Source organism: Somniosus microcephalus, chromosome 11 (assembly GCF_052327205.1).
Source record: "Somniosus microcephalus isolate GS21.2 chromosome 11, FLI_Smic_1.0, whole genome shotgun sequence".
Classification (NCBI taxonomy): domain Eukaryota; kingdom Metazoa; phylum Chordata; class Chondrichthyes; order Squaliformes; family Somniosidae; genus Somniosus; species Somniosus microcephalus.
This window is the reverse complement of record NC_140997.1, coordinates 137,636,635-137,708,723: the sequence shown is the minus strand read 5'-3', so window position 1 is coordinate 137,708,723 and position 72,089 is coordinate 137,636,635.

Sequence of the window (72,089 nt, the reverse complement as noted above, 5' to 3'; positions counted from 1 at the left end):
ACATCATTTCGCTACTCACCGGCAAAGCACTTACCTGGGCTACGGCCGTCTGGGAACAGCAAACTCCGGCATGTTCAAACTACCAACTTTTCTCTGAGGAAATGAGAAGGGTCTTTGATCATCCTGTCAGTGGGAGAGAGGCATCTAACAAACTGCTTCGGCTTCGCCAGGGGGCTAGTAGCGTTGCAGACTACGCTATTGAGTTTCGCACTCTCGCTGCAGAGAGCCAATGGAATTCGGAGGTGCTCATCGCCACTTTTCGCCACGGCCTCACAGATGAAATCAAGGACGAACTGGCTTCCAGAGATCCAGTGAGTGATTTGGAGTCTCTCTTTGATATCTCCATTCGAGTGGATAATCGTCTCCGTGAGAGGCGAAGAGAACGCCGCTCCTTTTTCATCCCACTTCCGGAGACAAGAGCCTTCCCTGCTTCGAAGCCATCCGAGAGCCTCCGAGCCATCCCGAGTCCATCTTTGACTGCTCCAGAGGAGCCCATGCAGTTGGGAGTAACTCGTCTCTCGCAGCCTGAACGTGATCGCCGAATGAGAGGGGGATCTTGCCTCTATTGTGGGGAACCGGGCCACTTTCGTTCTTCTTGCCCAAAGTTGGTGGGAAAAGCCAGGGCTCGTCCAGGGTGGAGGGACCTGAGATGAGCATAGCCATCCCTCCCGGCCCCACTGTTTCTAGGGTCCTGCTGGCATCCTCCCTTTTCTGGGGCAATCAACAACATGATCTTAAGGCCCTGGTGGATTCTGGGTCCGATGGTAACTTCATGGATCTGGGTTCAGCTAAACAGCTCAAGATTCCACTGACCCATCCAGTTCACCCTCTCACTGTTATCGCCCTGGATGGAAGACCCCTGGGCTCCGGAACTATTCACCATCTTACTGCCCCCCTGTGTTTGGGCGTGGAAGGACAACATTTCGAGACCATCCAATTCTCCCTTATCCACTCTCCCGAGTTTCCATTAGTTCTGGGTTACCCTTGGTTGGCCTGCCATAATCCACGCATGGATTGGGCCGCCGGCCGGCTTACGGAATGGGGCTCCGCCTGCCATACCACCTGTCTTCGCTCCAAGTCTCCTTCCCAGCCCCAGGAGCCCCCAGCATACTCTGAATTGTCCCAAGTGCCTCCCGAGTATGAGGATTTAAAAGAGGTCTTCAGTAAGGTTCGAGCCACATCACTTCTCACTCATAGGCCATATGACTGTGCCATTGACCTCCTGCCTGGGACATGCCGACCTAGGGGTAGGATCTTCTCCCTTTCTGCTCCAGAGACCGCCGCCATGGAGGATTACATCCATGACGCTCACGCCGCTGGCTTCATCCGTCCGTCCACCTCTCCTGCTGGTGCCGGTTTTTTCTTCGTGAGTAAGAAAGATGGAGGTCTCCGCCCCTGCATCGACTACCGTGGCCTTAACAAGATTACTATAAAAAACCGTTATCCTCTTCCGCTCATGTCGACGGCCTTCAAGCTACTATAGGGAGCCGCAGTCTTCACAAAATTGGATCTCCGCAACGCCTACAACCTCATCCGCGTCCGCGAAGGGGACGAGTGGAAGATGGCATTCAACACACCTACCGGGCTCTATGAGAACCTGGTCATGCCTTTTGGATTGGCCAACACCCCTGCTGTGTTCCAGGCGCTCATCAACGATGTCCTCTGAGACATGCTGAATCACTTTGTCTTTGTCTACCTGGACGACATTCTCATTTTCTCCCAAACTCTTCACGATCATGTCCAGCATGTAAGGCAAGTCCTGCAACGTCTGCTTAATAACCTCTTGTTTGTCAAGGCTGAGAAGTGTGAGTTTCACGTTTCCACAGTTTCATTCCTGGGCTTCATCATCTCCAGCGGCAACATCCAAATGGACCCTGGCAAGACCCAAGCTGTCCGAGATTGGCCACCACCCACCTCTCTCAAACAGTTGCAACGTTTCTTGGGGTTTGCTAATTTCTATCGGAGATTCATCAGGAACTTCGGCACCATTGCTGCCCCTCTCAACGCCCTCACCAAAACCGCTTCCACCCGGTTCAGTTGGTCCGCTGAGGCTGCGCAGGCTTTTGAGGATCTCAAGCGGCGCTTCATGCCTGCTCCTGTCCTCGTGATTCTGGATCCCTCACTCCCCTTCATTGTCAAGGTGGATGCCTCTGATATAGGAATGGGTGCTGTTTTGTCCCAGCGGTATAACGACAACAAACTGCACCCTTGCGCCTTCTTTTCTCGCCGACTCACTCCTGCAGAACGAAACTATGCAAGCTGGTGCCCCATTTCATCGGTCCCTTCACGGTGTTGAGGAAGGTCAACCCGGTGTCCTACCATCTCCAGCTGCCCCGCTCCATGTGGATTCATCCTACCTTCCACGTCTCCCAGCTCCGGCCAGTGGCCATCAGTTCCTGGCGCCCACCACGAGGCCTCCTCCTGCTCCCCACATCATCGAAGGCCAGCCTGCCTATACAGTCCATCGCCTAATGGGCTCTCGCCGGGTTCGCGGGGGCCTCCAGTTCCTGGTGGACTGGAAGGAATATGGTCTGGAGGAACGCTCCTGGGTCCCGGACCGGAACATCCTGGATCGCGATTTAGTGCAGAACTTTCTTCGTCGTCGCCATGGACCTTCTGGGGGAACATCAGGGGCCGTTCCTAGGGGGGGGGTCCTGTCAGGAATGACCCAGGTTCTGCCTAGCCTCACCACCAGAGGGCACCATGAACTCTTAATTGTTTCCTTCTTTATTCCTAATTGTACTCACCTGTGCATGGTTATATGCCTGCTATTTAAGTGGTGCTTAGTTTATGTTCATTGCTCAGTCTTGAGTTTCACTGCCTTGTGATCCTTTTGCCGGCCTGCTAGCCTGTATCTGTGCTGTTGTTATTTTGTTTATTTCAAGTAAAGTCTATCTTTGTTTTTGCAACCTAACCTCTGCCTCAGTTTGCCTTCCTGCAGTTGGGTTCACCAAGTTCCATTCCTCACACTATATACAAAGGGGTTCTTCCTTTATGAGCGAAGAATTGCGACAGTTTTTGCTATCGAAAGGGATTGCAATGAGTAGAACTACCAGCTATAACCCTCGTGGTAATGGGCAGGTCGAGAAAGGAAATGCGACAGTGTGGAAGACTATCGTACTGTCTCTGAAGTCGCGAGGCCTGCTGACCTCTTGCTGGCAGGATGTCCTGCCAGATGTGCTGCATTCCATAAGGTCTCTCTTGTGTACAGCGACGAATGCCACCCCTCATGAAAGGATGTTTAGTTTTCCAAGAAAAGCTACTAATGGAGTAATGTTACCCACATGGTTGACGACCACGGGCCCTGTGTTGTTGCACAGACATGTGAGAGGCCACAAGACTGATCCACTGGTGGAGGAAGTACAACTCCTCCATGCTAATCCCCAGTATGCGTATATTCAATATCCGGATGGGCGAGAGGATACGGTCTCTATTAAAGATCTTGCACCTGCTGGAGCTCAAAGAGTTCGACTCAGAGTAGAGTTTTCAATCGTGGTATTGGACCTTCAGAGACACAAGCCCTCAGTGTGGAAAATACTGATGATTCTGGGACTTCGAATGAATCGGAGTTAGTACTCCGGGAGGAGCCTCAGCAAGAGTTATGTCATTCCCAGAGGATTATCAGACCTCCTGACAGACTGAATCTATAGCGGGGGTGAATGTGATAAAATAACTCTGTGTTCTGGCATTTGTATTGTTGTTGTTGTACTTGTAAATGTCTGGAATGTTCCACCGGTGTAAACACTAATGCTTCTCCCTAGCCCCGCCCCTCTTCGGGAATGTTCTACCAAGGGCTGGGTCGGTGATGACTGTGTTAACTTAAGAACATAAGAACATAAGAACATAAGAAATAGGAGCAGGAGTAGGCCAATCGGCCCCTCGAGCCTGCTCCGCCATTCAATAAGATCATGGCTGATCTGATCCTAACTGCCAATCCACTATCACAGAACCATCTCCTGCATCTAACAGAATTAGACACACAAAATAGGAGCAGGATCAGGCTACATGGCCCCTGGGCCCGCTCTGCTACCCACAGGGCCATGACCGATCCGAACCTAGACTCATGTCCAAATTCCTGCCCGCTCCCCGTAACCCTTAATTCCCTTTACTTCTAGGAAACTGTCTATTTCTGTTTTAAATTTATGTAATGATGTAGCTTCTACAGTTTTTTGGGGCAGCATAAGCCATGGACCTACCACCCTCTGAGTGAAGTAGTTCCTCCTCATCTCAGTTTGGAAAGAGCAGCCCCTTATTCTAAGACTATGCCCCCTAGTTCTAGTTTCACCCATCATCGGGAACATCTTCCCTGCATCCACCCGATTCAATCCCTTCACAATCTTATATGTTTCAATAAGATCGCCTCTCATTCTTCTGAACTCCAATGAGTAGAGTCCCAATCTACTCAACCTCTCCTCATATGTCCATCCCCTCATCCCCGGGATTAACCGAGTGAACCTTCTTTGTACTGACTCGAGAGCAAGTATGTCCTTTCTTAAGTATGGACACCAAAACTGTACGCAGTATTCCAGGTGCGGTCTCACCAATACCTTGTACAACTAAAGCAATACCTCCCTATTTTTATATTCTATCCCCCTAGCAATGAAAGCCAACATTCCATTGGCCTTCTTAATCACTTGCTGCACCTGCATACTAACATTTTGAGTATCGTGCACCAGGACCCCTAGATCCCTTTGTACTTCAGTACTTTCCAGTTTCTTGCCATTAAGATAATAACTTGCTCTACGATTTTTCCTGCCAAAGTGCATAACCTCACACTTTCCAGTATTGTATTCCATCTGCCAAATCTCTGCCCACTTACTTAGCCTGTCTATGTCCCCTTGAAGGTTTTTAATGTCCTCCTCACTCACTACTTTCCCCCCATCTTAGTATCATCTGCAAACTTTGATATGTTACACTCGGTCCCCTCTTCCAAATCGTTAATATAGATTGTAAAGAGTTGGGGACCCAGCACTGACCCCTGCGGAACACCACTAGTTACTGATTGCCAGTCTGAGAATGAACCATTTATCCCAACTCTCTGCCTTCTGTTAGATAGCCAACCCTCTATCCATGCCAGAATATTACCCCCAATCCCGTGATTTTTTATCTTAAGCAATAATCTTTTGTGTGGCACCTTGTCAAATGCCTTTTGGAAGTCTAAATACACTACGTCCACTGGTTCCCCTTTATCCACCCTATATGTTACTTCCTCAAAGAACTCCAGCAAATTTGTCAAACATGACTTCCCCTTCAAAAAACCATGCTGACTTTGTCCTATTAAATTATGATTATCCAAATGTCCTGTTACTGTCTCCTTAATAATGGACTCCAAAATTTTACCTACCACAGATGTTAGGCTAACCGGTCTATAGTTTCCAACCTTCTGTCTACTGCCCTTTTTAAATAAGGGTGTTACATTAGCAGTTTTCCAGTCTGCCGGGACCATTGCCGAGTCCAGGGAGTTTTGGAAAATTATTACCAATGCATCCACAATCCCTACCGCCACTTCCCTCAAGACCCTAGGATGTAAGCCATCAGGTCCAGGTGATTTATCCGCCTTGAGTCCCATTATTTTACCGAGTACCACTTCCTTAGTGATTTTGATCGTGTTTAGCTCCTCCCCCCCTTTAGCCCCCTGTTTGTCCAGTGTTGGGATATTCTTAGTGTCTTCTACTGTAAAGACTGATGTAAAATATTCATTCAGTGTTTTTGCCATCTCCATATTTCCCACCATTAATTTCCCGGTCTCATCCTCTAAGGGACCAACATTTACTTTAACCACCCTTTTTCTTTTTATATAACTATAAAAACTCTTACTATCTGTTTTTATATTTTTTGCTAATTTACTTTCATAATCTATCTTCCCTTTCTTAATCAATCTTTTTGTTATTTTTTGCTGTCTTTTAAAGTTTTCCCAATCCTCTATCCTCCCACTAGATTTGGCTACCTTATATGCCCTTGTTTTTAGTCGAATACTATCCTCAATTTCTTTACTTAGCCACAGATGGCTGTCTTTTCTTTTACACCCTTTTCTTCTCAGTGGAATATATATTTTTTGGAAGTTGTAAAATAACTCCTTAAATGTACACCACTGATCATGTATCTATTTATCTATGTATCCTTTAATCTATTTTCCCAATCCACTCTACTCAATTCTGCTCTCATACCTTCATAGTCTCCTTTATTCAAGCTTAGCATGCTTGTTTCAGATCCAACCTTCTCACCCTCTAATTGAATGTGGAATTCAACCATGTTATGGTCACTCATTCCAAGGGGATCCTTTACTAGGATATTTTTAATTAATCCTGTCTCGTTACACAGGACCAGATCTAAGGTTGCCTGCCCCCTGGTCGGTTCAGTTACATACTGCTCAAGAAACCCATCCCTAATACACTCAATGAACTCATCCTCAAGGCAGCCCTGCCCAATTTGATTTGTCCAATTAATATGATAGTTAAAATCCCCCATAATTATAGATGTTCCCTTATTACAAGCCTCAACTATTTCCTGATTGATACTCCGTCCAACAAAGTTGCCACAGTTCGGAGGCCTATAGACTACGCCCACTAGTGTTTTTTTCCCCTTATTATTCCTTACCTCCACCCAAACTGTTTCATTGTCCTAATCTTTTGACCCAATATCATTTCTCTGTATTACAGTGATTCCTTCCTTTATTAACATAGCCACCCCACCTCCCCTTCCTTCCTGCCTGTCCTTCCTGATCGTTAAATAACCTGATATGTTTAATTCCCAGGCATTGTCACCCTGCAGCCATGTTTCTGTAATGGCCACAAGATCATACCTATATGTAGTTATTTGTGCCATTAACTCATCTATTTTGTTACGAATGCTACGTGCATTCAGATAGAGAACTTTCAAAGATGTTTTGTGACACTTAGTTCCTGCTTTTGCCCTTTTTATTACTTTACCTTTTACTCCATGCCTTCTGCCCCTTCCTGACATGCTCTGGTTTTTAATTTCCCCACTGCTACCTAAGTCTATGACCTTCTCTGTTGTCATTTGTATTATTTGCTCTCTAGGAACCTCCCCCCCACTAGTTAGTTTAAAGCCCTCTCTACAGCCCTAGTTATATGATCCGCCAGGACTCTAGTCCCAGCACTGGCCAAGTGAAGCCCGTCCCAACGGAACAGCTCCCTCCTGCCCCAGTACTGGTGCCAGTGTCCCAGGAAGCAAAACCCATTTCTCCCACACCAGTCTTTGAGCCATGCATTTAACTCTCTAATTTTATTTGTCCCAGCCAAATTCGCTCGTGGCTCAGGTAATAATCCAGAGATTATTACCCTTGTGGTTCTGCTTTTTAATTTGGCCCCTAGCTGCTCAAACTCCCTCAGCAGAACCTCCTTCCTTGTTCTATCTATGTCGTTGGTACCAACATGGACCACGACAACTGGATCCTCCCCCTCCCACTCCAAGTTTCTCTCCAGTCCAGAGGAGATGTCCTTAACCCTGGCACCGGGCAGGCAACACAGCCTTCGGGACTCTCGCTCTCGGCTGCAGAGAACTCTATCTATCCCCTACCACTACAACATTTCTTTTAACTCCCCCCACTTGAATGGCCCCCCACTCCACGGTGCTGTGGCCAGGTTGCTCATCCTCCCCGCAGTCCCTGTTCCCATCCTCACAGGGAGTAAGAGCCTCGAACCTGTTGGACAAGTGCAAGGGCTGCGGCTCCTCCAACACTACCTACTGGATCTCAGTACCTGCCTCACTTCTAGTCACACCATCCTGACCCTGGCCATGGACTACATCTGAATTAATTAATCTAATTGGTGTGACTACCTCCTGATACACAGAGTCCAGGTAACTCTCCCCCTCCCTGATGTGTCTCAGTGTTTGAAGCTCGGACTCCAGCTCTTCAACACGGAGCCGGAATTCCTCGAGCAGCCAACACTTACCGCAAATGTGATCACCGTGAGCATCAATGGTGTCCACCAGCTCCCACATATTGCAGCAGCAACACAGTGCCTGATCTCCCATTCTATGTAATTAATTAAATTTATTAATATTATTCTTAAATACCCTCTGCCTCGATTCTAGATGGTGAATATCACACCTTAGAAACTATAAACCAAGGAGATTTAAGCTTAAAAAGGGAGAAATACTTACCAACCAATCACTTACCCGCTTTGTGGTGACGTCACACCTTGAATACTTTTTACCTCTCTCCTTCCCTGAGATTGGAGATTGGTACGCCTACCTGAGCCTCTGGGGCCTCTTGTAGTCCCTCTGCCGCTCAGCTCTGCCTCCACCCGCTGCCGATGCCGCACTTAATAAAAGCCTTTAGTTTTAAGCTTTAACCTCATGGATTTAGGCAGTTATTTGGCACATCACACACACACAGAAACACACACTGACACACACACACACACTGAAACACACACACACACTGACACACACACAACCACACACTCATACACACGCTGACGGAAACACACACACACTGACACACACAGACACACTGACACAAATACACACACTCACTGACACACACACACACTGACACACACACACACAAACACACACTGACACACACACAAACACATACACACTGACACACACACACGCTGATGCACACAAACTGACACACACACACACTTACACACACACTGACACACACACAGAAACACACACTGACACACACACACACACAAACACATACACAAGCTGACACAAACACACACAAACACACACTGACACACACACACTGACACACACAAACAGTGACACACACACTGAAACTCACACACACAAACAAACACACACACACTCGCTGAAACACACACACACTGACACACACACTGACACACACACAAACACACACTGAAACACACTCATACACACACTAATGCAAACACACACACACTGACACACACACACTCACACACTGACACACACACACACGAACACACACTGACACACACACACTGACACACAAACACAAACACACACTGACACACACACACTCACAAACACACAATGACACACTGACATGCACACAAACCCACACTGACACACACACACACAAACCCACACTGACACACACACACACAATCATACACACACACACACACACACTGACACACACAAACACACACACACACTGACAGACACATACACAAACACACACACTGACACACACACACACTGACACAAATACACACACACTGACACACACACACTGACACAAACACACACACACTGACACACACACACTGACACACACAGACACACACTGTCACTGTTTTCTAAGTGATCTGCTATTACATATTTTATAATGGACACATTGACAAACACTGACCCACACACACTCACTGACACACACACACACACACACACACACAATGACACACACACAAACTCAAAAACACACACACACACTGGCACACACGCACATTAACACTCACATTCACACACACTGACACACACACATACACACTGACACACACACACACTGACACACACACGCACAGACAGAGACACACACACTGACACTCAAACACACACATGCACACTGACACACACACACAAACACACACTGATGCACACATACACTGATACATACTAACACACACACTGACACACACACACACACTGAAACACACACACACACTGACACACACACAACCACACACTCATACACACGCTGACGGAAACACACACACACTGACACACACAGACACACTGACACAAATACACACACTCACTGACACACACACACACTGACACACACACACACAAACACACACTGACACACACACAAACACATACACACTGACACACACACACGCTGATGCACACAAACTGACACACACACACACTTACACACACACTGACACACACACAGAAACACACACTGACACACACACACACACAAACACATACACAAGCTGACACAAACACACACAAACACACACTGACACACACACACTGACACACACAAACAGTGACACACACACTGAAACTCACACACACAAACAAACACACACACACTCGCTGAAACACACACACACTGACACACACACTGACACACACACAAACACACACTGAAACACACTCATACACACACTAATGCAAACACACACACACTGACACACACACACTCACACACTGACACACACACACACGAACACACACTGACACACACACACTGACACACAAACACAAACACACACTGACACACACACACTCACAAACACACAATGACACACTGACATGCACACAAACCCACACTGACACACACACACACAAACCCACACTGACACACACACACACAATCATACACACACACACACACACACTGACACACACAAACACACACACACACTGACAGACACATACACAAACACACACACTGACACACACACACACTGACACAAATACACACACACTGACACACACACACTGACACAAACACACACACACTGACACACACACACTGACACACACAGACACACACTGTCACTGTTTTCTAAGTGATCTGCTATTACATATTTTATAATGGACACATTGACAAACACTGACCCACACACACTCACTGACACACACACACACACACACACACACAATGACACACACACAAACTCAAAAACACACACACACACTGGCACACACGCACATTAACACTCACATTCACACACACTGACACACACACATACACACTGACACACACACACACTGACACACACACGCACAGACAGAGACACACACACTGACACTCAAACACACACATGCACACTGACACACACACACAAACACACACTGATGCACACATACACTGATACATACTAACACACACACTGACACACGCACACACTGAAACATACACATGCTGACATGCACACAAACGCAGACACACACACACACTCTGACACACAAACAAACACACATTCACACATACACACACTCACTGACACACACATACACACAAACACACACTGACACACACACATGCTGAAACACACACACACTCACTGACACACACAAACACACACTGGCACACACAAATACACTCACACTGACACAAACACAAACACAGACACACACACACTGACACAAACACACACTCACTGACACACACACACACTGACACACACACACACTCACACACACACATACAAACACACACTGACACACACACTCACAAACTCACACTGATACACTGACACAGACATGCACACACAAACACATATTAACACACAAACACACACCCACTGACACACACTATCGTACACAAACACACACTGACACACACACAAACACACACTCATGCACAAACACAAATCCACACACACACACACACTGACACACACACAAACACACACTGACACACACACACAAACACACACAAACACACACACACAGACACACACACAAACACACACACACACAAACTCACACACACAAACACTGACACACACACACACACACTGACTGACACACACTGACACACACACACTGACCCCCACACACTCACGCACACACTGACAGACACTGACACACACACACACAAACACACACTGACAAACACACATTGACACACACAAACACACACACACCAACACACACACACACACTGAAACACACACACACACACACATACACAGACACAGACACACACACACTGACACACACACATACACACTGACACACACACACACACACTGACACACACACATACACACTGATACTCACACACTAACACACACAATGACACACACACATACACACACACATACACAGACACTGACACACACACACACTCACACACTGACACAAACACACACTGACACCCACACACTCACAAACACACACTTAAACACTGACGCACACAGGCACACACAAACACACACTCACACACACACACACACACAAACACACTGACACACACACACACGGACACACACACAAACACGCACACACAAACACACACTGATACACACACGCACAAACACACATGCACTGACACACACACACTCAAACACACACTGACACACACACACAAACACACACTGGTACACACACACAAATACACACACAAATCCACACACACACACACTGACACACAGACACGCACACACAAACACACACCATCGCACACACACACACAAACACACACAGACACACACGCAGATTGACACAAACACACACACACATTGACACAAACACACTGACACACACACACAAACACACACTGATGCACACATACACTGATACATACTAACACACACACTGACACACGCACACACTGAAACATACACATGCTGACATGCACACAAACATAGACACACACACACACTCTGACACACAAACAAACACACATTCACACATACACACACTCACTGACACACACATACACACAAACACACACTGACACACACACATGCTGAAACACACACACACTCACTGACACACACAAACACACACTGGCACACACAAATACACTCACACTGACACAAACACAAACACAGACACACACACACTGACACAAACACACACTCACTGACACACACACACACTGACACACACACACACTCACACACACACATACAAACACACACTGACACACACACTCACAAACTCACACTGATACACTGACACAGACATGCACACACAAACACATATTAACACACAAACACACACCCACTGACACACACTATCGTACACAAACACACACTGACACACACACAAACACACACTCATGCACAAACACAAATCCACACACACACACACACACTGACACACACACAAACACACACTGACACACACACACAAACACACACAAACACACACACACAGACACACACACAAACACACACACACACAAACTCACACACACAAACACTGACACACACACACACACACTGACTGACACACACTGACACACACACACTGACCCCCACACACTCACGCACACACTGACAGACACTGACACACACACACACAAACACACACTGACAAACACACATTGACACACACAAACACACACACACCAACACACACACACACACTGAAACACACACACACACACACATACACAGACACACACACACACACACTGACACACACACATACACACTGACACACACACACACTGACACACACACATACACACTGATACTCACACACTAACACACACAATGACACACACACATACACACACACATACACAGACACTGACACACACACACTCTCACACACTGACACAAACACACACTGACACCCACACACTCACAAACACACACTTAAACACTGACGCACACAGGCACACACAAACACACACTCACACACACACACACACACAAACACACTGACACACACACACACAGACACACACACAAACACGCACACACAAACACACACTGATACACACACGCACAAACACACATGCACTGACACACACACACTCAAACACACACTGACACACACACACAAACACACACTGGTACACACACACAAATACACACACAAATCCACACACACACACACTGACACACAGACACGCACACACAAACACACACCATCGCACACACACACACAAACACACACAGACACACACGCAGATTGACACAAACACACACACACATTGACACAAACACACTGACACACACACACAAACACACACTGATGCACACATACACTGATACATACTAACACACACACTGACACACGCACACACTGAAACATACACATGCTGACATGCACACAAACACAGACACACACACACACTCTGACACACAAACAAACACACATTCACACATACACACACTCACTGACACACACATACACACAAACACACACTGACACACACACATGCTGAAACACACACACACTCACTGACACACACAAACACACACTGGCACACACAAATACACTCACACTGACACAAACACAAACACAGACACACACACACTGACACAAACACACACTCACTGACACACACACACACTGACACACACACACACTCACACACACATACAAACACACACTGACACACACACTCACAAACTCACACTGATACACTGACACAGACATGCACACACAAACACATATTAACACACAAACACACACCCACTGACATACACTATCGTACACAAACACACACTGACACACACACAAACACACACTCATGCACAAACACAAATCCACACACACACACACACTGACACACACACAAACACACACTGACACACACACACAAACAGACACAAACACACACACACACAGAGACACACACAAACACACACACACACAAACTCACACACACAAACACTGACACACACACACACACACTGACTGACACACACTGACACACACACACTGACCCCCACACACTCACGCACACACTGACACACACACACAAACACACACTGACAAACACACATTGACACACACAAACACACACAGACACACACACACCAACACACACACACACACACTGAAACACACACACATACACAGACACACACACACACACACTGACACACACACATACACACTGACACACACACACACACACTGACACACACACACACACACACACTGACACACACACATACACACTGATACTCACACACTAACACACAATGACACACACACATACACACACACATACACAGACACTGACACACACACACTCTCACACACTGACACAAACACACACTGACACCCACACACTCACAAACACACACTTAAACACTGACGCACACAGGCACACACAAACACACACTCACACACACACACACACACACAAACACACTGACACACACACACACGGACACACACACAAACACGCACACACAAACACACACTGATGCACACACGCACAAACACACATGCACTGACACACACACACTCAAACACTCACTGACACACACACACAAACACACACTGGTACACACACACAAATACACACACAAATCCACACACACACACACTGACACACAGACACACACACACAAACACACACCATCGCACACACACACACAAACACACACAGACACACACGCAGATTGACACAAACACACACACACATTGACACAAACACACTGACACACACACACTGACATGCACACACACAAACATTGACACACACTCCCACACACACTGACACACACACACAAACACACACTGATGCACACATACACTGATACATACTAACACACACACTGACACACGCACACACTGAAACATACACATGCTGACATGCACACAAACACAGACACACACACACACTCTGACACACAAACAAACACACATTCACACATACACACACTCACTGACACACACATACACACAAACACACACTGACACACACACATGCTGAAACACACACACACTCACTGACACACACAAACACACACTGGCACACACAAATACACTCACACTGACACAAACACAAACACAGACACACACACACTGACACAAACACACACTCACTGACACACACACACACTGACACACACACACACTCACACACACACATACAAACACACACTGACACACACACTCACAAACTCACACTGATACACTGACACAGACATGCACACACAAACACATATTAACACACAAACACACACCCACTGACATACACTATCGTACACAAACACACACTGACACACACACAAACACACACTCATGCACAAACACAAATCCACACACACACACACACTAACACACACACAAACACACACTGACACACGCACACAAACACACACAAACACACACACACACACAGACACACACAAACACACACACACACAAACTCACACACACAAACACTGACACACACACACACACACTGACTGACACACACTGACACACACACACTGACGCACACACTGACACACACACACACAAACACACGCTGACAAACACACATTGACACACACAAACACACACAGACACACACACACCAACACACACACACACACTGAAACACACACACACACACATACACAGACACACACACACACACACTGACACACACACATACACACTGACACACACACACACACACTGACACACACACACACACTGACACACACACATACACACTGATACTCACACACTAACACACAATGACACACACACATACACACACACATACACAGACACTGACACACACACACTCTCACACACTGACACAAACACACACTGACACCCACACACTCACAAACACACACTTAAACACTGACGCACACAGGCACACACAAACACACACTCACACACACACACACACAAACACACTGACACACACACACACGGACACACACACAAACACGCACACACAAACACACACTGATACACACACGCACAAACACACATGCACTGACACACACACACTCAAACACACACTGACACACACACACAAACACACACTGGTACACACACACAAATACACACACAAATCCACACACACACACACTGACACACAGACACACACACACAAACACACACCATCGCACACACACACACAAACACACACAGACACACACGCAGATTGACACAAACACACACACACATTGACACAAACACACTGACACACACACACTGACATGCACACACACAAACATTGACACACACTCCCACACATACTGACACAGACACACACAAACACACACTCACACACACACTCACAAACACACTGACATACACACATGCTGACACACACACACTGACCCACACACATTCATGCACACACTGACAGACATGCACAAACACACACTGACACACACACAAACACACACTGACACACACACACTGACACACACACTCACTGACACACACACACACTGACACACACACACATACTGACACACACACACAAAATGACACACACACACACACTGATACACACACACTGACACACACACACACACACATACACACTGACATACACACACACAGACACAGACACAAACAAACACACACACACTGACACACACACACACATACACACTGACACACACACTCTGACACACACACACATACACACTGATACACACACACTGACACACACACTGACACAAACACACACTGACACACACACACAGAAACACAGGCACACATAAACACACACTGAGACAAACACACACACTGACACTCACAGATACACTGACACACACACACTGACACACACTCTCACACTCAAACACACACTGATACACTCACAGCAAAACGCACACACACACTCACAATTCCCCACACACACACACACTGAGACACAGACACACACACACAAATACACACTGACACGCACACACACACAAACACACACACAAACATTGACACAAACACACACACACATTGACACAAACACACTGACACACACACACACACACACACACAAACACACACTGACACAGACACAGACTGACATGCACACGCACAAACATTGACACGCTCACACACACACACTGACACACACACATACACACACACTGACACAAACGCACACTCACTGACACACACAGACACACTGACACACACACACAAACACACTGACACACACACTCACAAACACACACTGACACACTGACTCACACAGCCTCACGCAAAGACACACTGACGCACACACACAAAAACACACACATACACACTGACACACACACACACTGACACACACACACGGACACACACACACACAAAAACACACTGATACACACACACACAAACACACATGCACTGACATACACACACACTCAAACACACACTGACACACACACAAACACACACAGACACACACACACATTGACACAAACACACACACACATTGACACAAGCACATAAACACACACTGACACAGACACACACTGACATGCACACACACAAACATTGACACACACTCACACACACACATTGACACACACACACTGACACACACACACACACTGACACTCAAACACACACATGCACACTGACACCCACACACTGACCCCCACACACTGACACACACACTGACAGACACTCACAAACATACACTGACACACACACAAACACACACTGACCCACACAAACACACACTGACACACACACACACTGACACACACACACTGACATACACACACACAGTGACACACACACATACACACTGACACACACACACACTCTGACACAAACACACAATGACCCACACACACATACACACTGATACACACACACTGACACCCACACACACACATACAGACTGACAGACACAGACACAAACAAACACACACACACACACTGACACACGCACACAAACAAACACACACACACACACATTCACACACTAACACACTGACACACACACACACTGACAGACACACACACAGACACAAACATACACACACAAACATACACACACAAACAAACACACAAACACACACTGACACTGACACTCACACACACTGACACTCACACACACTGACACAAACAGACACACACTGACCCAAACACACTGACACACACACACTGACACACACTGTCACTGTTTTCCAAGTGATCTGCTATTACATCTTTTATAATGGACACATTGACACGCACTGACCCACACACACTCACTGACACACACACACGCACACACAATGACACACACACAAACTCAAACACACACACACACACACACACACACACACACACTGGCATGCACACATTGACACACACACTCACACACACACACATACTGACACACACTCACACACTGACACACACACACAGACACACTCACTCTCACACACACACTGACACACACACATACACAATGACACGCACACACACTGACACACACACACACTGACATAGACACAAACACACTGACACACACCAACACACACACACATACATACACACACTGACACACAAATACACACACACACACAAACCAACACATAGTCACACACTGACACACACACACTGACAGAGACACACACACTGACACTCAACACACACATGCACACTGACACTCACACACACTGATACACACAAGCACACACTGACATGCACACACTGACACACACACACTAACACACAGTGACACACACTGACACACACACTCACACACACACTGACACACACACACACTGTCACTGTTTTCCAAGTGATCTGCTATTACATCTTTTATAATGGACACATTGACAAACACTGACCCACACACACACACTGACACATATACATACACAAGCAAACACACATTGACACATACACATACTCACTGACACACACATACACACAAACACGCACTGACACACACACACGCTGAAACACACACACACACTGACACACAAACACACATGGACACACACACAAACACACACAAAAACAACCACTGACACACACACACACACACACATACACACACACACAGACACACACATTGACACAAACACACACACATACATTGACACAAACACACACTGACACACACACACTGACACACACACACTGACACACACACTGACACACACACATGCACACACACTGACACACACACACACTGACACAAACAGACACTCACTGACACTCACACACACTGACACAAACACACACTGACAACCACACACTCACAAACACACACTGACACACACAGGCACACACAAACACACACTGACACACAAACACACACCAACACACACATACCCACTGACACACACTCTCACACTCAAACACACACTGATACACACACACACCATCACACACACACACACTGACACACACACAAACACACACAGACACACACACATTGATACAAACGCACACACACATTGACACAAACACACTGACACACACACACACATTTACACACACACACAAACACACATAAACACACACTGACACAGACACACACTGACATGCACACACACAAACATTGACACACTCACACACACACACTGACACACACACACTCAAACTCACACACCCACTGACACCCACACACACTGACATACACACATACTGACACACACACACACTGACCCACACAAATTCACGCACACACTAACAGACACTCACAAACAGACACTGACACACACACAAACACACACACACCGACACACACACACACTGACACACACACACTGACACACACACACAGTGACACACACACTGACACACTGACACAAACAAACACACAGACAGACACATTCACACACACACTGACAGACACACACACTGACACTCACACACATACTGACACACACTCACACTGACACACACACACAAGCACTTACACACACACAAAGACACACTGGCACACACAGACACAGACACACACAGGCACAGACACACACAAACACACACTGATACACACACACAGACACACTCACACACAGACACACACACATACACAATGACACACACACACACTGACACACACAGACACACACACAAACACACTGACACACACACAGACACACACACACATACACAATGAGACACACACACACACACTGACACACACACAAACACACACTGACACACAAATGCACACACACACAAACCAACACATACAAACACACTGACACACACACACACTGACAGAGACACACACACTGACACTCAAACACACACATGCACACTGACACACTCACACACTGATACACACAAGCACACACAGACACACACACACATAAACACACTGACACACACACACACACTGATACATACTAACACACACTGACACACACACACACTGACACATACACATACTGACATGCACACAAACACAGACACACACACACACTGACACACACACACTGACACACATACATACAAGAACAAACACACATTGACACATACACACACTCACTGACACACACATACACACAAACACACACTGACACACACACAGGCTGAAACACACACTGACACACAAAAATACACACACACTGACACAAACACACACACACTGACACACACACACTGACACAAACACACACTCACTGACACACACATGGCAAGAACATCCTTCCTCAGGTAAGGCAACCAAAACTGCACACAATACTCAAGGTGTGGTCTCACCAAGGCCCTGTACAACTGCAGCAAGACATCCTTGTTCTTGTACTCGAACCCTCTTGCTACGAAGGCCAACATACCATTTGCCTTCTTAACCGCCTGCTGCACCTGCATGCTTACCTTCAGTGACTGGTGTACAAGAACATCCAGGTCTCTTTGCACTTCCCCTTCTCCCAATCTGTTGCCATTCAAATAATAATCTGCCTTCCTGTTTTTGCCACCAAAGTGGATAACCTCACATTTATCCACATTATAGTGCATTTGCCATGTTTCTGCCCAATCACCCAACCTGTTCAAATCATGCTGGAGTTTCACGACATCCTCCTCACAGCATACCCTCCCATCCAGCTTTGTGTCGTCTGCAAATTTGGAGATATTACATCCAATTCCCTCGTCCAGATCATTAATATATATTGTGAACAGCTGGGGTCCTAGGACCAATCCTTGCGGTACCCCACTAGTCACTGCCTGCCACTCGGAAAATGACCCGTTTATTTCAACTCTTTGCTTTCTGTCCGCCAACCAGTTCTCTATCCAAGTCAATACCTTGCCCCCAATCCCATGTGCCTTAATTTTGCACGCTAATCTCTTATGCGGGACCTTATCGAAAGCCTTCTGAAAGTCCAAATACACCACATCCACTGGTTCTCCCTTATCTGTTTCACCAGTTACATCCTCAAAAAATTCCAGTGATTAGTCAAGCATGATTTACCTTTTGTAAATCCATGTTGACTTTGTCCGATCCAGTCATTGCTTTCCAAGTGCTCTGCTATTACATCTTTTATAATGGACTCTAGCATTTTCCCCACAACCGATGTCAAGCTTACCGGTCTATAATTCCCCGCCTTTTCTCTACCACCTTTATTGAATAGCGGGGTAACATTAGCTACCCGCCAATCCATAGGTACCGTTCCAGAGTCTATATGAGTTCTGGAAGATGACCAGCAATGCATCTACTATTTCTAGGGTCACTTCCTTAAGTACCCTGGGATGTAGATTATCAGGCCCTGGGGATTTATCGGCCTTTAGTCCCATCAATTTTCCTAACACCATTTCCCTACAAATACTGATTTCTTTCAGTTCCACCCTTTCATCAGACCCTATGTTCCCCGACATCTCTGGGAGGTTATTTGTGTCCTCCTTTGTGAAGACAGAACCAAAATATGTATTTAGTTGGTCTGCCATTTCTTTGTTCCCCATTATAAATTCCCCCGATTCTGACTGCAAGGGACCTATGCTTGACTTCACCAATCTTTTTCTCTTCACATATCTATAAAAGCTTTTACAGTCAGTTTTTATGTTCTCTGCAAGCTTACTCTCATATTCTATTTTCCCTTTCTTAATTAATCCCTTTGTCCTCCTTTGTTGAATCCTAAACTGCTCCCAATCCTCAGGATTATTGCTTTTTCTGGCCAATTTATATGCCCTCTCCTTGGACCTTATGCTATCCCTAATTTCCCTTATTAGCCACGGTTGGGTCACCTTTTTTGTTTTATTTTTATGCCAAGCTGGGATGAACAAATTCTGTAGTTCATCCATTCGGTCTTTGAATGTTTGCCATTGCCTATCCACCGTCAACCCTTTGAGTGCCATTCCCCAATCAATCCTACCCAACTCGCTCCTCAGACCATCGTAGTTTCCTTTATTTAAATTGAGGACCCTAGTTTCTGAGTCAACTACTTCATTCTCCATCTTAATGAAGAATTCGATCATATTATGATCGCTCTGACCCAAGGGGCCTCGTACAACAAGATTGCTAATGAATCCTTTCTCGTTACATAATACCCAGTCTAAGATGGCCTGATCTCTGGTTGGTTCCTCGACATATTGGTCCAGGAAACCATCCCGTAAACACTCCAGGAATTCCTCCTCGACACACTGACACACACCCACTCACGCACACACTGACAGAAACCGACACACATACAAACACACACTGACACACACACACACTGACACACACAAACACACACTGACACACACACACCAACACACACACACACACTGACACACACACACACTGACACACACACACATACACGCTGATGCACACACACACTGACACACACACACATACACACTGACACACACACACACACACATACACACACTGACACACACACACACATACACACTGACACACACACACACACACACACACACTGACACTCACACACACACACACTGACACACATACACACACACTGACACACATACACACTGACACACACACACTGAGACACACACACTGACCCACACAAACTGACAGACACTGACACACACACAAACACACACTGACACACATGCACCAACACACACACACACACACTGACACACACACAGACTGACACACACACATACACAAACACACACTGACACACATGCACCAACACACACACACACACAGACACACATACACACTGACACACACACACTGACACACACACAGACTGACACACACACATACACAAACACACACTGACACACACGCACCAACCCACACACACACTCACTGACACACACACAGACTGACACACACACACACACACACAAACACACACTGACACACACGCACCAACACACACACACACACACACACTGACACACACACAGACTGATACACACACATACGCAAACACACACTGACACACACACACTGACACAAACACACACACGCTGACACACACACACACACTGTCACAGTTTTCCAAGAGATCTGCTATTACATCTTTTATAATGGACACATTGATACACACTGACCCACACACACTCACTGACACACACATACGCACACACACACACAATGACACACACACTCACACACACACACATACTGACACACACTCACACACTGACACACACACACACACACACACATAAACAATGACACACACACACACTGACACACACACACAGACACACACACAAACACACAGACACACACACACACACACACATACACACTGACACACACACTCACACACACACACACACACACTGACACACAAACACACACTGACACACACACACACACTGACACACAAACACACACTGACACACAAATACACACTCACACAAATCGACATGTAGACACACACTGACACACACACACTGACAGAGACACACACACTGACACTCAAACACACACATGCACACTGACACACACACAAACACACGCTGACACACACACACACTGACACATACACATACTGACATGCACATAAACACAGACACACAAATGCACTGACAGACACACACTGACACACACACACTGACACACATACATACACAAACAAACACACATTGACACATACACACACTGACACACACACAAACTGACACACACACACTCACACACACACACTGACACACACACACTGACACACATACATACACAAACAAACACACATTGACACATACACACACTGACACACACACAAACTGACACACACACACTCACACACACACAATGACACACACACAATGACACACACATACACACTGACACACACACACACACAAACACACACACACTGACACACACGCAAACACACACACACACAAACACCCACTGACGCACACACACACAGACACACAAACACACAGAAACACACAATGACACGCACACACATAAACACACTGACACAACCACACTTACACTGACACACACACACTGACCCACACACACTGACAGACACTGACACACACACAAACACACACTGATACACACACACAAACACACAGAAACACACACACACAGAAACACACACTGACACAAACACACACACTGACACTCACAGATACACTGACACACACACACTGACACACACTCTCACACTCAAACACACACTGATACACACACACACTCACACACACACACAAATCAACACACACACACTGAAACACAGACACACACACACAAACACACACTGACACACACACACAAACACACACAGATGCACACACACATTGGCACAAACACACACACATTGACACAAACACACTGACACACAGACACACTCACACACACACACAAACACACACTGACACAGACACACACCAACATGCACACACACAAACATTGACACACACTCACACACACACTGACACACACACAAACACACACACACACACACACAAACATTGACAGACGCTCACACACACACACTGACACACACACTGACACAAACACACACTCACTGACACACACACACACACTGACACACACACAAACACACACTGACACCCACACACTCACAAACACACACTGACACACTGACACACACACAGGCACACACACTGACACACACACTGACACACACACACACAAACACACACATACACACTGACACACACACACAAACGGGGACACACACGAACACACACACACTGACAGACACTGGCACACACACAAACACACACGGACACACACGCACCAACATACACACACACACTGACACACACACACACACTGACACACACACACACTGACACACACACACACATACACACTGACACACACACACTGACACAAAAACACACACACTGACACACACACACACTGACACAAACACACACTCACTGACAAACACACACACACTGACACACACACACACTCACACACACTGACACAAACACACACTGACACCCACACACTCACAAACACACACTGACACACACACACACTGATACACACACACACACACACACACACACATACACACTGACACACACATACACACGGACGGACACACAAACACACAGTAACACTCACACACATAAACACACACTGACACAAACACACACACTGACACTCACAGATACACTGACACACACACACTGACACACTCTCACACTCAAACACACACTGATACACACACACCAACACACACAGACACACACACACGTTGACACAAACATACACAGATTGACACAAACATCCTGACACACACACACACTCAAACACACACAAACACACACTGACACAGACACACACCGACATGCACACACACAAATATTGACACACACTGACACACACACACAAACACACACACACACACACACACAAACTCACATACACCCACCCACACACACTGACATACACACATACTGACACACACACACTGACCCACACACACTCACGCACACACTGACAGACAGTCACAAACACACACTGACACACACACATACACACACTGACACACACACACTGACACACACTGACATACACACACTGACACACACACACAGTGACACACACATATGCACACTGACACACACACGCACAGACACACACAGACTCATACACACACTGACACACACACAGACATACTCACACTCACACACGCACTGACACACAAACATAACAATAACACACACACACACTGGCACACACACAGACACACACACATACACACTGACACACACACTGACACACAGACACACTGACACACACAAACACACACTGACACACAAATACACACACATAGAAACCGACACAGAGACACACACTGACACACACACACACTGACAGAGGCACACACACTGACACTCAAACACACACATGCACTCTGACACACACGCACACTGATACACACAAGCACACAATGACACACACACACAAACACACACTGACACACACACACACACATTGACACATACACACACTTAATGACACACACATACACACAAACACACACTGACACACACAGGCTGAAACACACACACACACTGACACACACACACACACACTGACACACACACACACACACTGACACAAACACACACTTACTGACACACACAAACTGACACATGCACTCACAAACACACACTGACACACTGACACACACATGCACACACAAACACACATCAACACACACACACAAACACACACACACTGACACACACACACACTGACACACACACATACACACTGACACACACACTGACACACACACTGACACACACACATACACGCACACTGACACAAAAACACGCACACTGACACACACACTGACACAAACACACACACACTGACACACACACTCACACATACTGACACAAACACACACTGACACCCACACACTCACAAACACACACTGACACACTGACACACACACACACACACACAAACACACACATACACAATGACACACACACAGACTGACACACACACATACACAAACACACACACTGACACACACACACTGACAGAAACACACTCACACTGACATAGACACACACACACTGTCACTGTTTTTCAAGTGGTCTGCTATTACATCTTTTATAATGGACACATTGACACACACTGACACACACACACTCACTGACACACACACATGCACACACACACAATGACACACACACAAACTCAAACACACACTGGCACACACACATTGACACACACACTCACACACACACACACACATACTGACACACACTCACACACTGACACACACACACACACACAATCACTTACACACACACACACACAAAGACACACTGGCACACACACACACAGACACACACACACACACACAAACACACACACACAGACACACTCACACACACAGACACACACACATAAACAATGACACACACACACACTGACACACACACAGACACACACACAAACACACTGACACACACACACACATACACACTGACACACACACACACTGACACACACACACACTGACACACACACACACACAAACACACACTGACACACAAATATACACACACAGAAACCAACACATAGACACACACTGACACACACACACACTGACAGAGACACACACTGACACACACACGCACACACTGGCACACAAATACACACACACACAAACCGACACATAGACACACACTGACAGAGACACACACACTGACACTCAAACACACACATGCACACTGACACACACACACATTGATACACACAAGCACACACTGACACACACACACACAAGCACACACTGACACACACACACAATCACACACTGACACGCACACACACACACACACACTGATACATACTAACACACACACTGGCACACACACACACTGACACATACACATACTGACATGCACACAAACACAGACACACACACACACACTGACACACACACACGGACACACACACAAACACAAACACACACAAACACCCACTGACACACACACCCACACACACACACACACACACTGACAGACAAACACACACTGACACACACACACACAAACTCACACACACATTGACACAAACACACACACATACATTGACACAAACACATGGCCTAGAAATTCAGTGGTTTGCGCCAGCCGCTAGCACCTTAGGAGGAGGAGATGTGGGGTGTTAAGCGGCTAGCGTCCGGGCGCAGCGCGATCTGCGCCTCTCGCGAACTTCAGTTAAGATTTCGTGGCAGCGCAAAACCTTTGTGCATGCTCAGCTGCGCGCGCAGATCCTGACGTCATTTCATGGTGCAACGCCCTTTGTGCGCCCCAAACCGGAAATTCAGCGGCGCCGGCCTATTGTGCGCCTGGCGCTCCTAGCGACTGGTAGAGGGGAACGGTTCCCAGTCGCTGTGGGCCGCGGGGGCACTAATTAAAGGGCACTCCTCCTGCAGTATAAATGGCAGCCATTTTGCACCACTCCTTCTTTGTGAGAGACGGATCTTTGGAGAGAGACAAAGGTAGAGAGCTTTCTGGTTTGGCTCAACAGTCGCACAGGTACTTGTGGCTTCAGGCCACAGCTTTGCACTTGTCTTTAACTTCAGAGCCATAGCATTGATTGGAAACATATAATGGGGGCTGCAATGGGTGGAAACGTTGGGCTTCTCCATTGCATTCAAAGGGCTCAGAGACGCCGTGAGAGAGTGCCAGTCATGGCCAGACGGAGAAGGGGCAACAGGCGTCGGCAAAGGAGGCCTTACCCACCCAGGCTATACCACCAGCAGTTCTCATATCTGAACATGTCTGAGGAGCAGTGTGTTTGGAGGCTGCGATTCAGAAGGGTGGTGGTCACTGAGATCTGCCACCTGCTTTGCGGAGATCTGCAGCCACAGCTGAGGAGCAGGACGTCTCTGTCGGTGGCAGTGAAGGTGATGGTGGCTCTCAACTTCTATGCCACCGGCTCCTTCCAATCCGCTACTGGGGACATTTCCAACATCTCCCAGTTTGCGGTACATTGCTGCATCCGCCAGGTGACCAATGCCCTTTTCAGAAGGAGACGTCAGTTCATCTCCTTCTCCATGACCGTTGATAAGCAGCGACAGCGTGCAATGGGCTTTGCAGCATTAGCGGGCTTCCCCATGGTGCAGGGCGCCATTGACTGCACGCATGTGGCTTTGCGGGCACCTCTAGAGAATGCCGAGGATTACCGCAACCGGAAGGGCTACCATTCGCTCAACGTGCAGTTGGTGTGTGACCACAGGCAGCTCATCCTAGCTGTCAATGCCCGCTTTCCAGGCAGCAGCCACGATGCCTTCATCCTGCGCCAGACTTCTGTGGCAGACATGTTCGAGGCCCAGCCTCACCCATGAGGATGGCTTCTCGGGGACAAAGGCTATCCTTTGTGCACCTGGCTGACGACCCCGCTCCGTGCGCCCAGCACCCCTGCTGAAGAGGGATACAATGACAGCCATCAAGCAACCAGGAACATCATTGAGCAAACAATCGGTGTGCTGAAGCAACGGTTCCGCTGTCTGGATCGTTCCAGAGGAGTCCTACAGTACTCGCCTGAGCGAGTCTCCCATTTCGTTGTCGTGTGCTGCATGCTGCACAACCTGGCTATCCGCAGGACTCAGCCACTGCCAGCAGACATTGGAGGACCACCAGAGGAGGAGGAGGAGGAGGAGGAGGAGGAGGACCAGCACAGGAGGGAGGCAGAAAGTGCAAGGGCCGCCCGTCGGCGGCTTATTGCAAGTCGGTTCTAGGCCCCCTCTCAGGGAATGGCTTGTGCCAATGGCAGAAGATGAATGTAGCTGCTCCACAAGCCCTCAGCCGAGCAGGGCAACCAGGACTTCCAAAAGAAAGCATGGACAGTGTGATTTAAGAAAATGTTTTACTATGATACCTCTGTGCCCTTCCCACATAACAAACTAATGGAGAGAAACCCCCCCCCCCCCAAAAACACAAATACACCAGTCTCGGCCTTTACAAGTAAAACAAATACACCAGTCTCAGCCTTTACAAGTGAAACAAATACACCAGTCTCGGCCTTTACAAGTAACACAAATACACCAGTCTCGGCCTTTATATATGAAACAAATACACCAGTCTCGGCCTTTACAAGTAAAACAAATAGACCAGTCTCGGCCTTTACAAGTAAAACAAATACACCAGTCTCGGCTTTTACAAGTAAAACAAATACACCAGTCTCGGCCTTTACAAGTAAAACAAAACATTTGGCCACACCTTCTACTTTTTCCCCTGTGAGGGTGATGCGTTTCGCATCCGTGACTGGCCCCTACCCGCCCTGCAGCTCCTCCTCAATGGGACCCCAGTGGCTGCAGCAAGGCTGGGGGAAGGCTGCTGAGGGTCAGATGGTGAGACAGCAGATGCCCTTGGGGGTCAGCCTGGACCAGCTCTGGGCCTGGAGGGGCCGGCTGCTGACTGCTCCAACTCTGCTTGGGCAGCAGCAGTCTGTCCAACAGCTGGTGGCAGCTGCAATGGAGGAGTGACAGTTTTGGCTGCAGGAATGCTGCCAACCTGACAGATCACAGGTACTCCCTGGTCGGCTGATACATTGGCACTCGCACGAGCCAGCACTGCAGCATGCGCAGCAATCTGCTGAAGCACAGACTGCTGGGCTGCTGCGGCGCGGCGAGTGCCCTGGCGATGCCTGGCCGATCCAGCGAGGGTGGCAGCAGTTAGTGCCCGTGTGGCCCTGGTCTGTGTCTGCATGACACCAGCCAGTGAATGCACGGCACGACTGAGCACTTGGCTAGAAGCCACCTGTGATGCAGCGAAGTCTTGCTGACTCCTAGCCTGTGCTGCCACGAAGTCCTGCAGACTCCTGGCCTGTGCTGCACTGAATTTTTGCAGACTCCTGGCCTGTGCTGCCCCAAATTCCTGCACACTCCTTGACAGTGACTCTATGGAGTCAGGCATCCTTGCCACTGCAGCGATGAGCTCAGTGTGCCTGCGCTCAGCCTGGGCGCCCATTTCCGCTAGGATCCGCACCTCCTCTGTGCTCACCGTAGCAGGACTGGAGGCCGCACTCACCCTCCAGGGAGAAGGCCGCCGAGCTTCCCCACCCCTCCCGTGTTGCTGCAGCCCGCTGGTCCCCGGAGCTTCACTATCCTCCGAACTTTCCCCCCTGCTTCCCTCCAGGGAAGACGTGTCACCATCATGGCCATGGGCTGCCTCGGCTGAGGGTGTCCCTGATGGTCTGGCTTCCTCTTCCTCCTCCTCTATGTCTGACTCAGACACAGTGCCAGCTTGAGCGGCCGCCTCCTCACCTGGCGAGTCACCATCTGAAAGCAGGGAGGCACAAGAGTTGTTTTAGAGTGAGGACAGGGCGGCAGTGAGGGAGGCATGAGTGCTGCTATGCACTGCATTGGTCCGACAGTGGCAAAGGATGCTGGTGTGAGGCGCAAGTGGAAAGAGAGAGGTCAAAAAGGTGATGCCCTTACCATTGGGGCCCACAACAGGGTCGGCATCTCCACTACCGATGGGGCCAATCAGCCGGCCTGACATAATGCGCTCCACATGCTGCTCCAGGTCGCAGAGCTGTTTGAGGTCAGGATGGCCTCCCCCGGTCTGACGCTGCTGCCTTCGGTTGTGTGCCAGCTTGCCCTGCAAGAGAAAGGACGGCCTCTAAGTACAGTGTGAAGCCCTGATCTTGCCTGCACTGCCTCCCATGGTGGATTAGCCCTGACAGTGTGAAGCCCTGATCTTGTCTGCACTGCCTCCCATGGTGGAATAGCCCTGACAGTGTGAAGCCCTGATCTTGTCTGCACTGCCTCCCATGATGGAATAGCCCTGACAGTGTGAAGCCCTGATCCTGTCTGCACTGCCTCCCATGATGGAATATCCCTGACAGTGTGAAGCCCTGATCTTGTCTGCACTGCCTCCCATGGTGGAATAGCCCTGGCAGTGTGAAGCCCTGATCTTGTCAGCACTGCCTCCCATGGTGGAATAGCCCTGACAGTGTGTAAAGTCCTGAATGTGCAAGTGATTTTCATGACAGTCCCATAGCTGCTGGATGAGGGCTGGGCATTAGGGCTTTCCGGTCCTTTTGCCCATAAAGTGAGGTGCACATGCAGGGATGAGGAGGACACTGGAAAGGGTACTCACCCTGACAACCCGAGTGAGGTCGTTGAACTTTTATCGGCATTGTACAGGAGTCCTGGCAACCACGCTGTTGGAGGTCACTCTGTTTGACACCTCCCTCCAGGCTTTCCGATGGGCGCTGGGCAGCGGCCTCCTGCCACCTTCAGGGAACAGAACATGGTGCCTGCGCTCCACTGCGCCAACCAGCACCCTCAGGTCACCCTCGCTGAAGTGCTGCGCTCTCACCCTGGCCTTCTCCATTGTCCTGGGCGTTGAACAGTTCAAGCAGCAGTGGTCAGGCCTTGCTTCAGGGCTGCAGTGTGCAGGGCTTGGCAGCCAAACAAATCCACCCTCCCCCTTTAAGAGCTGACCGGCGCCAGAGTGTCTGCCTTCAATCAGCAACTCCCCGCACCTGCGCTGTGCCCGCCCTCGGGGGTAGCGCCCCGGACCGCCGGCTTAGCGCCTAATGATAGTCATGCATCGCCTGTTTTATCACAGCAGCAACCTCTTGGGGCGATGCAACTGAATATCGGTGAAGGTGGCGCTAAGTTGCGCCGGGCGCAAACTTTAGCGGGCACCCGGCTGTAGCGCCACAAATGTGGCTATACTGAATTTATAGGCCATACACTCTGACATTCACACACACACACACACACTGACACACATACACACTGACACACACACACACAAACACACACACACAAACACTGACACACACACACACTGACACACACACACTGACCCACACACACTGACAGACACTGACACACACACGGACACAGATGCACCAACACACACACTGACACACACACACACTGACACACATACACACTGACACACACACATACACACTGACACACACACACTGACACACACACACACTGACACAAACACACACTCACTGACACACACACACACACTGACACACACACACTCACACACACTGACACACACACACACACACACTGACACAAACACACACTGACACCCACACACTCACAAACACACACATGCACACTGACACACACACACACAGACACACACACAAGCACACACACACACAAACACACACACACACAAACACACACTGATACACACACACACAAACACATATGCACTGACACAGACACACTCAAACACACACTGACACACACACACAAACACAAACACACAAAAACACACAGAAACACAGACACACATAAACACACACTGACACAAACACACACACTGACACTCACATATACACTGACACACACACACTGACACACACTCTCACACTCAAACACACACTGATACACACACACAAACACACACAGGCACATTCACACATTGACACAAACACGCACACATTTACACAAACACACTGACATACACACACACTCACACACACACACAAACACACACAAACACACACTGACACAGACACACACCGACATGCACACACACAAACATTGACACACACTGACACACACACACTGACACACACACACAAACACGCACACACACACACACAAACTCACATACACCCACACACACACACACTGACATACACACATACTGACACACACACACTGACCCACACACACTCACGCACACACTGACAGACAGTCACAAACACACACTGACACACACACAAACACACACTGACACACATACACTGACACACACTGGCACACACACACTGACACACACACACAGTGACACACACATATACACACTGACACACACACACACACACTGATACATACACACACAATGACACACACACAATGACAAACACACAATCACACACACACACATACACACTGATACACACACACACAAACACGCACACACACACACACACACAAACTCACATACACCCACCCACACACACTGACATACACACATACTGACACACACACACTGACCCACACACACTCACGCACACACTGACAGACAGTCACAAAAACAAACTGACACACACACAAACACACACTGACACACACACACTGACACACACTGACACACACACACTGACACACACACACAGTGACACACACATATACACACTGACACACACACACACTGATACACACACACACAATGACACACACACAATGACACACACACAATCACACACACACACATACACACTGATACACACACACTGACACACACCCACAAATACGCACGCACACACACACAAACTCACATACACCCACCCACACACACTGACATACACACATACTGACACACACACACTGATCCACACACACTCACGCACACACTGTCAGACAGTCACAAACACACACTGACACACACACAAACACACACTGACACACACACACTGACACACACTGACACACACACACTGACACACACACACAGTGACACACACATATACACACTGACACACACTGATACACACACACACAATGACACACACAATGACACACACACAATCACACACACACATACACACTGATACACACACACTGACACACACACGCACATACATACATACTGACACACACATACACAGACACAAACAAACACACACACAAACAAACACACACACACCCTGACACACACACAAACAAACACACACACACACATTCACACACTAACACATTGGCACACACACACACTGACAGACACACATACAGACACAAACACACACACAGACACAAACACACACACACAAACACACACACACACACCCTGACACACACAAACACTTATGCACACAAAGACACACTGGCACACACACACACAGACTCACACACACACACTGACACACATACATACACAAACAAACACACATTGACACATACACACACTCACTGACACACACATACACACAAACACACACTGACACACACACACATAAACACACTGACACAAACACACACACTGACACACACACACATACACATACTCTCACACACAAACACACACTGACACACACACACAAACACACACTCACACACAAACACAAATCCACACTTACACAAACTCACACACACAAACACTGACACAAACACACACTGACACACACACACACTGACACACACACACACTGACACACACACACTGACACACACACACACACACACATACACACTGACACATACACTGACACACGCGCATACACACACACACTGACACAAAAACACACAGACTGACACAGACTGACACAAACATACACTCACTGACACACACACACTCACAAACACACAAAAACACATACACTGACACCCACACATGCACGAACACACACTGACACAGTGACACACACAGGCACACACAAACACACACAAACACACACATACACACTGCCACACACACACAAACACACACACACATACACTGGCACACACACATTCACACTGACACACACAAACCATGACACACACACAAACACACACTGACACACACACACACAGACACACACACAAACACACACACACACACACAAGCACACACTGACACACACACACTGACACAAACACACACTGACACACAAACACATGCTGACACACACACACACACACTGACACACACACACACACACACACAGACATAAACAGATACTGACACACACACACTGACCCACACACACTTACACACACACTGAAAGACACTCACAAACACACACCGACACACACACACTGACACTCACACATACACACTGATACACACACACTGACACACACACAAACACAGACACACACACAAACAAACACACACACTGACACACACACACAATCACACACTAACACACTGATACACACACACACTGACAGACACACACACAGACACAAACACACACACACAAACAAACACACACACACTCACACACTGACACACACACAAATACACACACACTGACACACACACAAACACGTACACACTGACACACACACAGACACAGACACACACACAAACAAACACACACACTGACACACACACACAAACAAACACACACACGCACTGACACACACACATTCACTCTCTAACACACTGACACACGCACACTGAAACACACACACAGACACACAGAAACACACTGACACAAACACACAGACACACAAACACACACACACACGCTGACATGAACACACACACTGACACACACACACACATACATACATACTGACACACACATACACAGACACAAACAAACACACACACAAACAAACACACACACACCCTGACACACACACAAACAAACACACACACACACACATTCACACACTAACACATTAGCACACACACACACTGACAGACACACATACAGACACAAACACACACACAGACACAAACACACACACACAAACACACACACACACACCCTGACACACACAAACACTTACACACACAAAGACACACTGCACACACACACACAGACTCACACACACACACTGACACACATACATACACAAACAAACACACATTGACACATACACACACTCACTGACACACACATACACACAAACACACACTGACACACACACACATACACATACTCTCACACACAAACACACACTGACACACACACACAAACACACACTCACACACAAACACAAATCCACACTTACACAAACTCACACACACAAACACTGACACAAACACACACTGACACACACACACGCTGACACACACACACACTGACACACACAGACATACACACTGACACACACACATACACACTGACACATACACTGACACACACACATACACACACACTGACACAAAAACACACAGACTGACACAGACTGACACAAACATACACTCACTGACACACACACACTCACAAACACACAAAAGCACATACACTGACACCCACACATGCACGAACACACACTGACACAGTGACACACACAGGCACACACAAACACACACAAACACACACATACACACTGCCACACACACACAAACACACACACACATACACTGGCACACACACATACACACTGACACACACAAACCATGACACACACACAAACACACACTGACACACACACACACAGACACACACACAAACACACACACACACACACACACAAGCACACACTGACACACACACACTGACACAAACACACACTGACACACAAACACAAACACATGCTGACACACACACACACACTGACACACACACACACACACACACAGACATAAACAGATACTGACACACACACACTGACCCACACACACTTACACACACACTGAAAGACACTCACAAACACACACCGACACACACACACTGACACACGCACACACTGACACTCACACATACACACTGTTACACACACACTGACACACACACACACTGACACACACACAAACACAGACACACACACAAACAAACACACACACTGACACACACACACAATCACACACTAACACACTGATACACACACACACTGACAGACACACACAAAGACACAAACACACACACACTCACACTGACACACACACAAATACACACACACTGACACACACACAAACACGTACACACTGACACACACACAAACACAGACATACACACAAACAAACACACACACTGACACACACACACAAACAAACACACACACACACTGACACACACACACATTCACTCTCTAACACACTGACACATGCACACTGAAACACACACACAGACACACAGACACACACTGACACAAACACACACACACACGCTGACATGAACACACACACACATATAAACAGAAACACACTGACACACAGACACACACACATACACACAAACACACACACACTGACATACACAAAATCTCACACAATCTCTCAGACACATTTACTCAAACACACAGACACACCAACACACAGACTCACAAACACACACACTGACACGCACACACAGACACACTGACACACACACACTCTCACACACACACACACACACACTGACACACTGACACACTCACACACACACACACAAACACACACACAGGCACACACACACACACTGACACACAAACACACACTGGCACTCACACACACTCACACACACATATACACAGAAAAACACACACAAACTAACACACACACACACTGACACATACACACTGACACACACGCACCTACACACAGACACACTGACGCACACACACAAACACACACACGCACAAACACACACTGACACACACACGCAGACAGACACACAAACACACAGACACACACACACTGACACAAACACACTGACACACACAAACAAACACTCTGACACACACGCACACACACGCACAAACACACACACACTCACACACACACTCACACTGATACACACGCACAGACACACACACTGGCACACACACACAAACACACTCTGACACACAATCACACACACACACAAACACAAACTGGCATACACACACACAAACTCACACACACACTCACACACACACACTGACACACACAAACATTGACAAAAAAACACACTGACATACACACACACACAAACAAACACTGACACACAAACACACACACACATTGACACACACGCACAAACACACACTGACACATACACACACACAGACACACACACACACACAAACACACACTGACACACACACACACACACACACACACACACTGACACACACACACAAACACACACACAGGCACACACACACACTGACAAACAAACACAAACTGGCATACACACACGCATATACACTGACAAACACACACAAACTAACACACACACACACACACTGACACATACACACTGACACATACACACCTACACACACACACACAAACACACACACAAACACAGTGACACACACACACTGACACATACACACAGAGACACACACACACACACAAACACACTCTGAAACACACACACGCACACACACTGACACACACACACAAACTCACACACAGGCACACACACACACTGACACACAAACACACACTGGCACACAAACACACATATACACTGACAAACACACACAAACTAACATACACACTGACACATGCACACTGACACATACACACCTACACACAGACACACTGACTCACACATACTGACACACACACACACAAACGCACACACAAACACACAGTGACACACACACACACTGACACACACACACAGACACACACAGACACACACTCACTCACACACACACTCACACTGATACACACACACTGATACACACACACTGACACACACACACAAACACACACTGACACACAATCACACACACACACAAACTCACACACACACAAACAGACACACACACACTGACATACACACACACACAAACACACACTGACACACAGACACACACACATACTGACACACACACACAAACACTCACTGACACACTCACACGCACAAACATACACTGACACATACACACACACACACACATACACACACACACACACACTGACACATGCACACACACTAACACACGGACACACACACACACTGACACTCACACACACACAAACACACACACAGACATACACACACACACTGACACACACACACTGACACACACAAAAACACACACACCGACACACCCGCACACATAAACACACACTGACACAAACACACACTGACACACACACACACACAAAGACACAATGACACACACACACAATGACACACACAAACACTGACACACACACACTGACACACACACACACACTGACATACTCACATGCTGACACACACACACTGACAAACACATAAATACACACAGACAGACTCTGACACACACAAACCATGGCACAAACACACACTGACACACAAACACAAACACATGCTGACACACACACACACACACTGACACACACACACATGCAGACACACACGGGTACACAGACACACTGAATCACACACACTGACACACACACACACAAACACACACAGAAACACACAGTGAAACACACAAACACTGACACACTGACACACACACGCACTGACACACACACACACACACTGACACACACACACACACACTGACATACACACACACACACACACTGACACACACACACGCTGACACACACACTGACACACACACACGCTGACACACACGCACTGACACACACGCACACACACTGACACACACACACACTGACACACTCACACGCTGACACACACATACTGACAAACACACACACACACACAAGCACACAAATACACACACACACACAGACACTCACTGACAAACACACTGACACAAACACACACTGACACACAAACACAAACACATGCTGACACACACACACACACACTGACACACACTCACACACAAGCACACATAGACACACACACACATTGACACAAACACACTGACACACACACACTGACAGACACACAAACACAAACACATACACACTGACACACGCACACTGAAACACACACACACAGACACACAGACACACACAGACACACACACATACACACAAACACACACATACTGACACACACACAAACACACTGACACACAAACACACACTGGCACTCACACACACTCACACACACATATACACAGACAAACACACACAAACTAACACACACACACTTTGACACATACACTCTTACACGCACACACACGTACACACAGACACACTGACTCACACACACGGACACACACACACAGACAGACACACAAACACACAGACACACACACACTGATACAAACACACACACACACACACACAGAGACACACACACTCACACACACACACACACACACACACAAACACACTGACACACACAGACGAACACACACACACTGACACACACACACATATACACACGCACACATTGACACAAACACACTGACACACACACACATGCTCACACACACACACAAACACACACAAACACACACTGACACAGACACACAGTGACATGCACACACACAAACATTGACACACATTGACACAAACACACTGACACACACACACGCTCACACACACACACAAGCACACACAAACACACACTGACACCCACACACACTGACATAAACAGATACCGACACACACACACTGACCCACACACACTCATGCACACACTGAAAGACACTCACAAACACACACTGACACACACACATACACACTGACACACACACACACACACACAGTGACACACACACATACACACACACTGACAGACACTCACACAATGACACACACACAAACACAGAAACACACACTGACACACACACACTGACACATACACATACACACTGACACAGGCACACAGACACACACTAACACAATCTGACATACACACACACAAACTCACATGACCACTCACCACTCACACACACTGACACACACAAACACTGACACACACACACACACACTGACATACACACACACACAAACACACACACACACACACTGACACACACACACAAACACACATACACAAACACACGGACACACACAGACAAACACACACTGACACACACACACTGACACACACACACACTGACACACACACGCACACACTCACGCACCCACTCACACTGATACACACACACAGACACACCCACACTGACATACACATACACACAAACACTCACACACACTGACACACACACACAAACACACACACACAAACACACTGACACACATAGACAAACACACACTGACGCACACACACTGACACACACACACACACAAACACAAACTGGCATACAATCACACACACACACCAACACAAACTGGCATACACACACACAAACTCACACGCACACACACAAACACACACTGACACACAAACACACACACACACTGACACACACACACAAACACACACTGACACACACACACACACAAATTGACACTGACACACACACACACAAACACACACACAAACACACACTGACACACACACACACAAATAGACACTGACACACACACACACAAACACACACACATACTGACATACACATATTGACACAAACACACTCACACACACAAATACACACTGACACATACACACACACAGACACACACACACAAACACACATGCACACACACTGACACACATACACAAACGCACACACAGGCACACACACACACTGACACACAAACACACACCGGCACACACACACACACCGGCACACACACACATATACACTGGCAAACACACACAAACTAACACACACACACCGACACATATTCACTGCCACATACACACCTACACACATACACACTACACACCTACACACAGACACACTGACTCACACACACACAAACACACACACAAACACACAATGACACACACACACACACTGACACACACACACAGACACACACGGACACACACTCACTCACACACACACTCACACTGATACACACACACTGACACACACACACACAAACACACACTGACACACACTGACACACAATCACACACACAAACACAAAATGACATACACACACAAACTCACACACACACTCACACACACAGACACACACAAACACTGAGACACACACGCACTCACTGACATACACACACACACAAACACACACTGACACACAAGCACACACACATACTGACACACTCACACAAACAAACACTGACACACTCACACACACAAACACACACTGACACACAGACACACACACACAAATGCACACTCACACACACACACACAAACACACACACACTCTGACACACACACTCTGACACACACACACACAGACGTACACACACACACAGGCACACACACACACTGACACACAAACACACACTGGCACACACACACACGTATACACTGACAAACACACACAAACTAACACAAGCACACACACTGACACATACACACTGACACACACACACCTACACACAGACACACTGACTCACACACAGACACACACACACACAAACACACACACAAACACACAGTGACACACACACACTGACACACACACACTGATACTCACACACACAACCACTTATTAAATTCTAACAGGACTGGACAGACTAGATGCAGGAAGGATGTTCCCGCTGGTTGGGGAATCCAGAACCAGGAGTCACAGTCTAAGGAGAAGGGGTAAGCCATTTAGGACAGAGATGAGGAGGAATTTCTTCACCCAGAGAGTGGTGAACCTGTGGAAATCTCTGCCAAAGAAGGCAGTAGAGGCTAATTCATTAAATATATTCAAGAAGGAGGTGGATATATTACTTAAGGCTAAAGGGATCAAGGGATATGGAGAGAAGGCAGGAACAGGGTACTGAATTTGGATGATCAGCCATGATCTCATTGAATGGAGGAGCAGGCTCGAGGGGATGAATGGCCTACTCCTGCTCCTATCTTCTGTGTTTCTATGTTTCTATGTTACACACAGACACACACAGACACGCAAACAAACACACACACACACACACACACACACTGACACATACACACACACACTGAAACACACACACTGACACACACACAAACACACACACAGACACACCCACACACACACACAAACACACACACTGACACAAACACACACACACTGACACATACACACACGCTGACACATACACACACACACACTGAAACACACACACTGACACACACACAGACACACCCACACACACACACAAACATACACTGACACACACACACACTGACACAAACACACACACACTGACACACACACACACATACACTGACACTCACACATGCACACTGACACACACAAACCATGACACACACACACAAACACACACTGACACATACACAAACACAAACACACACAGACACACACACACAGACAGACACACAAACACACAGACACACACACACTGACACAAACACACTGACACTCACACACACACAAATGCACAGACAAACACACACAAACTAACACACACACACTGACACATACACACTGACACACACACACCTACACACAGACACACTGACTCACACACACTGACACACACACAAACACAAACACACACACAAACACACATGGACACACACACACAGACAGACACACAAACACACATGGACACACACACACAGACAGACACACAAACGCAAACACATACACACACACTGACACAAACACACACACACAGACTGACACAAACACACATACACACACACTGACACACACACACTCACACACACACTCACACTGATACACAAACACTGACACACACACACTGACACACACACACAAACACACACTGACACACACTGACACACAATCACACACACACACACAAACACAAACTGACATACTCACACGCACACTCACCACTCACACACACACACTGACACACACACACACTGACACACACACAAACAGACTGACATACACACACACACAAACACACACTCACACTGACACACACACACAAACACACACACACAAACACACTGACACATACAGACAAACACACACTGACACACACAAACTGACACCCACACACACTGACACACACACGCACCCACTCACTCACACACACACTCACACTGATACACACACACAGACACACAGACACACACACACTGACACACACACACAAACACACACTGACACACAATCACACACACACACAAACACAAACTGGCATACACACACACAAACTCGCATGCACACTCACAAGCACACAGTGACACACACAAACACTGACAAACACACACACACACTGACATACACACACACACAAACAAACACTGACACACAAACACACACACACACACTGACACACACACACAAACACACACTGACACCCACACACACACAAATAGACACTGACACACACACACACAAACACACACACATACTGACACACACACATTGACACACATGGACACACACACACACAGGCACACACACACACTGACACACAAACACACACTGGCACACACTCACACATATACACTGACAAACACACACAAACTAACACACACACACACACTGACACATACACACTGACACATACACACCTACACACAGACACACTGACTCACACACACACAAACACACACACAAACACACAGTGACACACACACACACACTGACACACACACACAGACACACATGGACACACACGCACTCACACACACACTCCCCTGATACACACACGTTGACACACACACACTGACACACACACAACAAACACACTGACACACACTGACAAACAATCACACACACACAGACACACAGAAACACTGACACACACACACACAATGACATACACACACACAAACACACACTGACACACAAACACACACACATACTGACACGCACACACAAACACACACTGACACACTCACACACACAAACTGACACATACACACATAGAAGCACACACACAAACACACACTGACACACACACACACAGACACAAACACACACACACACACACTCTGACACACACACGCTGACACACACACACGCACACACACTGACACACACACACAAACTAACACACACTGACACATACACACTGACACACACACACCTACACACAGACACACTAACTCACACACAGACACACACACACACACACAAACACACACACAAACACTCAGACACACTGACACACACCCACTGACACACACACACTGATACTCACACACACAACCACTTATAAAATTCTAACAGGACTAGGCAGACTAGATGCACGAAGGATGTTCCCGATGGTTGGGGGGTCTGGAACCAGGAGTCACAGTCTAAGGATAAGTGGTAAGCCATATAGGACAGAGATGAGGAGGAATTTCTTCACCCAGAGAGTGGTGAACCTGTGGAATTCTCTGCCAAAGAAGGCAGTAGAGGCCAATTCATTAAATATATTCAAGAAGGAGGTGGATATATTACTTAAGGCTAAAGGGATCAAGGGATATGGAGAGAAGGCAGGAACAGGGTACTGAATTTGGATGATCAGCCATGATCTCATTGAATGGCGGAGCAGGCTCGAGGGGATGAATGGCCTACTCCTGCTCCAATCTTCTGTGTTTCTATGTTTCTATGTTACACACAGACACACACATACACACAAACAAACACACACACACACACACTCACACACACTCACGCACACTGACACACACACACACACACACTGACATACATACACACACAAACACACACTGACACACAAACACACACACATACTGACACACACACACAAACACACACTGACAAACACACACTGGCACACACACATCAAACACACACTGACACACACACACACAAACACACAAACACATACACTGACACTCACACATGCACACTGACACACACAAACCATGACACACACACACAAACACACACTGACACATACACAAACACACTGACACACACAAACCATGACACACACACACAAGCACACACATACACACACACACACATACACACTGACACACACACACACTGACACACACACGCCCTGACACACACACACTGACACACACACACGCTGACACACACGCACTGACACACACACACACACTGACACAAACACACACTGACACACAAACACAAACACATGCTGACACACACACACACACACTGACACACACACACACACAAGCACACATAGACACACACACACATTGACACAAACACACTGACACACACACAATGACAGACACACACACACAAGCACACATAGACACACACACACATTGACACAAACACACTGACACACACACACTGACAGACACACAAACACAAACACATACACACTGACACACGCACACTGAAACACACACACACACAGACACACAGACACACACAGACACACACACATACACACAAACACACACATACTGACACACACACAAACACACTGACACACAAACACACACTGGCACTCACACACACTCACACACACATATACACAGACAAACACACACAAACTAACACACACACACTTTGACACATACACTCTTACGCACACACACACGTACACACAGACACACTGACTCACACACACGGACACACACACACAGACAGACACACAAACACACAGACACACACACACTGATACAAACACACACACACACACACACACACACAGACACACACACTCACACACACACAAACACACACACACAAACACACTGACACACACAGACGAACACACACACACTGACACACACACACATATACACACACACACATTGACACAAACACACTGACACACACATACATGCTCACACACACACACAAACACACACAAACACACACTGACACAGACACACAGTGATATGCACACACACAAACATTGACACACATTGACACAAACACACTGACATACACACACTCACACACACACACAAGCACACACAAACACACACTGACACCCACACACACTGACATAAACAGATACCGACACACACACACTGACCCACACACACTCATGCACACACTGAAAGACACTCACAAACACACACTGACACACACACATACACACTGACACACACACACACACACAGTGACACACACACACACATGCACACACACTGACAGACACTCACACAATGACACACACACAAACACAGAAACACACACTGACACACACACACTGACACATACACATACACACTGACACAGGCACACAGACACACACTAACACAATCTGACATACACACACACAAACTCACATGACCACTCACCACTCACACACACTGACACACACAAACACTGACACACACACACACACACTGACATACACACACACACAAACACACACACACACACACTGACACACACACACAAACACGCATACACAAACACACTGACACACACAGACAAACACACACTGACACACACACACTGACACACACACACACTGACACACACACGCACACACTCACACACCCACTCACACTGATACACACACACAGACACACACACACTGACATACACATACACACAAACACACACACACACTGACACACACACACAAACACACACACACAAACACACTGACACACACAGACAAACACACACTGACACACACACACTGACACACACACACACACAAACACAAACTGGCATACAATCACACACACACACCAACACAAACTGGCACACACACACACAAACTCACACGCACACACACAAACTCACACTGACACACAAACACACACACACACTGACACACACACACAAACACACACTGACACACACACACACAAAAATTGACACTGACACACACACACACAAACACACACACAAACACACACTGACACACACACACACACAAATAGACACTGACACACACACACACAAACACACACACATACTGACATACACATATTGACACAAACACACTCACACACACAAACACACACTGACACATACACACACACAGACACACACACACAAACACACATGCACACACACTGACACACATACACAAACGCACACACAGGCACACACACACACTGACACACAAACACACACCGGCACACACACACACCGGCACACACACACATATACACTGACAAACACACACAAACTAACACACACACACACCGACACATATTCACTGCCACATACACACCTACACACATACAGACCTACACACCTACACACAGACACACTGACTCACACACACACAAACACACACACAAACACACAATGACACACACACACACACTGACACACACACACAGACACACATGGACACACACTCACTCACACACACACTCACACTGATACACACACACTGACACACACACACACAAACACACACTGACACACACTGACACACAATCACACACACACACAAACACAAAATGACATACACACACACAAACTCACACACACACTCACACACACAGACACACACAAACACTGAGACACACACGCACTCACTGACATACACACACACACAAACACACACTGACACACAAGCACACACACATACTGACACACACACACAAACACACACTGACACACTCACACACACAAACACACACAGACACACATACACAAACGCACACTCACACACACACACACACACACACTCTGACACACACACTCTGACACACACACACACACACACACAGACGCACACACACAAACACACACACAGGCACACACACACACTGACACACAAACACACACTGGCACACACACACACATATACACTGACAAACACACACAAACTAACACAAGCACACACACTGACACATACACACTGACACACACACACCTACACACAGACACACTGACTCACACACAGACACACACACACACAAACACACAGTGACACACACACACTGACACACACACACTGATACTCACACACACAACCACTTATTAAATTCTAACAGGACTGGACAGACTAGATGCAGGAAGGATGTTCCCGCTGGTTGGGGAATCCAGAACCAGGAGTCACAGTCTAAGGAGAAGGGGTAAGCCATTTAGGACAGAGATGAGGAGGAATTTCTTCACCCAGAGAGTGGTGAACCTGTGGAAATCTCTGCCAAAGAAGGCAGTAGAGGCTAATTCATTAAATATATTCAAGAAGGAGGTGGATATATTACTTAAGGCTAAAGGGATCAAGGGATATGGAGAGAAGGCAGGAACAGGGTACTGAATTTGGATGATCAGCCATGATCTCATTGAATGGAGGAGCAGGCTCGAGGGGATGAATGGCCTACTCCTGCTCCTATCTTCTGTGTTTCTATGTTTCTATGTTACACACAGACACACACAGACACACAAACAAACACACACACACACACACACACACACACTGACACATACACACACACACTGAAACACACACACTGACACACACACAAACACACACACAGACACACCCACACACACACGCAAACACACACACTGACACAAACACACACACACTGACACATACACACACGCTGACACATACACACACACACTGAAACACACACACTGACACACACAGAAACACACACACAGACACACCCACACACACACACAAACATACACTGACACACACACACACCGACACAAACACACACACACTGACACTCACACACACACACACTGACACACACACATCAAACACACACTGACACACACACACACACAGACATACACTGACACTCACACATGCACACTGACACACACAAACCATGACACACACACACAAACACACACTGACACATACACAAACACAAACACACACACAAACACACACAGACACACACACACAGACAGACACACAAACACACAGACACACACACACTGACACACACACACATATACACACACACACATTGACACAAACACACTGACACACACATACATGCTCACACACACACACAAACACACACAAACACACACTGACACAGACACACAGTGATATGCACACACACAAACATTGACACACATTGACACAAACACACTGACATACACACACTCACACACACACACAAGCACACACAAACACACACTGACACCCACACACACTGACATAAACAGATACCGACACACACACACTGACCCACACACACTCATGCACACACTGAAAGACACTCACAAACACACACTGACACACACACATACACACTGACACACACACACACACACAGTGACACACACACACACATGCACACACACTGACAGACACTCACACAATGACACACACACAAACACAGAAACACACACTGACACACACACACTGACACATACACATACACACTGACACAGGCACACAGACACACACTAACACAATCTGACATACACACACACAAACTCACATGACCACTCACCACTCACACACACTGACACACACAAACACTGACACACACACACACACTGACATACACACACACACAAACACACACACACACACACTGACACACACACACAAACACGCATACACAAACACACTGACACACACAGACAAACACACACTGACACACACACACTGACACACACACACACTGACACACACACGCACACACTCACACACCCACTCACACTGATACACACACACAGACACACACACACTGACATACACATACACACAAACACACACACACACTGACACACACACACAAACACACACACACAAACACACTGACACACACAGACAAACACACACTGACACACACACACTGACACACACACACACACAAACACAAACTGGCATACAATCACACACACACACCAACACAAACTGGCACACACACACACAAACTCACACGCACACACACAAACTCACACTGACACACAAACACACACACACACTGACACACACACACAAACACACACTGACACACACACACACAAAAATTGACACTGACACACACACACACAAACACACACACAAACACACACTGACACACACACACACACAAATAGACACTGACACACACACACACAAACACACACACATACTGACATACACATATTGACACAAACACACTCACACACACAAACACACACTGACACATACACACACACAGACACACACACACAAACACACATGCACACACACTGACACACATACACAAACGCACACACAGGCACACACACACACTGACACACAAACACACACCGGCACACACACACACCGGCACACACACACATATACACTGACAAACACACACAAACTAACACACACACACACCGACACATATTCACTGCCACATACACACCTACACACATACAGACCTACACACCTACACACAGACACACTGACTCACACACACACAAACACACACACAAACACACAATGACACACACACACACACTGACACACACACACAGACACACACGGACACACACTCACTCACACACACACTCACACTGATACACACACACTGACACACACACACACACAAACACACACTGACACACACTGACACACAATCACACACACACACAAACACAAAATGACATACACACACACAAACTCACACACACACTCACACACACAGACACACACAAACACTGAGACACACACGCACTCACTGACATACACACACACACAAACACACACTGACACACAAGCACACACACATACTGACACACACACACAAACACACACTGACACACTCACACACACAAACACACACACACACACATACACAAACGCACACTCACACACACACACACACACACACACTCTGACACACACACTCTGACACACACACACACACACACACAGACGCACACACACAAACACACACACAGGCACACACACACACTGACACACAAACACACACTGGCACACACACACACATATACACTGACAAACACACACAAACTAACACAAGCACACACACTGACACATACACACTGACACACACACACCTACACACAGACACACTGACTCACACACAGACACACACACACACAAACACACAGTGACACACACACACTGACACACACACACTGATACTCACACACACAACCACTTATTAAATTCTAACAGGACTGGACAGACTAGATGCAGGAAGGATGTTCCCGCTGGTTGGGGAATCCAGAACCAGGAGTCACAGTCTAAGGAGAAGGGGTAAGCCATTTAGGACAGAGATGAGGAGGAATTTCTTCACCCAGAGAGTGGTGAACCTGTGGAAATCTCTGCCAAAGAAGGCAGTAGAGGCTAATTCATTAAATATATTCAAGAAGGAGGTGGATATATTACTTAAGGCTAAAGGGATCAAGGGATATGGAGAGAAGGCAGGAACAGGGTACTGAATTTGGATGATCAGCCATGATCTCATTGAATGGAGGAGCAGGCTCGAGGGGATGAATGGCCTACTCCTGCTCCTATCTTCTGTGTTTCTATGTTTCTATGTTACACACAGACACACACAGACACACAAACAAACACACACACACACACACACACACACACTGACACATACACACACACACTGAAACACACACACTGACACACACACAAACACACACACAGACACACCCACACACACACGCAAACACACACACTGACACAAACACACACACACTGACACATACACACACGCTGACACATACACACACACACTGAAACACACACACTGACACACACAGAAACACACACACAGACACACCCACACACACACACAAACATACACTGACACACACACACACCGACACAAACACACACACACTGACACTCACACACACACACACTGACACACACACATCAAACACACACTGACACACACACACAGACATACACTGACACTCACACATGCACACTGACACACACAAACCATGACACACACACACAAACACACACTGACACATACACAAACACAAACACACACACAAACACACACAGACACACACACACAGACAGACACACAAACACACAGACACACACACACTGACACAAACACACTGACACTCACACACACACAAATGCACAGACAAACACACACAAACTAACACACACACACTGACACATACACACTGACACACACACACCTACGCACAGACACACTGACTCACACACACTGACACACACACAAACACAAACACACACACAAACACACATGGACACACACACACAGACAGACACACAAACACACATGGACACACACACACAGACAGACACACAAACGCAAACACATACACACAGACTGACACAAACACACACACACAGACTGACACAAACACACATACACACACACTGACACACACACACACTGACACACACACACTCACACACACACTCACACTGATACACAAACACTGACACACACTCACTGACACACACACACAAACACACACTGACACACACTGACACACAATCACAAACACACACACAAACACAAACTGACATACTCACACACACACTCACCACTCACACACACACACTGACACACACACACTGACACACACACAAACAGACTGACATACACACACACACACAAACACACACTCACACTGACACACACACACAATCACACACACACAAACACACTGGCACATACAGACAAACACACACTGACACACACAAACTGACACCCACACACACTGACACACACACGCACCCACTCACTCACACACACACTCACACTGATACACACACACAGACACACAGACACACACACACACACAAACAAACACTGACACACAATCACACACACACACAAACACAAACTGGCATACACACACACAAACTCACATGCACACTCACAAGCACACAGTGACACATACAAACACTGACAAACACACACACACACTGACATACACACACACACAAACAAACACTGACACACAAACACACACACACACACTGACACACACACACAAACACACACTGACACACACACACACACAAATAGACACTGACACACACACACACAAACACACACACATACTGACACACACACATTGACACACATGGACACACACACACACAGGCACACACACACACTGACACACAAACACACACTGGCACACACTCACACATATACACTGACAAACACACACAAACTAACACACACACACACACACTGACACATACGCACTGACACATACACACCTACACACAGACACACTGACTCACACACACACAAACACACACACAAACACACAGCGACACACACACACACACTGACACACACACACAGACACACACGGACACACACTCACTCACACACACACTCCCCTGATACACACACATTGACACACACACACTGACACACACACAACAAACACACTGACACACACTGACACACAATCACACACACACAGACACACAGAAACACTGACACACACACACACACTGACATACACACACACAAACACACACTGACACACAAACACACACACATACTGACACGCACACACAAACACACACTAACACACTCACACACACAAACTGACACATACACACATAGAAGCACACACACAAACACACACTGACACACACACACAAACACACACTGACACAAACACACACACACACACACTCTGACACACACACGCTGACACACACACACGCACACACACTGACACACACACACAAACTAACACACACACTGACACATACACACTGACACACACACACCTACACACACACACACTAACTCACACACAGACACACACACACACACACAAACACACACACAAACACTCAGACACACTGACACACACCCACTGACACACACACACTGATACTCACACACACAACCACTTATAAAATTCTAACAGGACTAGGCAGACTAGATGCACGAAGGATGTTCCCGATGGTTGGGGGGTCTGGAACCAGGAGTCACAGTCTAAGGATAAGTGGTAAGCCATATAGGACAGAGATGAGGAGGAATTTCTTCACCCAGAGAGTGGTGAACCTGTGGAATTCTCTGCCAAAGAAGGCAGTAGAGGCCAATTCATTAAATATATTCAAGAAGGAGGTGGATATATTACTTAAGGCTAAAGGGATCAAGGGATATGGAGAGAAGGCAGGAACAGGGTACTGAATTTGGATGATCAGCCATGATCTCATTGAATGGCGGAGCAGGCTCGAGGGGATGAATGGCCTACTCCTGCTCCAATCTTCTGTGTTTCTATGTTTCTATGTTACACACAGACACACACATACACACAAACAAACACACACACACACACACACACCCACACACACTCACGCACACTGACACACACACACACACACACACTGACATACACACACACACAAACACACACTGACACACAAACACACACACATACTGACACACACACACAAACACACACTGGCACACACACACAAACACACACTGGCACACACACATCAAACACACACTGACACACACACACACAAACACACAAACACATACACTGACACTCACACATGCACACTGACACACACAAACCATGACACACACACACAAACACACACTGACACATACACAAACACACTGACACACACAAACCATGACACACACACACAAGCACACACTGACACACACACAAACACACACACACATAAACACAAACACAAACGCACACTGACACACACACACTGACACAAACACACACTGACACACAAACACAAACACATGCTGACACACACACACACACACTGACACATATACACACTGATACACACTGACACATACACACACTGACACACACACACTGACACAAACACACACTGACACAAACACACACTGACACACACACACACTGACACACACACACACTGACACACACACATACACACACACACACACACTGATAAAAACACACACATACTCAAACCCACAAACACACACAAACACACACACACTGACACACACACACACTGACACACACACACACTGATGCACGCATACACACACTGACACACACACATGCACACTGACACATTGCCACACACACACACTGACACACACATATACACTGACACATGCACACACTAACAGACACACACAGACACAAGCACACACACACACACACAAGCACACACACACACACACTGACCCACACACACACAAACCCTGGCACACACACACACAAACACACACACACAGACATACACACACAAACACAAACTCACGCACACACACACACACTGACACACACACAAACAGACACACAAACTGACACACACACAAGCACACACACTCTGTAGTTTATAGTGACTAGGGTCTTTTCTGGTGTAGCAGGGACTGTAGGTACACTATACAAGCGCCTCAGAGGTATCTTTAATTGGTGATAGTGAATTTAATTTAAATTAATTAAAGGGTAAGTCATGCCAGGAGAGCCCAGCCCCGTGATGTGCTCCTCTTGCTCTATGTGGGAATTCAGGGACACTGCCCCTGGTGACCACGTGTGCAGGAAATGCATCCATCTGCAGCTACTAGCAGACCGCATTGAGGCACTGGAGCTGTGGGTGGATGGGTTGTTGAGCATTCACGATGCTGAGAGGGTCGTGGATAGCACGTTTAGTGAGTTGGTCACACCGCAGGGAAGGGTTGCACAGGAAGAAAGGAAATGGGTGACCACCAGGCGGAGCAATAGAAGCAGGCAGGTAGTGCAGGAGACCCCTGTGACCATTCCCCTCTCAAACAGGTATACCGATTTGGATACTGTTGAGGGGGATGACTCACCAGGGGAAGGCAGCAGCAGCCAACTTCCTGGCACTGGGGGTGCTCCTGCTGCCCAGGAAGGGAGGAAAAAGAGTGGGAGAGCAATAGTGGTAGGGGATTCTATAGTAAGGGGAACAGATAGGCGTTTCTGTGGCCGTAGACGTGAATCCAGGATGGTTTGTTGCCTCCCTGGTGCCAGGGTCAAGGATGTCACTGAGCGGCTGCAGGGCATTCTAGAGGGGGAGGGTGAACAGGCAGAGGTCGTGGCCCACATTGGTACCAACGACATAGGTAAAAAGAGGGATGAGGTCCTGCAGCAAGAATTTAGGGAGCTAGGTGGAAGATTAAAGAGCAGGACCTCAAAGGTTGTAATCTCTGGATTACTCCCGGTGCCACGTGCTAGTGAGTATAGGAATAGGAAGATAGAACAGATGAATGCGTGGCTAAAGGGATGGTGCAGGGGGGAGGGCTTTAGTTTCCTGGATCACTGGGCCTGCTTCTGGGGAAGGTGGGACTTGTACAAGTCGGACGGTCTACACCTGAACCAGAGGGGGACCAATATCCTTGCGGGGAGGTTTGCTAGCACTGCTGGGGGGGGTTTAAACTAACTTGGCAGGGGGATGGGATACAGAGTGGAGCTATAGTAGGGGGTGACTTACAGCCAAATACAGAGGAAAAAACAAGTCAGCTGGGAAGGCAGAGAAAATATGTGAGGGCAAAAGGGAATATGGCAAGGCTGGAAGGCATTTATTTTAATGCAAGGAGTCTTGCAAATAAGGTGGATGAACTGAAGTTGTTGTTGAACACATGGGAGTACGATATTGTTGCTATCACGGAGACATGGTTGAGGGAGGGTCAGGACTGGCAGCTCAATATTCTGGGGTATAGAATCTTCAGGAGAGACAGAGGGGGGTGTAAAAGGGGAGGGGGTGTTGCAATATTAATTAAGGAGTCGATTACTGCTGTAAGGAGGGATGATATATTAGCGGGTTCCTCTAATGAGGCCATATGGGTAGAAATTAAAAACAAAAAGGGGGCAAGCACCTTGCTGGGAGTGTACTATAGGCCCCCAAACAGTCAGGGGGAGATAGAGGAACAGATATGTAGGCAAATCTCAGAGAAGTGCGAAAATAATAGGGTAATAATAGTGGGGGATTTCAACTTCCCCAATATTAATTGGGATAGTCAGAGTGTGAAAGGCTTAGAGGGAGCAGAATTCTTAAAGTGCATCCAGGAGAGCTTTTTGAGCCAACATGTAGAAAGTCCTACAAGAGAGGGGGCGGTACTGGACCTAATTCTAGGGAATGTAGCCGGGCAAGTGGTGGAAGTGTCAGTAGGAGAGCATTTTGGCGACAGTGACCATAATTCGGTGAGATTTAAGGTGGTCATGGAAAAAGACAATGACGGCCCGGAAATAAGGGTTCTAAATTGGGGGATGGCCGATTTTAATATGATAAGGCAGGATCTGGCCAAAGTGGACTGGAAGCAGCTACTTATAGGAAAATCCACATTAAAGCAGTGGGAGACTTTCAGAAGGGAAATAGAGAGAGTACAACGCCAACATGTTCCTGTAAAGGTCAAGGGTGGGACCAACAAGCAAAGGGAACCTTGGATGACAAGGGATATACAAAAATGCATTAGGAAAAAAAGGGGGGCTTTTGGCAGTTACAAAAGACTAAAGACGGAGGAAGCCCTAGAGGAGTATAAAAAGTGCAGGGGCATACTTAAAAAAGAAATTAGGAGGGCGAGGAGGGTCCATGAAATAACACTGGCGAGCAAAATAAAGGAAAATCCTAAGATGTTTTATAAGTATATTAAGGGCAAGAGGATAACCAGGGAAAGGGTAGGGCCCATTAGGGACCAAAGTGGCAATCTGTGTGTAGAGCCAGATGATGTAGGCGGGGTTCTAAATGAATTTTTTGCATCTGTGTTCACTATGGAGAAAGATGATGTAGACATAGAAATCGGGCAAGGGGACTGTGACATACTTGAACATATTAGCATCGGAAGGGAGGAGGTACTAGCGGTTTTAGCAGGCCAAAAAGTGGATAAATCCCCAGGCCCGGACGATATGTATCCCAGGCTGTTGTGTGAGGCAAGGGAGGAGATTGCAGGGGCTCTGACACAAATTTTCAGAACCTCTCTGGCCACAGGGGATGTACCAGAGGACTGGAGAACAGCTAACGTAGTACCATTATTCAAGAAGGGTAGCAGGGATAAACCAGGGAATTACAGGCCAGTGAGCCTAACATCTGTGGTAGGGAAATTATTGGAAAAAATTCTGAGGGACAAAATTAGTCTCCACTTGGAGAGGCAAGGATTAATCGGGGATAGTCAGCATGGCTTTGTCAAGGGTAAATCATGTCTGACAAATCTGATTGAATTTTTTGAGGGGGTGACTAGGTGTGTGGATGAGGGAAATGCTGTGGATGTGGTTTACATGGACTTCAGTAAAGCTTTTGACAAAGTCCCGCATAGGAGACTGGTCAAGAAGGTAACAGCCCATGGGATCCAGGGTGCCTTGGCGCGTTGGATCCTAAACTGGCTGAGTGGCAGGAGGCAGAGGGTGATGGTCGAAGGTTGCTTTTGTGACTGGAAGCCTGTGTCTAGTGGGGTACCTCAGGGATCGGTGCTGGGTCCCTTGCTATTTGTGATCTACATAAATTATTTGGATGAGAATGTAAAAGGTATGATCAGTAAGTTCGCAGATGACACAAAAATTGGTGGGGTGGTAAATTGTGAGGAGGAAAGCCTCAGGCTACAGGAAGATATAAACGAGTTGGTCAGATGGGCGGAAAAGTGGCAAATGGAATTTAACCCTGAAAAGTGCGAGGTGATGCATTTTGGACGGACAAATAAGGCAAGGGAGTACGCAATGAGTGGTAGGACCCTAGGAAGTACAGAGGGTCAGAGGGACCTTGGTGTGCATGTACATAGATCCCTGAAGGCAGCGGAACAGGTAGATAAGGTGGTTAAAAAGGCATATGGGATACTTGCCTTCATTAGCCGAGGCATAGAATATAAGAGCAGGGAGGTTATGATGGAGCTGTACAAAACGCTGGTGAGGCCACAGCTGGAGTACTGTGTGCAGTTCTGGTCGCCTCACTATAGGAAGGATGTGATTGCTTTAGAGGGGGTGCAGAGAAGATTCACCAGGATGTTACCTGGGATGGAGCGCCTCAGCTATGAAGAAAGACTAAACAGGCTGGGGTTGTTTTCATTGGAGCAAAGAAGGCTGAGGGGGGACCTGATTGAGGTGTACAAAATGATGAGGGGCATAGATAGGGTAGATAAAGAGGAACTTTTCCCCTTAGTAGGGGGGTCAATAACAAGGGGGCATAGATTCAAGGTAAGGGGCAGGAGATTTGGAGGGGATTTGAGGAGGAACTTTTTCACCCAGAGGGTGGTTGGAATCTGGAACTCTCTGCCTGAAAGGGTGGTAGAGGCAGGAACCCTCACAACATTCAAGAAGCATTTGGATGAGCACTTGAAATGCCATTGCATACAAGGCTATGGACCAAATGCTGGAAAATGGGATTAGACTGGACAGGGATTGATGGACGGCGCAGACACGATGGGCCGAAGGGCCTCTTTCTGTGCTGTAAAAACTCTATGACTCTATGACACTGACACCCACACACACTGACACACACACAATCAAACACACACTGACACAGACACACACACCAACACACATAGAAACATAGAAGATAGGAGCAGGAGTAGGCCATTCGGCCCCTCGAGCCTGCTCTGCCGTTCAATGTGATCATGGCTGATCATCCAAATTCAGTACCCGGTCCCTGCTTTCTCCCCATACCCCTTGATCCCTTTAGCCTTAAGAAATATATCCAACTCCTTCTTGAATATATTTAATGAACTAGCCTCCACCGCCTTCTGTGGTAGAGAGTTCCACAGGTTCACCACACTCTGGGTGAAGAAATTCCTTCTCATTTCTGTCCGAAATGGCCTACCCCTTACCCTTAGACTGTGTCCCCTAGTTCTGGACTCCCCAACCATCGGGAACATCGTTCCTGCATCTAGTCTGTCCAGTCCTGTCAGAATTTTATAAGTTTCAATGAGATCACCTCTCATTCTTCTAAACTCCAGCGAGTACAAGTCCAATCGACCCAATCTCTCCTCATACGTCATTCCTGCCATCCCAGGTATCAGCCTGGTGAATCTTCGCTGAACTCCTTCCATGGCAAGAACATCCTTCCTCAGATAAGGCAACCAAAACTGCACACAATACTCAAGATGTGGTCTCACCAAGGCCCTGTACAACGGCAGCAAGACATCCTTATTCCTGTACTCAAACCCTCTTGCTACGAAGGCCAACATAACATTTGCCTTCTTAACTGCCTGCTGCACCTGCATGCTTACCTTCAGCGACTGGTGCACAAGGACACCCAGGTCTCGTTGCACTTCCCCTTCTCCCAATCTATTGCCATTTAGATAATTATCTGCCTTCCTGTTTTTGCCACCAAAGTGGATAACCTCACATTTATCCACGTTATATTGCATCTGCCATGTTTCTGCCCAATCACCCAACATGTCCAAATCATCCTGGAGTTTCTCGACATCCTCCTCACAGCACACACGCCCACCCAGCTTTGTGTCGTCTGCAAATTTGGAGATATTACATCTAGTTCCCTTGTCTAGAACATTTATATATATTGTGAATAGCTGGGGTCCAAGGACTGATCCCTGCATTACCCCACCAGTCACTGCCTGCCATTCGGAAAAAGAGCCGTTTATTCCAACTCTTTGCTTTCTGTCTGCCAACCAGTTCTCTATCCAAGTCAATAACATGCCCCCAATCCCATGTGCCTTAACTTTACATGCTAATCTCTTATGCGGGACCTTATCGAAGGGCTTCTGAAAGTCCAGATACACCACATCCACTGGTTCTCCCTTATCTATTTTACCAGTTACATCCTCAAAAAATTCCAGTAGATTAGTCAAGCACGATTTACCTTTTGTGAATCCATGTTGACTTTGTCCGATCCTGTCACTGTTTTCCAAGTGCTCTGCTATTACATCTTTTATAATGGACTCTAGCATTTCCCCCACTACCGACCGGTCTGTAATTCCCCGTTTTCTCTCTACCATCTTTTTTGAATAGTGGGGTAACATTAGCTACCCTCCAATCCATGGGTACTGTTCTAGATTCCATCGAATGTTGGAAGATGATCAGCAATGCATCTATTATTTCTAGGGCCACTTCCTTAAGTACCCTAGGATGCAGATTATCAGGCCCTGGGGATTTATCGGCCTTCAGTCCCATCAATTTCACTAACACCATTTCCCTACAAATACTGATTTCTTTCAGTTCCACCCTTTCATCAGATCCTATGTTCCCCGGCATCTCTGGGAGGTTATTTGTGTCCTCCGTTGTGAAGACAGAACCAAAGTATATATTTAGTTGGGCAGCCATTTCTTTGTTCCCCATTATGAATCCCCCTGATTCTGACCGCAAGGGACCTACGCTTGACTTCACCAATCTTTTTCTCTTCACATATCTATAAAAGCTTTTACAGTCATTTTTTATGTTCCCTGAAAGCTTACTCTCATATTCTATTTTCCCTTTCTTAATTAATCCCTTTGTCCTCCTTTATTGAAACCTAAATTGCTCCCAATCCTCAGGATTATTGCTTTTTCTGGCCAATTTATATGTTGTCTCCTTGGATCTTATGCTATCCCTAATTTCCCTTCTTAGCCACGGTTGAGTCACCTTTTTTGTTTTATTTTTATGCCAAACTGGGATGAACAAATTCTATAGTTCATCCATGCGGTCTTTGAATGTTTGCCATTGTCTATCCACTGTCAACCCTTTGAGTGACATTCCCCAATCAATCCTACCCAACTCGCACTCTGACCATCGTAGTTTCCTTTATTTAAATTTAGGACCCTAGTCTCTGAGTCAACTACTTCATTCTCCATCTTAATGAAGATTGCTCCGACCCAAGGGGCCTCGTACAACAAGATTGCTAATTAATCCTTTCTCGTTACATAATACCCAGTCTAAGATGGCCTGATCTCTGGTTGGTTCCTCGACATATCAGTCCAGGAAACCATCCCATAAACACTCCAGGAATTCCTCCTCCACAGTATTGTTACTAATTTGGTTAGCCCAATCGATATGTAGATTAAAGTCACCCATGATGACTTCTGTGCCCTTATTGCACACTTCTTTAATTTCCCTTTTAATGCCATCCCCAACCTCCACCTTACTGTTTGGAGGTCTATATACCACTCCCACTAACGTTTTCTGCCCCTTGGTATTTCTCAATTCTACCCATACAGATTCCACATCATCAGAGCTAATATCCTTCCTTACAATTGTGTTAATCCCTTCTTTAACCAGTAATGCTACCCCACCTCCCTTTCCTTTTTGCCTATCTTTCCTGAATATCGAATACCCTTGAATGTTGAGTTCCCAGCCTTGGCCATCCTTGAGCCACGTTTCCGTTATCCCAACCAAATCATATTCGTTTACCTCTATTTGCGCAGCCAATTCATCCACCTTATTACACATGCTCCTCGCATTAAGACACAAAGCCTTCAGGCTTGTTTTTTTAATGCTCTTAGACCTATTAGAATTATTATTTACTGTGGCCACATTTGATTTAACCCGTTGATTTCTCTGATGGCCACTTTTGTTTTTCTCCTTCCTATCTTTTGCTTTTATCCTTGTTTCCCTTTCCTCTGTCTCCCTGCTCAGGTTCCCAACCCCCTGCCATTTTAGTTTAAACCCTCCCCCAGAGCACTAGCAAACACTCCCCCTAGGACATCAGTTCCAGCCCTGCCCAGGTGCAAACCGTCTGGTTTGAACTGGTCCCACCTCCCCCAGAACCGGTTCCAATGTCCCAGGAAGTTGAATCCCTCCCCGTTGCACCATTCCTCTAGTCACGTATTCATCTGAGATATCCTTCTATTTCTACTCTGACTAGCACGTGGCACTGGTAGCAATCCTGAGATTACTACCTTTGAGGTCCTATTTTTTAATTTACCTCCTAACTCCCTATATTCAACTTTTAGGACCTCATCCCGGTTTTTACCTATATTGTTGGTACCTATATGCACCACGACAACTGGCTGTTCACCCTCCCCTTCCAAGATGTTCTGCAGCCGCTCTGAGGCATCCTTGACCCTTGCACCAGGGAGGCAACACACCCTCCTGGAGTCTCGTTTGCCGCTGCAGAAATGCCTATCTGTTCCCCTTACAATAGAATCCCCTATTACTATAGCGCTACCCCTCTTTTTCCTCCCGTCCTGTGCAGCAGAGCCACCCCTGGTGCCAGGAAGTTGGCTGCTGCTGCTTTCCTCTGATAAGCCATCCCCCCCCAACAGTACTCAAAGTTGTGCATCTGTTTGAGAGGGGGATGTCCACAGGGGACCGCTGCACTACCTGCCTGCGCTTAGTACTCTGCCTGTTGGTCACCCCTTCCCTTTCTGACTGTCCAACCTCTACATGCAGTGTGTCCAACTTTGTAAACATGCTATTCATGATGTCCCGAGCATCGTGAATGCTCCAGTATGCATCCAATCGCAGCTCCAGCGCCGCAATGCGGTCTATCAGTAGCTGCAGCTGGATGCACTTCCTGCACATGTAGTTGTCAGGGACACAGGAAGTGTCCCTGAGTTACCAAATAGCGCAGGAGGAGCATACCACATGGCCGGGCTGTCCTGACATGACTTACCCTTTAATTATTTGAAATTAAATTAAATCAATCAATCGCACTAATTATAAGACAGTTAAATGGTATACCATTTCAGGAAAGATAGGCAAATAGGAAAGGGAGGAGGGGTAGCATTACTGGTTAAAGAAGGGATTAACACAATTATAATGAAGGATATTAGCTCTGATGATGTGGAATCTGTATGGGTAGAATTGAGAAATACTAAGGGGAAAAAAACATTAGTGGGAGTGGTATATAGACCTCCAAATAGTAAGGCGGAGGTTGGGGATGGCATTAAAAGGGAAATTAAAGAAGCGCGCAATAAGGGCACAGCAGTCATCATGGGTGACTTTAATCTACATATAGATTGGGCTAACCAAATTAGTAACAATACTGTGGAGGAGGAATTCCTGGAGTGTTTACGGGATGGTTTCCTGGACCAACATGTCGAGGAACCAACTAGAGATCAGGCCATCTTAGACTGGGTATTATGTAATGAGAAAGGATTAATTAGCAATCTTGTTGTATGAGGCCCCTTGGGTCGGAGCGATCATAATATGATCGAATTCTTCATTAAGATGGAGAATGAAGTAGTTGACTCAGAGACTAGGGTCCTCAATTTAAATAAAGGAAACTACGATGGTCTGAGGAGCGAGTTGGGTAGGATTGATTGGGGAATGGCACTCAAAGGGTTGACGGTGGATAGGCAATGGCAAACATTCAAAGACCGAATGGATGAACTACAGAATTTGTTCATCCCAGCTTGGCATAAAAATAAAACAAAAAAGGTGACTCAACCGTGGCTAACAAGGGAAATTAGGGATAGCATCAGATCCAAGGAGAGGACATACAAATTGGACAGAAAAAGCAATAATCCTGAGGATTGGGAGCAGTTTAGGATTCAACAAAGGAGGACAAAGGGATTAATTAAGAAAGGGAAAATAGAATATGAGAGTAAGCTTTCAGGGAACATAAAAACTGACTGTAAAAGCTTTTATAGATATGTGAAGAGAAAAAGATTGGTGAAGTCAAGCGTAGGTCCCTTGCAGTCAGAATCGGGGGAATTTATAATGGGGAACAAAGAAATGGCTGACCAACTAAATATATATTTTGGTTCTGTCTTCACAACGGAGGACACAAATAACCTCCCAGAGATGCCGGGGAACATAGGGTCTGATGAAAGGGTAGAACTGAAAGAAATCAGTATTTGTAGGGAAATGGTGTTAGGAAAATTGATGGGACTGAAGGCCGATAAATCCCCAGGGCCTGATAATCTACATCCCAGGGTACTTAAGGAAGTGGCCCTAGAAATAATAGATGCATTGCTGGTCATCTTCCAGAACTCAATAGAGTCTGGAACGGTACCCATGGATTGGTGGGTAGCTAATGTTACCCCACTATTCAAAAAAGGTGGCAGAGAAAAGGTGGGGAATTATAGACCGGTAAGCTTGACATCGGTAGTGGGGAAAATGCTAGAGTCCATTATAAAAGATGTAATAGCAGAGCACTTGGAAAGCAGTGACTGGATCGGACAAAGTCAACATGGATTTACAAAAGGTAAATCATGCTTGACTAATCTACTGGAATTTTTTGAGGATGTAACTGGTAAAATAGATAAGGGAGAACCAGTGGATGTGGTGTATTTGGACTTTCAGAAGGCTTTCGATAAGGTCCCGCATAAGAGGTTAGCATGCAAAATTGAGGCACATGGGATTGGGGGCAAGGCATTGACTTGGATAGAGAACTGGTTGGCGGACAGAAAGCAAAGAGTTGGAAAAAACGGGTCGTTTTCCGAGTGGCAGGCAGTGACTAGTGGGGTACCGCAAGGATCGGTACTTGGACCCCAGCTGTTCACAATATATATTAATGATCTGGACGAGGGAATTGGATGTAATATCTCCAAATTTGCAGATGACACAAAGCTGGGTGGGAGGGTATGCTGTGAGGAGGATGTCGTGAAACTCCGGTATGATTTGGACAGTTTGGGTGATTAGGCAGAAACATGGCAAATGCACTATAATGTGGATAAATGTGAGGTTATCCACTTTGGTGGCAAAAACAGGAAGGCAGATTATTATTTGAATGGCAATAGATTGGGAGAAGGGGAAGTGCAAAGAGACCTGGGTGTTCTTGTGCACCAGTCGCTGAAGGTAAGCATGCAGGTGCAGCAGGCGGTTAAGAAGGCAAATGGTATGTTGGCATTTGTAGCAAGAGGGTTCGAGTACAAGAACAAGGATGTCTTGCTGCAGTTGTACAGGGCCTTGGTGAGACCGCACCTTGAGTATTGTGTGCAGTTTTGGTCACCTTACCTGAGGAAGGACACTCTTGCCATGGAGGGAGTGCAGCGAAGATTCACCAGGCTGATACCTGGGATGGCAGGAATGACGTACGAGGAGAGATTGCGTCAATTGGGCTTATATTCACTGGAGTTTAGAAGATTGAGAGGGGATCTCATCGAAACCTATAAAATTCTGTCAGGTCTGGACAGACTAGATGCAGAAAGGATGTTTCTGATGGCTGGGGAGTCCAGAACCAAGGGTTATTGTCTAAGGATAAGAGGTAAGCCATTTAGGACTGAAATGAGAAGGAATTTCTTCACCCAGAGAGTGGTGAACCTGTGGAATTCTCTGCCACAGAGGGCGGTGGAGGCCAGTTCATTAAATATTTTCAAGAAGGAGTTGGATATATTTCTTGAGGCTAAAGGGCTCAAGGGATATGGGGAGAAGGCAGGGACAGGGTACTGAATTTGGATGATCAGCCATGATCTCATTGAATGGCAGAGCAGGCTCGAAAATCCGAATGGCCTACTCCTGCTCCTATCTTCTATGTTTCTATGTAACAGTCCCCGCTAGACCAGAGAGACCTTAGTAACTATAAACCACAGAGTTTAAGTTTAAAAGAGAGAAATACTCAACAACCAATCACTTACCTGCTTTCTGGTGATGTCACACTTCGATTACTTTTTACTTCTCTCCCTCCCTCTGAGCTCGGAGATTGGAGACTGGTACGCCTCACCTGCACTCTGGCACCCTTTTTAAACTGCCAAGACTCCCGACACACACACACACATTGACACACGCACACACACAGACATTGACACACACAAACAAACACTGACACACACACACACAAACACATACTGACACACGTGCACACACTGACAGACACACAGACACAAACACACAGACACACATACACACACAAGCACACACACATACACACTGACCCACACACACACAAACACTGACAGACACACACACAAACACTGACACACACACACAAACACACACACACACTGACATACACACCCACACAAACACACACTGACACACACACACACACTGACACACACACATTGACACAAACACTCACACACTCACATACACACACTGACACAAACACACACACTGATGCACACACAGACTCACACACTCACACCCACACAAACTGACACACACACTGACACACACACACACACTGACACACACACATACACACACACACATTAACACACACACAGACACATACACACAGACACAAACACACACACTCACACACAAAAACACACACACAAACAAACACACACACTGACACACACACACACTGACACACACACTTACACACTGACACATTGACGCACTCACTGATGCACAGAACCACTCACACACACTTACACACACAAACACACACTGACACACACACACTGATGGACACACACACACACACTGACACACAAACACACACACACACTGACACACAAACACACACTGGCACACACACACAAACACACACTGACACACACATACACAAACACACACACACACAAAAGCACACTGACACACAAACACACACACTGACACACAAACACACACTGACACAAACACACACACACACAAACACACACTGACACACACACATTGACACAAACACACTCACACACGCATACACATATTGACACACACACACACACACTGATGCACATACACATTCACACACACACACACACACAAACTGACTCACACACACAAACTGACTCACACACAAACACGCACTGACACACACACACAAAATGGCACACACACACAAATACACACTGACACACACACACTGACACACACACATACTGACACACGCACACACACTGACACACACACACACACTGACACACACACACACACACACTGACACACACACGCTGACACACACACATAGTCACAAACTGACACACACATACACACACTGACACACACACACACACACTGACACACACATGTACACTGACAAGCATACACTGACACACACACACACTCTGACACACACACACATACGCACTGACACACTGACACACACACACTGACATGCACACATACACACTGACACACACACACACACATACACTGACACACACAAACACACACACAATACAAATCGCTTTATTGGCATGATAAGGTACATCTTATGTTGCCAAAGCATCAAAATACATTCATGGTTGAACACATAAACGCGGTTCCATTCATACAGTGTATAAACAGGTATATCCCTGAGTTTATAAATATATTTTCGCCTTGTTTATATATACTCTTGTCTTAGTTTACTGGTTGTCCCTCTGTTCATGGCAAGCTGTAACATAGTGTGCTGCCAGTGTTACACAGCTTCTCTCCTCCCCCAGTAGGAATGGGAGTTTTTGGTTGTCAGTCAGATTTCTGAATTCAGGGCATATTTGTGAGAATTTTTGATAGAAATTCTCTCTGATGCCCTGATATTTTCCACAGGCTGTGAGGAAGTGCATCTCTGTCTCCACTACTCCCTGACTGCAGTGAGAGCATATCCTGTCTTCTCTTGGCAGCCTGGTCTGCCTGTGTCTGCCTTTTTCGATCGCTAGGCTAGACAAACACACACACACTGACACACAAACACACAGACACATTGACACACACAAACACACTCACACGCACTGACACACACAAACACACACACACAGACAAACACACACACACTGACAAACACACACACACAAACACACTCAAACACACACACACACTGACACACAGAAACACACAAATGCAAACACACACACTGACACACGCAAACACACACACACTGACACACATACCCACACACATGCAAAGACACACATTGACACACAGAAACACACACGCACACACACAGACACACACAAACATACACACACAAACACACACACAAACACACACAAACATACACACTGCCACACACAAACACACACATGCTAACACACACACTGAGACACACACTGACAAACACACACACACACAAACACACACACACTGACACACACAAATACACACTGACACACATGAACACACACACTGACACACACACACTGACACACACGAACACACACAAACGCAAACACACACACACACTGACACACACACACTGACACACACTGACACACACACACACACTGACACACACACACTGACAAACACACACACCACACAAACTCACACAAGCAAACACACACACTGACACACACAAACACACACACTGAGACACACAAACACACACAGTGACACACACTGACACACAAAAACACACACACACAAGCACACTCACACACACTGGCACACACACAAACTGACAAACACACGCACACACACACAAAAACACACACACACAAACACACACTGGCACACACACACACACAATCACACACTGACACACACACACAAACACACAGACACACATAAGCACACTGACACACACACACATTGACACACACACACACACACAAACTGACACACACACAAACACGCACTGACACACACACACAAAATGGCACACACACTCAAACACATGCACACACACACTGACACACACACACTGACACACACACACACACTGACACACACACACTGACACACACACATAGTCACACACTGACACACACATGTACACTGACACACACACACACTGACACACACACACTCTGACACACACACATATACACACTGACACACACACACACTGACACGCACACATACACACACACAGACACACACAAACACACACTGACAAACACACACACACAAACACAAACACTCAAAAACACAGACACACAAACACACACTCACAAACACACACGCAAACACACACACACTGACACACGCAAACACACACACACACTGACACACACACACACTGACACACACACACTGACACACACACATAGTCACACACTGGCACACGCATACACACAGTGACACACACACACACTTACACACACATGTACACTGACACACACACACACTGACACACACACTCTGACACACACACACATACACACTGACACACACTGACATGCACACACACACACTGACACACACACAGACACACACAAACACACACTGACACACACACACACACTGACACACTGACACACACATTGACACAAACCCACACACTCACATACACACACTGACACAAACACACACACTGACGCACACACACACTCACACCCATACAAACTGACACACACACACACACACTGACACACACACACACACTGACACACACACATACACACACACACAGACACAAACACACACACTCACACACAAAAACACACACACAAACAAACACACACACTGACACACACAAACACTGACACATTGACGCACTCACTGACGCACACAAATGATCACACACACTTACACACACAAAAACACACTGACATACACACTCTGATGGACACACACAAAAGCACACTGACACACAAACACACACACACACTGACACACAAAAACGCACTGGCACACACACACAAACACACACTGACACACACATACACAAACACACACACACTGACATACACACACAAAAGCACACTGACACACAAACACACACACTGACACACAAACACACACTGACACAAACACACACACACACAAACACACACTGACACACACACATTGACAGAAACACACACACACGCATACACATATTGACACACACACAAACACTGACGCACATACACACTCACACGCACACACACACACAAACACGCACTGACACACACACACAAAATGGCACACACACAAATACACACTGACACACACACACTGACACACACACACACTGACACATG